The sequence below is a fragment of the Melanotaenia boesemani genome, chromosome 6 (assembly GCF_017639745.1).
Source record: "Melanotaenia boesemani isolate fMelBoe1 chromosome 6, fMelBoe1.pri, whole genome shotgun sequence".
Lineage (NCBI taxonomy): Eukaryota > Metazoa > Chordata > Actinopteri > Atheriniformes > Melanotaeniidae > Melanotaenia > Melanotaenia boesemani.
In genome coordinates this window covers 25,130,175-25,191,122 of record NC_055687.1, presented here as the reverse complement: position 1 = coordinate 25,191,122, position 60,948 = coordinate 25,130,175, and the positions used below count along the sequence as shown (strand labels likewise).

At 36.6% G+C, this 60,948-nt stretch overlaps 2 protein-coding genes across 3 annotated transcripts; one reads left to right on the top strand and one right to left on the bottom strand.

Moving 5' to 3' along the window:
• Nucleotides 1-887: 887 nt before the first annotated feature.
• LOC121642106 (doublecortin domain-containing protein 2-like) lies at nucleotides 888-24,373 on the top strand. The gene is made up of 14 exons (XM_041988599.1): nucleotides 888-1,422; nucleotides 2,365-2,416; nucleotides 5,309-5,385; nucleotides 5,557-5,691; nucleotides 5,903-6,052; nucleotides 6,653-6,707; nucleotides 6,898-7,081; nucleotides 20,481-20,551; nucleotides 20,651-20,794; nucleotides 21,122-21,265; nucleotides 21,598-21,741; nucleotides 22,074-22,217; nucleotides 22,550-22,693; nucleotides 23,026-24,373. Exons 1-14 carry the CDS (start codon nucleotides 1,136-1,138, stop codon nucleotides 23,725-23,727), a joined length of 2,433 nt encoding a protein of 810 aa, XP_041844533.1. The 5' UTR covers nucleotides 888-1,135; the 3' UTR covers nucleotides 23,728-24,373.
• A 3,716-nt stretch (nucleotides 24,374-28,089) lies between these two features.
• Nucleotides 28,090-35,888, bottom strand: nrsn1 (neurensin 1). Of its 2 annotated transcripts, none has more exons than XM_041986766.1 (6): nucleotides 35,793-35,888; nucleotides 32,766-32,880; nucleotides 32,485-32,577; nucleotides 32,227-32,345; nucleotides 30,098-30,285; nucleotides 28,090-29,974 (listed from the first exon to the last, which is right to left on the bottom strand). In XM_041986766.1, the coding sequence occupies exons 2-6, from the start codon at nucleotides 32,862-32,864 to the stop codon at nucleotides 29,871-29,873; spliced, it is 603 nt and encodes a 200-aa protein (XP_041842700.1). In that variant the 5' UTR covers nucleotides 32,865-32,880; nucleotides 35,793-35,888; the 3' UTR covers nucleotides 28,090-29,870. The 2 variants fall into 2 exon arrangements, with proteins under 2 accessions (XP_041842700.1, XP_041842701.1); XM_041986767.1 differs by lacking the exon at nucleotides 35,793-35,888 and adding an exon at nucleotides 35,087-35,374.
• Between the last annotated feature and the right edge of the window lie 25,060 nt (nucleotides 35,889-60,948).

Genomic DNA, 60,948 nt, shown 5'->3' with positions numbered 1-60,948 from the left:
TTAATTACAATATAGGCTATACAGCCAAGGGACATGGATTCTGGCAAGCTGAGTAATGCTGCCTGCCAGAATGTGTGCCACCTAACTTTGTATATGAAGAGAAAAACTTCCTTGTATTTATTGTAATAAGTATAAATGATCTTAGTCATCTATAAATTAAAAACAACTGATGTTAGGATATGATAAGCTACGGGAAACACAGATTGAAAAATCTGCCTCCAACTTTAGTGATGCAAATGTAAATGTCTTCCTATTTTCTAAAGTACTAAAATATGATCAAGTCTGTTCAAAACACCTTGTGTTGGAACACAGAATGAGCTTGAAAGAGAGCGGACATGACAGACTCTATGTACAATATGATGGTAGAACTTATGGTACCTTACAAAGGCGTTCTGGTTCTAGGTGTTACATTTTCTTGAGTAAGTTTAGTTTCGTAGGTATACCCTAAAACTATCTATAGAAATATGGAAGCAAGTCTTGTGCTAAAAGCTACTAGAAACTCAGCAAAACCTCGCTGACACAACAACAGACCACAAACAATGATTTAAGCAACGTTTTTTTTAAATCCAACATATACAACAAGACGATCAAACGCTACTGAAGGAGTGCGCGCTCCCGCGTCAGGGGATACCATTTCTGTCAGGGATAACAACCTTGGCAAGACAACGTTGTTAACAGGTTGCGCACGCTCCTGCCGAAGTCTAATCAGTTTCTGGCAGACGATAACTTTATGGCACAACACCTGCTTTTAGCACAACCTGTAGCGAAGCGGTAAACACACATCGGCAGTTGCTCTACACAGTTTCCTTTGTAGTGGATTGAGACTGAAAACCATATTTTAAACGCTAAAACAAATCAACATTGTCATGCAAGTGGTCATATTTTGAACCAGTTAACTCCTCCTCCTCTGGATACATTTTCCGCTTACTCGTTTGTGTCCAACCCGCTAAACGGACATCTACGTTGCACTTTTAGTTTGTTTTCCATCTTACTTGGTCATGAATGAACCAGCTCTGATGCCAGTATGAAGACAGTTACGCTCGTGTATTGTAATTGGTATCAAAATGTTGTGAGTTTATTCTAGCAAACAGCCTTACTCTGTCAGACGCGCGCCAGTCTGCTTTTACGCACAAAGATGAGTTCGGAGAAGCCAAACTTTCTCTCACAGCCTGTGGTGAAGAACATCTTCATGTACCGGAACGGTGATCCATACTATGAGGCTCGCCGGATAGTGATAAACGAAAAAAGGGTGTGTAACTTTGAGACTTTGCTACGAGAAGTGACCGGCGGGGTCCAAGCTCCGTTTGGAGCGGTGAGGAACATCTACACACCGAGAGGGGGTCACAAAGTGGACTCATTGGAGAGGCTGCAGAGCGGGGAGCAATATGTGGCTGCTGGGAAGGAAAGATTCAAAAAGCTGGAGTAAGAAATAGTGTTGTGTCCCTTTAAAATGTGTCTGTTTTTTTGTTTTTTTTAAAATAATCATTCTTCCAACAAATCATTTGCAAATAGCATTTATTTGTCGTGATTCACGTAGAATAATTGATCTGTTTAGTAGTACACACAGGTGTGATGTATAAGTACAGGCTGTGAATTATTGTAGTAATAAGCGGTTCAATTTTCACCGCTGAAATCTCCTGAATTATCCTTACAGGGTTTCACCATCAATGTGCCTTACATAGAGTTATAGCCATTGCGAGACCTGATGACTGAGTCACGGTCTTAAAGTGATTGTGACTCGACAGTTTTACACAAGTGCTGAGTCGCATTGATGCAAATGAGTTTTGTCAAGTCAGTCTTGTAGAGAAGCATGCTCTGCCCTGGCCTAAAAATAACTGGACTTATGGAGGTGATAATGGGATTTGTGCAGTCAGGTATTATTAGAATCCAGTGGTGAAACAAGAGCATGCACATTGTGGATGCATACAATTTGAATACTGACACACTGCTCATTTGTTTTACAGTAAATGCCAAAAAAAAAAAAAAAAAAAGTTGTGTGTGCATTTTGCATCATTTGAATGGTTTTATCTGCACATTACAAATGGGGTATGATATGATATTCAGCGGGACTGCATGAAAAATCAGTAATAGTCAGAGATGCATGGATATTTTTAAATTACAGATATATTCATTCAACCATAAATAGACATATTCACTTTTTATTTATTTATTTGTTATTATTGAAGGGTGCCATATTGACTCCATTTACAGTTATGTCAACACAGTCCTCCCTCCCTGCTAATGAAAAATACTGATGTTATGTACAACTGGATATCTTTGCACTCACAAATAAATCATACTGTGTATGAATAATATGATTTACTCAAAGTTACATTTATGCTGTTTTTGTTTATTGTTTTTAAGTTATTTACAGATTGGCTCCAGAAAGAAGAGGATGATGCAGACTTCAATGCAGGTAAGGCAGGAGTGCTGCAAAGGTGGTTCTGTCCAATAATTATGTGTCATTATGTGAGACTTGGCTTTCTCAGTGACCTAGTGGCAGGAACATTTTTTTGCTTCTTTGAGAAAATGAAAATATGGTGACTGCACTGAAGGTCAAATGTAGACAAAGTTTACTTTACTGTAGGTTTGATGTATCCGTCTTGTTTTTCTGGTCACGTGACACTAAAAATGCAGCACACTAAAAACTTTTAAAGTTATTTTTGTGGTCGATGCAGTTAGGCTAAACTGCAGGCAGCCTTTCACCTGCTATGTTTGTGAGGCAGGGTTTCAGCCACAACACCTTTGCTCCATCCAAGTTTTCAACATTTGAACCTACCGCTCAATGCAAGATACATGAGGATTTAAGAACAGTGTAAAGCTATTATTAAGACGAGCAAGGGATAATGTTGAGCATTCCTCCTGTGTTGTTGACAGTGAAGAAACATGTTGTTGTCTCAGTGGCCATGCATTATTAATTTATGGATCATAATCATCCCTCCATTTAATGCATCTTTAATCACTAGCTGTGAAGTCACAGCCAAGACAAGGGCAAGTTAAAAGTCAGGAAGCCTGCAAGCTCATCTATTTTGAAACTCAGATGGAGGACCTCCTTTTCTGTTTGTGTTGGTAGTATAGGTCAGTGGAACAACATTTGACTGCAAATCAAGAGGTTCTCACTTCAAATCTGGGTGCCCCATGTTAGGGAAAGTATTACATAAATCTGGCAATATAATATGCTATAATCATATGTGTGTCTTGTGTTATCTTAAAATAGTCCTGCAAGTTTTTTTTAACACATTTTATTCTGGGAAATGCACAAACAAGTCTTTCTGTCTCTTACCAATGTGACATTTAAATCATACTGACATCATTGTGATCTAAACATTTTGGACAAACAAATATTATCACCCATGTGAGCAGTTGGCAGGATGGTTCTATATGAATGCTGCATTGTGATCAAGAGCGTGGTAATTAGTTGTTCATGTACAACAGGGATCCTCAACCCTGGTCCTCGAGGGCCGGTGTCCTGCAGGTCTTGGAGGTTTCCCTACTGCAACACCTGATTCAAATAACATGGAACTCCAACAGCGTGTTGTCAAGTTCTGCACAAGTCTGGTAATGACCCAGTTATTTGAATCAGGTGTGTTGCTGCAGGGATACATCCAATACCTGCAGGATACAGGTCCTAGAGGACCGGATGTAGAATGTCAACTAGAACAGCATTCACTAGTAACTTCTGTATACTAATGAGGTGTGTCATTTTCATAATGTATTTAGCAATAAAAAGTTCACATCAACAAATACTTCTATAAACAGATTCCTCTGTAAATAAATTTTGTATACTGTTCCATCCACTGTTCTGAACACTAGACTATTCATGTTATGAGCATTAAAATATATTAAAAACACAAAATGAACCACAATTTTAAAATTGAACAGCTAAAAAGAGGCTTTGTCGGTAATATTTTACCTTCAATGAAATTAAAACTGGGCTTCTATCTCAGCCAAAATGCTGTATCTTGTTGCATAGAGAGTTGTGAGACTGTGATCTAGACCCTTTTTGCTTGGCCTTGCATGCAGACACTCTAAGTAGAATCAAATGGGTGTGAACTGCATTGAAAGAACAAGGTATTTCCCTTGGTTTGATTGTTACCAACTCTACAGGGAAATTAAAACAAACCCAGGGAACTTTTTGTCCACACACGAAAATACCTGTCAAGAGAAAAACAAATCTAAGTGTCTAATAGATCCCTTGACACTGATCTCTTAGTCACTGCCCTGCCTCACTTGTTTCTGTTTGTTCCTGACTTGCACCGGTTACTAGCTAAGAGGTTTCTGCTTGTCTCTATCGTTTTGTTGTTCACTTAAGCCTGTATTTGGTAATTTATAAGTGTCTGTTTTTAAGACTCTGTATCCATTAATGTCTTTTAATTCACAAAGATGTTTTTCATTTGCATATTTTCTATAATTTTGCCTCTCTGCTGTATTTTACTGACTTTCTTCCTTGTTATAACAAATGACTTATATACGACCCTTTGTTAAAAAGAATGAATTACAATAGGTCTTTTTAAGCTTCCTTCAGGCTCTCACACTTCAGTTGCCAAGTTGTACATGAAGACCCAAGAAGAATTTTAATATACCTTCTCTCTTAACCTATTTTTTCATAGTTTCCTTGTCTCAGTCAGTCATGGTGGGTTACAGGGCCTGCAGCTCTTCGTCTTTGCCATCTCAAAATATTAAAAAGGACTCATTCCTTTTGTGTCAAAGAGATCAGAGACTGATTCTGTTAGTGAGTAAAATAGCCGTCTCCCTTACCCTTTTAGAGGTAAAAGCTTTTGATGTAACAAAGTCTGCGTTTTATACCTTGGTTTACTAAAAAGCAGTACTAGAAAGGATTTTGAGTTATTGTCTATATTAAGAGCATTATGCTCTCTGTGGCTGAACACTGCTCCCAATAGTGACTTTTGTTCTCTCAGCAGTTTCGCCCTTGAAGCTGTACAATATTAATACTGCTGACTGTCCTTCACAGACAGCTATATTTAGGATCTAGAATTGGCTTAAATGTTGTCCCAACCCACTGGACAATGTTGGATTCACTATTTCTATCAGTCCCTAAAGTAAAAGTCTCTGTCAAGGTTTGTTGTTTTTATATTGCAGCTGTCCTTTAAAACTCTGTGTGGACTCGCTTATCTGGCCACAAGTTTAAAATGTTTTATCCTGACACAGAATAACTGACTAATACATTTATATATCTACTGTTAGCATCATTACCCTCATCAGATATATACAGTTCCAGATATAATTATTTGATCTTTGAATATATGCAACTTTGGATTGTTTTGGCTAAATCTTCTCTCCTTTTCAGGCCAGGCCTGTTCCACAGAATAGAATCATTGTGTCGGCTCGGTTCCTGAAACCCATCAAGGAACCATGCACGATATTGTAAGCTGTATTTCCTGTGTTTCTCACCAACACTTTTTTACACAATCCCATCTTGATTTTAATGCTTTGCCTAAATGAAAATGAATGTCAGGCATTCATGAAACCTCAACACCTTTGGTGTTTACTGAACTCAGAGTATTTTAGGTAACCATGTGTATTTTGTGTGTGTAGCGTGGTAGCAAATGGTGATACCCTGAACCCTGCAATAAGGCTCCTGATCCACCAGAAGATGCTGGGACAGTTTGAGAGAATACTAGAAATGATCACAGAGAAGATGGGTTTGAGAGTTCTGGGAGGTGTGCGAAGGTAAACCAGGCGGCACACACTGCACAAATGTATAGTGTCTGTCACTGTAAATTATTCTATATATCTTCTGTTGCTATGGCAGATAATCTGATCAAGCTCTTATCAAAATCTTATCAAGTAAGAACAAACAAAGTTTATTAACAAAAGTGACTGGCTCACCACATGATACTATTTTAAAACTGTTTCTTTCTTTTCCCTTTGTGTGTTGTAGTCTCTACACCTATGAAGGCCAGCAGGTGACTGAAGGGAATCTTTTGGAGAGTGGTCAGCTTTATGTGGCTGTGGGAAGAGAAAGATTCAAGAAGCTTCCTTATACTGACCTTCTCTTCACCAGGCCCAGAGGAACCCGCAGGGTCACAGGGTAATCTCCATGTTATGGAAAAGATCTAAACTGACATTGTTGGAAAACTTGAGGAAAATTGTATTTTGTTACTTTTCAAGACAAGATTTCAGGTAAAAACTTTAAACTCAAGCTCAGGACATATTTTATTCTATCAGGTCTGGGCTTTGTTTTTAGCAAAACCTCCTAAAATCCAAGTTTTCCAAAACTTAAAACTGTTCACCAAAACGTTTTATTTCTCAGGATCTAAAACAGCTGGAAATAAGAAACAAAAAACACTTTGGAAGTTTAACTTTTAACCTCTCTTTTTCTGTTTTTCTATGTTATTTAAATATATATATATATATATGGAAGAATTAAAATAAAAATAAAATAAAATAAAATAAAATAAAGGTTTATCTTCATTATGATAGCATAGCTTATGAAATTTTTGTGAGCACACATATGTGAATTAGATAAGTTATGTATATATATATATATATATATATATAAGTGTTTCTAATTTGTATGCAGTGTCTTAAGACAACTTGCTCTTAACAAGATGTTTATGTATATGAATCCGTGTTGTGAAATCAGACATTCATGTCACTAATATCTTTTTGTGTTTGTTCTTTCCCACAGAATGAAGGCCTATTCCTTACCACCACTCTACGGATACGCAAAGCGAAGTGAAAATGTACGAATTTGAAGCACCTTCTGTGTGATTAAAGCGGAACTTTAAAAAAAAACACAGCATTATGCTGTAAAATCATATTGAATTTTGTCCCCTTTTCGCCCTGCAAATCTTAAAATCAAATTTAGTAAATCTCCAAGCTCCAGCTAGAATGAATTAAAAGTAAACTAAATTTGATTTCCACTTCCAACAGAATAAGTCCACAGCACAGTGCAGTGATAGCAGAGATGGAGACTCCAAAGACTCTCCTCCAAACCACAGTGGCAACAGCAAGGAAAACCTGTCTTCAATTGTAAGAGAGATCTCTCAAGCCAGACTCCTCACCTTCAGAAAGAGGAAGAGTGGCCAAACCTTCTTGCATGGAACATCTGATAATGGTAAGACAAACACACAACTGTTTTCCTTTTGTGTGAAGCTCATTGAGCTGCAGTTGTGCTTGAAAGGTGCTATATAAACTAGAAGAGCTGATGCAAAGCCAATGTAATTTTTATTTTTTATTTTTTTTTACCAACAATTGTGGGCTTTAGTTTTGTAGTTAGAAGTTCTAATGGCAAAATTATCTCTATCACCCCATTGGCAGGCGCAAAACCAGTGGTTACATGACCATGAACAGCTTGCTAGTAAAACCAAACCCTGTATCATACCAGCATCTGTGTTGAAGTGTGCAGCTTGTCATAGTTTTCTCCATTGGTTTTAGATGGAAAATTATTCATAATGTCAAACAGTTATATTAATAACCTCAGTGTCAAGGCTAAAAAAGGCAAAGCTAGTGAAAGTAGGAACGAATGCCCTCATATCTATCACATTGTGAAGGAGCTGCTAACAAGAAACACTGAGAACTTCACAAAAACCACCAACAGACTTTTGTTATTATTGCTGTAACAGCCATTTTATGGTGTTTTTGACATCTATACAAAAACAACCATAAGTTTTTAATAGTAATATCATAGTAAATGTTTTACTCACCAGTCACAAAATGATCTGAACAAACTGTTGAATATTTCGAAGGACTCCAAGGTCGTCAGCATTAACTAGCTTGATAGTTGCTAGCCAGTTGTCATATCTTTCTGGGCTTTTGTATCTTTTCAGTAGTTGAATAATGATCTCTTGTTGTCTGTAAAACAGCTATATTTATGGCAGCCAACCACAACACAACTTTTTGGCATATTTAAAGGAAATGCCACAAAAAAAAAAAAAAAAAAAAAATCTATGAGGATCTACGCTGAAAATCCACTGGTGTTACGTTTTAGTAACCTTGTGTTTTCACGGTTGAAAGACCAAGATGTGACAAAGTTCTCAGATGTTCCCAGAGGTGTGTGTCTGCTCTGCTCCTGTAAAGAATCATATAAAAAATTTCTGGATCCAGGCAGAGAACCCGATCACCCCCAACATCTAATCACTTGTTCCTCATTCCATTTTGGAGATTTCCTGGAAATTTCATCTGGAGACATGTGTCCATAGAATCATGTTCAAAATATACTACCTACCATGAACATAAATATATAAATTAAGAATATTTCTTTTATTTATGGTCTTGGTCAGAGAGAGAATAAACACATAGTCCACAAAATAAAGCAATGAAATAAGATAAATAAATAAATGAACTAAAATTAAACTAAAGATCAGACGTAAAGTACACTAAAAACACATATCTAGAAGTAAATCCTTCTAAAATACATGGATAAATAGACAAATGACTAAAACTGAGCTGAGCAATTCCTATACTGTATGTAGTTCTTTTATATGCTTTGAATATTAAGCAATAAAGCTTAACATTGGAAACATCATTTTCTTTTATTTGAATAAAGGTTACGTTAATTTAATGAAAGGAATATACTGCCTGCAAATATAAATTAGTGTCATCAAGAAAAATACAACTACTTGACAAGCAGGAAGAACAATAATGAGATTTCTGTATCACCCAAATGAGACTCATAGTCTCAGCCTGAACTCTGCAATTAAGATTTTCTGGCTTTGTCTATGTATCTTAAAAGCAGCAACATCTAAAATTCCTCATCAACAGTTTCTATATTCAGCATTTTTCTATATAAATGTGTACATATGTAAATGTAAGTGGGAGATTTTCTTTATGTGACTTTAATTCATAATTGACAAGTGGTTGCTTTAACTTGTGCTAGATATGCCTTTTTATAGATATTTGCATGTGGCTGTCACAGTATCAAAGTATGAAAAGTTCTTGGCCTTTTCATGTTAGTGTGTGTTAAAATTGTCTTCCTCTACCATATAATGTAGTGATTATATACTAGCATATGAATGTGCTGCCACTGAAACCTTATGTAACCTGCTACATAGTTAAATGCCCACATAGTGGCACTGTTGCTCTGCAAAACAATAAGCCTGCAATATTCAAAGTAGGTCTAGCATGATGACATTGACCAGTATTACAAGAAACACATTACATCATCCTCTGGGGTTGTGATTTTTATATTAGTTCATAATGTCCTCCTGGAACTCTGTAATAGTCTTTACTTGATGCAATTTTTGCCTTAAACTCAAAATTGTGCTCTAGAATGGTGCAATTAAATACGCTGAAACACTGAAAAAACTAAAATTATATACATAAATAGGTGTTGATGTTTTTTAGAGGGGGAGTGATGCTGTAACTCCTGCTGTTTAAACTACATTATGTCATCTTGTACTTCCTAATAGATGTTGCCTTATTGCTCCTCCAACAGGAGTGTTAACAGCAGGAGCCTGGAGAGGCATGGTGCATTTGTGTCTGTGGTTCAGGGGAGCTGGCATTTTGCATCAAAAGACAGGACGTGTGTATGTGTGTGTGTGTGTGTGTGTGGGTATGTGTGTGTGTGTTTTGTTCAGTGTTTGCCTCTCTCTGTGCATGCATATATGCATTTGTATCCTATAATGTCACCTTAAAAATCCCCAGTATATAATTGTTTGGAATGTTGTATTCCAGGCTCAGAAAGCATGCTGCATTATTGGTCACATTGGGTGACATTGAGCAAAAATTAAATTCACATACAGGCATCTCAGAAAACAAGATCAGGCAGAAGACAAGCTATTTTGACTGGCTTTTAGAGCATTTCATTTCCTTGTGTGTTCCTCACTGTTTGACCTTTAAACTATTTTTCCAAATGCTGTCATCCTTACAAGACACAACAGTTTGCTTATATGATTAGCTTCATAGCAGGACATGGGATGCTATGCACGCTTTATGACAATTAGTTTGTCTCTGTCCATGGTGCTGATTCACTTTTTGTCAAAGACTGTAGGCTGCAATTTCCTAAAGAGATTTGTAGTTTTTTTTTTTTCTAGCTTACTTTATTTTACAAAGTAAGCTAAAGCATCCATGTTATTTAAAAAATGTGCTTCTGTTAAAGATTTCCACTGGTTTACCCAAAATAAATTATGTAGCAGCGTGCCTCTCCATGTCAGCAAGGTTTAAGCTTATGCTGGTGTTTTGCATCTCAGTAGGAACAGTGTTTGTATCACTTTTTGCACAACAATTCACAACAACACAGAGGTGACCCCCCCACCCCCCACCCTTTCAGAAATCCTGCCCTGGCTGAATTGGAAACGATAAACATGTTCAGTTCTGGTGCCAAAGGGAACAGAGCCAAAAAGTTGGCAGACTGGCAGAGGCTGTGGAAAGAATACAATATGAAAGCTGCACATCAGATCTGTGATGTACTGTAACAATGGAACAAGAGATGATTATGAAGGTGTCATGTCGTTGTTTATGTATTTTTGAAAAAGGAGGGAGAGCACTTGATAGATACAAGGGAAAAAAAGACATATGAGACAGACTGACCTTGTTACTTGAGATTCTTCCTCAGTTTCCATGTGAAAAGCAGATCAGTTTATGTGTGCATGTCTGTAGTTGCGTGTGTTTGCATGCCAGTACCCATTATTCACTGTCTATCAGCTGCTGGGAGCCAGACTGAGTATAACTCAAGCAGCCTCAGTCTGGTGTATAGTGAAGCTTCTAACTTTTCTGCTTCATTAGAGTGAACACAGTGGTGAGTGACAGCAAGGACAAGGGGGAGGAGGTGCGACAACTCAAGCAGCAAAGGTCATGAGATGAATTTGAACTCAGTATAACAAAGACATTGCCTTTAAAGACTTAACCAGCAAGACACATTGCCTGTTTTATGCTTCAACCACCAGAGCCACAGAAAATACTTAAAGCATGGGAAGTTATTTGTCCAAAAGTGACCAGTGTTGGCATTTCATTTTAAAAACACTTTTATGTTCAGTTTGTATGGTAGAAATGAGCAGTTGTTGCTAACCTCAAAATAGAAATAGGATGTTTATCAGTGTTCTTTTCCTTAAAGGACCTCTGTGGCCAATTCAGTTAATGGCTCCCTTGAGAGCAGAGGGGAGAAGATGCAAGAACAGTAGAAGTAAGAGAGGAGAGGAGAGAGAAAAAAAGAAAGGGATGCATTCAAGCAGGTGATGAAGGGAAGATAAAAGAGAAGGTAAAAGAAGAGGGAATAAAAGGTGGACAAGATGGAGACAGAGCAGAAGAGCATTATGAAGAAGGAGAGGGGCAGAAAAGAGAAATACATGTGGAATTTGCTGTGAATATGATGAATAGGCTGAGTTGACAGAGCATGAGCTCTGAGTGGGAAAAAAAGGGTACAGAGAGATATTGAAGGGTAGAGGTGATGGGTGGGGTTTGGATAATTGCCTTTCATTTGGATAATCTCTCCATTTAGAGTCATCAAAGCAGATTTTTACTTGCCTATGCCCCGTGCTGAGGCCAAATTACTGCTCACAAAAATCAACAAAAGAGCTTTGTGCTTCAAGAGGGGAGGACTGACAGACAGGTATGCATGAGAGGAGAGACAGGGAAGGCAAAGATAGAAGGGAAGTAGGGGGTCTACTGAAAATCAGCTTTTCTTGTCCTTGTATGCATCAGTAAGGAAGCTTGAAGTGGTTGATGGCAAGTGGTGCCGTATTTACAAGGCTTAATTTAAATATTGAAATAGGATTTTTAAATTAATCATAAATGGAAAAATGTCAATGCCATATTCCTTTTACTCTTAAAATAAAATTAAACTAAACTCATAGCTTGCAATACTTGCATTCAAGAGAAGATATGTCATTGGAAATGTTTGGAGCAATGTAAGTCAAGCGATGTGGTGAACACAACTGTTTGATAAAATCTAAACATTGAACCACTTTACAAGGACTTATACAACAACAAGGCTCTGGTCTGCCTTTAGAGTAACCAAGGTGTACATAAACATCTGCAGAGCAGTTCTGAACACTGTTTGGTAGAGGATGTGGTTCATCATGCCTTTTGTTCAACAAATATGAGACGGTGAGTTCTTGATAAGCCACGTGACTCAATCAGTGCTTGTATTGACAATTCAAGGGCAGTTTACAAAAACCTGACATTCTGAATAGCCTGTGGCTTCCTTTTCATGTGCTAAAGCTCCGCTTTTGAGTGTTGTTTGAGTTCATTTTAAGTTTTACGAAGGATGCACATTATTCCTCCCTCCTACGATTTTCCTTGAAGTTAGTTTAAAAAAAATCTAATGAAAACATTCTTGGTATTATATGTAACTAAAAGAAAGACAAGTGCTGCATGTGAGTTGGTTTGTGTGTTTTTTATGTTTTTCCTTCTGTGTATGCACAAGCCATCCTGCCTAGATCAAGCCTCTTCCTCTGGTGTCATAAAACGTGATTCTGCCTTGGGGAATTAGCCCTGTTAGCATATGTATCTATAATGCCTGTCAAAACAAAATAGGCTTCAAAACAGCATTGGGAGACAGCAGACATGTACACAAAGAGGTTGTGTGTCTTAAACCATGCGCCCGTGTCAAAAAATGACAGTAAGCGGCAAAGGCTGAAAGATGGCAACAGTTTTTTTTTTTATTATTATTATTTCAAAGTTCTAAGAAAGTGTGGTTTCTGAGCACCACGTTTAGGACATTTATTCGTGTTGCTTGATTTTGTGTGCTTTTGTGCAGATATTCAAACACCACGGCCACACTCATCTATCCCTCATGCATTCTTCCATTCCTTTCATCTCCCCACTTTTTTCACCACAGCAGAAAAAAGGTCCTTCATGACTCTTTGATGCCGGATTACTGGATTAAAGAGCAGGGTTGCTGTACTAATCTGCCACATTAATCTGCTAACAAGTGTTTCAGCTGTGACATACAACAGGACTGGCTGTGACATACAAAGTGTAGGGTTAGGGTAATATGTGACACTTTCATTGACACGATTTTTCCTCATGTCTGTCACCTCTAATCTAGTCTGCATTGCTCGTTTTGGTTGAACTGGGAAGACGTGCGTCTGAGCAGCTGCGATAGGAGCATCAGTATCTGCAGGGTTTATATCAGCTGGAGACGCTGAAACAGCCCTGACACACAACCTAAATGGCAAGAGTAAATAACTGACATTTGCAGATATCTGAGGTTTACATCATGTCTTAGGAGAGCATCTGAAATTGCCATGCTGCCAGAGCAAAGTACTTTGTGTTTGTCACTGTCAGTTTATGCAGTCGACCATACATTTCTAAATGTATTTCTGCCCTTTGCAAGTTTTAGTCAAAATGATGTTGTGTAGAGGATAAAAAAGTTCAGATGTAAAGGACAACACTAAGCTGTGCAATGCAATGCAGACTTTAAAATGTTTTACCAAAAATACCCTTTTAATATATTAAAGCTGACTTAGATCATATCCTTCTAAACATCAGCATTTTAAAATATGTATATATATATATTTAATTGTTATTCTTTGTGGTGAGCTGAGCATGTGCATGTTCTTTGAAAAGTGAATAGACTGAGGCCATTTAAAGTAAAGTTGTCATATAATGAAGATAGTGGGTTGTAAGGTTTCAGGCAACAGTCAGATAAGAGAGAAAACACGCTCCATGAATTATTTAAAGTTTAAGCTGAAGCCATGACCTTTATAAATATTACTCTGCCTGTCTGACTGCAACAATGTTAAGCAGTGCTTTCCTTTGATTTAATGTCAAAGCTATCTAAGCACAGGGCTGCACACTAACATTGATATAAGGAATTTTTTATTCTATTGTATAGAAATATACACAGAATCTTTTAGAGTAATCCTCCTGTGATTTACAAAAAGGAGACAGACTCAGCGGAAAACAACATATGTGCCTTTTGCCCTGTAGTATGTACCATGCGACAAATTTAATACCTCTTGTAATTCTAAGAATGCAAACATGTGCAAAAGCCCAACAAGATGTTCTACACCTGTTCACAAAGGTTATGGACAAGTGAGCTCAACTCAACAGGATGAGTTTGATTTGGAATAAAATATTTTCCATTTTTAAAATGCCAGAATTATCAATTTAATTTAATTTAATTTAATTTAATTTAATTTAATTTAATTTAATTTAATTTAATTTAATTTAATTTAACAAGAGATGACAGTTTGTCAAATTGTTATTCCAAAGAAGGAATTATATACATATTTTTAAATTTTATTATAGCTGTATTAAATTCTCATTTAGTATGACAGCCATACAATTTGTATGTAACCAAATTAAAGATCAGAGATCTGTTATTTGCCTGTTATCCTCATATCTTGTGATATCTTGGTAGGTTTATTGTATTCACTTTTGTTTTTCAAAGCTTTGAATTATATGGATTTATATTGTCTGTAAGCATAGACCCGAGACAGAGACATGGAAAATCAAAATGTCCACTCATCAGGTTTTCCCATTTTACATTAAACAGGTGGGTTGTTTTCTGTGTGTCCAATCACTATAAACTCAGCACCAAGCGGGCCTCTCTCGCGGTGGCTGTCATAGTCATTAAATCTTTTAAGAGGATGGCTGGAGCACACTTGCTGAGTGGCAACATTTCATAATTAGCAGTGAGAGTAACAGCTCATGTTGTTTTACATGCTACTATAACTCACGCATGTGCTGAGTGAATTAAATCCAATGAGTGTAAATATGTAATACAGGCTGCACTATGTGCTAACATAACAGAGAATTGTATGGAGTGCGGCATGCTAAGTGGCATTTCTAAAATAAGTGTTTATATTGTAGAGCTAATCTTCTGAAACAGAAGCCATGACAAAATTCTTTGGATAAATTTGTTTGGTTCATATGTAGTAACAGCATAGACCATGACATTCAAAACTTTTGCAATGGCAAATATTTCCAAAATGCCCCAGATGTCAGCCTGTCAGAGGTGATTAAGTTTGACTGTTTCATGTTGAATATCGGAAACAGAAAGGATGTAATAATAAATATGTATCTAATTATTCAAAGTACGTAGATGTGTGGTGACATCACTTCTTGACATGGAACATGGTGGTGCCCTCGTCTTTGCATTAGCTGCTAATATGAGAGCTTGCAGTCTTAGCGTTAGCTTCTAATATGAGAGCTTGCGGTCTTAGCGTTAGCTGCGAATGTGAGAGCTTGCGGTCGTAGCATTAGCTGCTAATGTGAGAGCTTGCGGTCTTAGTGTTAGCTGCGAATGTGAGAGCTTGCGGTCTTAGCATTAGCTGCTAATATGAGAGCTTGCGGTCTTAGCGTTAGCTGCGAATGTGAGAGCTTGCGGTCTTAGCATTAGCTGCTAATGTGAGAGCTTGCGGTCTTAGTGTTAGTTGCGAATGTGAGAGCTTGCGGTCTTAGCATTAGCTGCTAATGTGAGAGCTTGCGGTCTTAGCATTAGCTGCTAATGTGAGAGCTTGCAGTCTTAGCGATAGCTGCTAATGTGAGAGCATGCGGTCTTAGCATTACGCTGCAGCATACTTTAGAGGTGAATGTAATCCCCATCGCTCAATGAAAACACCTAAATTTGATATTATCTCAGTAAGAGGAGCGTTTTTTAGGCAACACAGGAAACCAGTTGTGTGTATGCATCTATGCTAAGAGATCTCGCCGAGCCTCGGGGTGTAGAGTGTAGGGCCAAGTCACGGGACTGTAGGGTCATGTTACCGGAAAAGAGGACATATGAAAAAAATCTGTCTCAATCAATATTGGATTTATTTAATTTGAATCGATTTTCAAAACCCAGCCCTACTAAATATGGTGATTGATCTGCATTCTAGGCTTTGGATTCCTTTCTTTACCAGGAACACACTGGCAAACTGAAACAAACCAAATGAAGGTTAGAAAAGCTGTGTACGTAAGTTCCAACAGCTCACCACACAGCTGTATTAATTTCTTTTTCCTTTTCTTTTTTTTTTTTTTTTTTTAGCAATACAAATGTTTTCAGAGAAACTAGACTATAATATTTGTACAATAGTGACTTCACAGAAGCACACATACATCCTCAACAAGCCTATTTACAATGAAAAATATCCCTACTTTGGAGTTCCTGTGGAGTCAAGATGATGGATCTCTTGAAAAAAATGTTGTTTGACAGAGTTGAAAAGCTTTTCAAGATGATACCAAAGTCTATCTCGCTATACACGTCTGACAAAAGAAAAAAGCTTAGTTCATAGTGGAGAACCTAGGTTCATTAACTGGATTTTCCAACTAGGTTTCAACTCAGCGTTGCAACATAAGTGAACAAAAACATACATAAAAAATGCAAAAAGAGACACAGCTGCAGAAATAACAAGAAAACCTGGTTTGCCTATACTGAGCAGTGGTTCAAATTTTAAAAAATGACATGCAGTGTGGCAGGTTGGTGACTAGTATGTTTGTGCCTATATGTGCAAAAATCAAGTAGCAGAAAGCCACAATATGTGTGTGTACACATAGATTGAGTTTGTTGAGGAGTGGAATATTATCTTTCTGTGCTATCGCTTCATCTTCAGTTGTGTTTTATTACATTTCTATAGAACAGCATTCATTTATAACTTTACCTTCCAGGACGATGGCTGCAAGAGACATTTATATGAGTAATTACACCCACTTACAGCTGCATCCTTGTTGTTGCCCATACTGATGGATGAGAGGTAGCTGTAGTCCTGAAATGTGGATATGTTTGCCTGTTTTTGAGCCAGTAGTATAAAAAGGGATGTATGCATCTGTTTGCTTGATTATGAAATAAAAAAAAGAAGTCAAATACTTACATACTTGCACGTACACACTCATACATAAAACTATTCAATCATTTGTGATGCCAGAATCACAACCATACTGGATTTAATCAAGAGCTAGAAGCAGATATTCTAAATATTGTACTTAATTTGATTTAGCATTTTCATGAGCCTGTGTCTCATCCTCAAATCATGTTAAGATGTTTAGAGTCATAGCAGCTCTATGCTGACTCTCAGTCCATCGGCCTTCGCTCTTAATGAATGCGGGTGATTTCCATAAAATATTCTTAAAGAGGTCCGTTATTATTACCATAACGTTTCATCTCCCACCATGGCTAAACTTCAATCAGTTTTGCATTTGAAATGCATTAAATGCTTCCATAAACTCTTCTAATCTCTACCCGAGTCATTTTTCTTCCTTAACTAGAATGTGTAGAAAAGGAAACTAATATTAAAGATATTAATTACACTGTTCTGTTTTTTTTTTTCTTTTCTTGTTTCTGTTTTTGATTGGAAAGTTTAGTCTCATCAAGTGTGCAATTATGTTGTTTATCAGAGCGTATAGTTGTATTCCTCTTATGATGTTTAGGGTTAATTACTCCAAAGCCTTTGATGCTTGTGCTTACATGCAAACTGAAAAGCCCTATATTCATTTTGCACTTCAGCAAACCTGCCTTGCAGAGCTGACTGCTTCAATAGAAATGAGTGTGTGTTGAGATGCAGTGTGACATCCTCATTTAAATACCAGGGTTCAAAGTGTCACCTTATAGTAGTTTAGACATGATAGCTTTTTAATGTGGAAGATATTTTCTTGTTAAAGAAACTAATCCTGCGCTGAAAAAAATTAAGGGTTGGCGTACTTTTTCTTGTCTCTTGGGCCATCAGTTTGGAAAGTTTTACATAGTTTAAAGAATAATTTCAAAAGATTGGTTCCTGTGTGATGGGCCGGAACTGGGTGTGTGTGGAGATGTGCACTGATACCCAACAGCAATTATGATGAGGAAACAACATCTACATTAATTTAGTCGTTTTAATGATGATTAGGATGGCTGCAAGGATGATAATGATAGTAATGATAGTGATCCAATATGACAGATGGATCACTAAATGAGCTTGTGAAATGTTCATTGACTCTGTCTTGTGCAGCTTCATTGTCTGAGGTTAACTCAGATTTGCGTGTCTGTTTTCATTTTACCACAAGATGTCAGTATTGTGCTATGTTTGTTGATGTTCAGCAGTACAGTTATAAAAGCACAAAGATTTCAACAAGTCTCACTGACTACACAAAAGATCCCTTTATAGGACAGATTTTATGGATTCTTGGAATTAATTCATTTAATATAACTTGCATTTTTTTTTAGTTTTAGGATCATGGAAGCAAAGCAGGGAGCTTCTAAATGAATAAATCAGCTGTAAAATTACACAAGAAACGGGAAACCAAATGGTTTTAAACAACAGAAGTTATATTATTTGTATATGTCTTAAAAAGATCTTATTTGTAATAGTTCAATGGTGTAGTCTATTCTGATTTTAAAGTCCACTAGAATACTCAGTAGTTTTTCTCTTATTGTCAGTTTTATTTTTTTAACAAAAAAATCTTCTCATGGCCTTAAACTGGCATGGAGTGTGACTCAACACAAGCAACTTCCATCCTTGTTTACTCTGGGTGGCCTTTCTCTGAAAGGCCTAGCATGAATGCTAACAGCTCGCTGTGGTTGCTAGCAGCTACAGTGGCAGCTTGGGGCATCTTGCTTGATTGACTGACCAGAGAGTGGTGCATTTCTAATATTTTTGAAAGCATAACAATGTGAATTCATTACATTCTGATACTTCCACTTGACTGTGACCTTGACTGTTGTTTATTTCATTTTTCATTTTCATTTATTCATACACATCCATATTCACATTCACATGTTCTACACCTTTTCATATGGCTTAGCCAGGATCGTGTATAAATCAGGTCTCCTTAGGAAGCTACCTAAAGCTTATAAGCAGGAACCTGTATACATAATGACAATTTTAAGAAGAAAAAGAAGGAGAGAAAAATCATACAACATTAATGTACCGACAACAATAGTATTACATACTAAACACGCACACACACAAAAAAAAAAAAAAAAAAAAAAAAAAAAAAAAAAACAATTTCCCTAGGGCTAGAGAGTTTACAACTTAGGTATTGGAATGTTTGTATGAATTGATTAGAATGGTTTTTAACATCTTTTTAAAGGTGGAGATGGATTTTAACACTTTCAACTTGTCGTCGAGCTCATTCCAAATCTGAGGGCCCCTGCATACAATGCTCAGGCTGGTGCTAGCGAGTCTTCTTTTTTTACCACTGATGAGATATTTGTTCCTGGTATCATGAGTATGGGCTGGGGCCCAGATTGGAATGAGCTCTGACAGCCTATTATTCATATTATTCACAATTTGGAACATTATACATGCATTTTGAAATGTATTTAGCTCCTTAAGTCGAAGAAGATGTAAGCGAGAAAATAGGGGGTGGCTGGGGGCATTAAAACTGGACCAAGACATGACTCGTACCATCTTCTTTTGTAGGGCTTCTAGTTTCTTTAGGTGACTGGGAAATGTGTTACACCATATGACATTACAGTAATTAATATAGTAATTAATTTAGTATAAATCAATGCTAAGAAAAACCTGTTAGCTAACTTACACCTTGTTATGACAGGCTAATAATTGAATTTTCTTTGGTATCTTATAAAACATCACCATTCTCTTCTATTACTTTTACACATACAAGAACTGATGGCTTTCTCATAACTGACTTATTTGTGATTAAAAATGATTATTGCAAATGTGTAATAAACTGGCTTGTTCCTAGAGATGACCACATTCTTCCTGACTGTGGATGGACTTTTAAAAATCAATTGTGCCAAATGCCACAACTATTAGGCATAATCATGTTTCCAACTTAGTGCTAGGCATGTAACTATACGTCCATCTGCATCTACATCTAGATCCATCAACACAGCAGGACTGGCAAACAATTGTGTGGTATATACGTAATAGAACTGTTGACTTATGAGATAAGGACTCAAGAAGAACTATGTTGAGAAAAGTGGGAGAAATGCACTGTTTATACAATGACAGGATAAGGATGGTCATATTGATAACAACATGGGAGCGAACTGTAGAAACATGGCAATCCACTATGTTCTTTTTCTTTTGAGGCTTTTTTTTTGTCTTCCTTTTGTATGTACATATTTGCTACATGTTTTTCAAAAAGAAACAAAAAAGACAAATTGTAATTTTTTTTAGTTATTTACATTTCCTAAGTTCCAAGAACCAATGTTTATTGTTTTAATGTGATGAGGAAAAGGCATATTTATCCCTACACTCAAGAGCCACAATCATGCAGGTTTTCCAAATTTCCTTGCTCCAACACACCTGACTTAAACTAATGAGTCATTGTGCAGCTCCTTATAGGCTGTATAATCCATTTAATTTGAGTCAGGTGTGTTGGAGCATGGAAATTTTAAAAACCTGCAGGATTGTGGCTTTCGAGGACCGACGTTGGCCACCCCTGCTCTATCTTATTGCTTTTCTGGTACTCCTATCTGATTTTCCAAGTCTACTGCAGTTGTGTGAAGTAGAAAAAAATGTCCAATATTTACATCATTGTCATTATTTACCTATGAAAACAACAATCAGTTAGGATGTAATGTCAAACATTATGATGGAAAACATTTATTTTCCTTTTTCTTTGTAATTTTTGGACTTGAAAGAAACATTTACCTTGTTGTTAAGTCAGCATCACTCATGCTCAGTTTTGATTTCTATTTCCAGATGATCCGGTATCAAAGCCAGATGATGGAAACACAAATGGCGAAAGCCCTCAAGAACAGAAAGCTGAAGAGGTATACACAAGATAGATACTGAAGATGTAACAAATCAATCGTACTTACTGTTAAAACATTTTAAGCTAAAACTTTGTCTATGGTACAACTATATTACAGAAACCCGATGCTAACGCCGATCTAAAAGCTACAGAGAAGGATGAGGAGGCTGATCAGAAAGAGGAATCTGCATCTAAAAACACCACAGAGGAAGATGCAACCACTAACAAAGAAGACAGCCCTCAAGAACAGAAATCTGAAGAGGTATACACATGGCTACGCTCAAAGATGAAGATGTAATGTGAATGTTTGATTGTCTTTTCTTCTCCTAGTGCTCTACTGATTCATGCTTTCATTGTGATCACACACTATTCATTTCTAGAATCATTCATTGCCTATTACTAATAACAAATCAATAATAACTGCTGATTTGCTGTTTGGATAACTGGAAACTGGAAACAGCACTGTTAGTGTGCTTTAACAAAATTAAAATCATTGCAAATTTTTCTTTTTCTTCATAAACAAATCAATCGTACTGACTGTTAAAACATTTTAAGCTAAAACTTTGTCTATGGTACAACTATATTACAGAAACCCGATGCTAACGCCGATCTAAAAGCTACAGAGAAGGATGAGGAGGCTGATCAGAAAGAGGAATCTGCATCTAAAAGCACCACAGAGGAAGATGCAACCACTAACAAAGAAGACAGCCCTCAAGAACAGAAATCTGAAGAGGTATACACATGGCTACACTCAAAGATAGATACTGAAGATGTAATGTGAATGTTTGATTGTCTTTTCTTCTCCTAGCGCTCTACTGATTCATGCTTTCATTGTGATCACACTATTCATTTCTAGAATCATTCATTGCCTATTACTAATTACAAATCAATAATAACTGCTGATGTGCTGTTTGGATAACTAGAAACTGGAAACAGCACTGTTAGTGTGCTTTAACAAAATTAAAATCATTGCAAGTTTTTCTTTTTCTTCATAAACAAATCAATCGTACTTACTGTTAAAACATTTTAAGCTAAAACTTTGTCTATGGTACAACTATATTACAGAAACCCGATTCTAACGCCGATCTAAAAGCTACAGAGAAGGATGAGGAGGCTGATCAGAAAGAGGAATCTGCATCTAAAAGCACCACAGAGGAAGATGCAACCACTAACAAAGAAGACAGCCCTCAAGAACAGAAATCTGAAGAGGTATACACATGGCTACACTCAAAGATAGATACTGAAGATGTAATGTGAATGTTTGATTGTCTTTTCTTCTCCTAGCGCTCTACTGATTCATGCTTTCATTGTGATCACACTATTCATTTCTAGAATCATTCATTGCCTATTACTAATTACAAATCAATAATAACTGCTGATGTGCTGTTTGGATAACTAGAAACTGGAAACAGCACTGTTAGTGTGCTTTAACAAAATTAAAATCATTGCAAGTTTTTCTTTTTCTTCATAAACAAATCAATCGTACTTACTGTTAAAACATTTTAGGCTAAAACTTTGTCTATGGTACAACTATATTACAGAAACCCGATGCTGACGCCGATCTAAAAGCTACAGAGAAGGATGAGGAGGCTGATCAGAAAGAGGAATCTGCATCTAAAAGCACCACAGAGGAAGATGCAACCACTAACAAAGAAGACAGCCCTCAAGAACAGAAATCTGAAGAGGTATACACATGGCTACGCTCAAAGATAGATACTGAAGATGTAATGTGAATGTTTGATTGTCTTTTCTTCTCCTAGCGCTCTACTGATTCATGCTTTCATTGTGATCACACTATTCATTTGTAGAATCATTCATTGCCTATTACTAATTACAAATAAATAATAACTGCTGATGTGCTGTTTGGATAACTGGGAACTGGAAACAGCACTGTTATTGTGCTTTAACAAAATTAAAATCATTGCAAATTTTTCTTTTTCTTCATAAACAAATCAATCGTACTTACTGTTAAAACATTTTAGGCTAAAACTTTGTCTATGGTACAACTATATTACAGAAACCCGATGCTAACGCCGATCTAAAAGCTACAGAGAAGGATGAGGAGGCTGATCAGAAAGAGGAATCTGCATCTAAAAGCACCACAGAGGAAGATGCAACCACTAACAAAGAAGACAGCCCTCAAGAACAGAAATCTGAAGAGGTATACACATGGCTACGCTCAAAGATAGATACTGAAGATGTAATGTGAATGTTTGATTGTCTTTTCTTCTCCTAGCGCTCTACTGATTGATGCTTTCATTGTGATCACACTATTCATTTGTAGAATCATTCATTGCCTATTACTAATTACAAATCAATAATAACTGCTGATGTGCTGTTTGGATAACTAGAAACTGGAAACAGCACTGTTAGTGTGCTTTAACAAAATTAAAATCATTGCAAATTTTTCTTTTTCTTCATAAACAAATCAATCTTACTGACTGTTAAAACATTTTAGGCTAAAACTTTGTCTATGGTACAACTATATTACAGAAACCCGATGCTAACGCCGATCTAAAAGCTACAGTGAAGGATGAGGAGGCTGATCAGAAAGAGGAATCTGCATCTAAAAACACCACAGAGGAAGATGCAACCACTAACAAAGAAGACAAGGAGGAAGACCAAAAGATAAACAGTGAAAAAGAAGAAGAAAATAAAGAAGCTGATGAGCAAAATGATGAAAAAATAGAAGAAGCAGTGACAAAGGAGGAAAAAGTGAAGGAAGTTAAAGAGGATGTGAAGGAGGACGTAATGGAGGAAAGTAAGAATGAGGTTAAGAGTGAGACACAGGGAAACAACAGTGCTAACAGTGATAAGACTCAGGACAATGAAGAGAAAGGGGATGGAAGCCATTTATCTTCTGAGGCTGAGATGGAACCAGACAAAGATAAAGATGAAGATGAAGACAGTGGTAACAAAGAGAAAAGCAGTAATGACCACATTAATGATGTAGACACTGGGGAGGAACAAAAAGAGACAGAAAACAGCAGCCCCGACAAGACTCAGTCAGATAACGAGACCACAGAAAGTAAAAAAAGTGGAAGTAGCAATAGCAACAGTAACCAGGAGGAAGATGGAAGTAAAATAACAGAGGAAATGAGCAAGGAGTCAGGAGAAGACAGCAAGGTGAATGGAGAGGTAAGAGGAGATGATGATCAGGTAGAAAGCAAAGCCGGAGAAGAAGGAGTCAGATAGTTGCAATGATGCCACAGCCAATGGAGAAACAGGGAATGATGCTGATGAAGAGAGTCAAGACAAAAGCAGAAAAGAGGATTAGGAAATAAAGAAAAATATATAAAAGTTACTACATGATACTGTGAATATAAAGCAATACAGTAAAACATAAATGACAGTGGCAGGGCAGGGTCAGAGAAAACCAAACTTTAATGTGAGATGTTTTCTATAAGGTCTTTTAGAAGTTGCATGACATAAAGCAAATTAATAATGATGTTTAGCAGATAAATGGCAGACAGGTAAGTGATATTAAGAACAGAAATTGTTTTCTGAGCAGACTAAAGTTATAATCTCTAATAATATATACTTATTTTTGCATTGAAGCATACTGCTATCTTCTGAGCTGCTTAATGTTTAAATAAAAGCTGTCTGTGAACACTGTGGTGAATGAAGCTGAGAAATAAGACATAGTTCCAATTTGAAGTGAATGCTTTAATCAAGATGATGCCTGTGTATGGCATGTTTGTGCATATTCATATGAAGTGGTACAAATTACCTTTTTGAGTAAGCATAATGAGTTAAATTAATCTTTATCTGTTTGGAAGCTAAGCGAACACAGTGAACATGGTTTACAGTCTTGTTTTATTATAAGAGTCTTCTTGATGCAGTTACAGTGGAAAAAAAAAATATTTGTTTATTTAAATTTAGACAATAAAACTGTATAAACAGCAAATTCATTTTTTGATGTGTCTTAATAAGTCAGAAACATTTTTAGGAGATTTAGAAAAGAAGAAAAGGCCAAAAGTCTAGAGTCCAAATTTGTTGTAATCAAGGCTTCACAGTTAATGTTAGCTGGGTGATGCAAAGTTTTAAAATATCCTCACTGCTCAGATCTTGTCCAACAGCAAGCAGCTGTGGTCTCCTTTGAGTGGATACCTGATATTCACAAACTAGAGGTTGGCATAAAGAGTCTTTAAGAAGCCATTCTCGGTTTCTAATATCAGCAAGGAATAGCAACAGTGGACGAGTAAATGTGAGGTGGAGAGCTGGAAGATCAGAAGACCCAATAAATGCATCAATGCTAACCAGATTATATAAGCCCATCAGGAAGGGAAGGGATTTTGTGAAGGGATTGGTACAATGTTACAAAGGAGGAGTCATTCATAAGTAGGAAATATACGTAAACATTTTTAAATGGAAAAATGTTTTAAAATAAAAAGGATGATCTTTTTTTTTTTTTACCACTTCTAATCACTGATGGTTTAGCCTCTCTAACCCTCTCCTTGGCCGCTGCTGTTAATAAGAATTTGTTCTTAATCTGTCTTAATCATTTAGTTGGTTCTGGAAAGAAAAAATGGATTTTAAAATCCAATATCTCATTATTACATACATACATACATACATAAATATATACATACATTCATGCATACATGCATACATACATAGATACATACATATGTTCACCAAAAACCCAAGACGCTTCCAAAAGCTCCCTGCTCCTGGTGCTTCGGTCTGCTACAATTTCTCCACTCCACAAAAGTGTTCAAGTGTATAATGCAGAGGTTATTTTATTTATTTATTTTTTTTATTGATCCTCTCTCATTTGTTTTGCCTTTATTAGCTTCTGACCTCAGCAACACGTGTCGGCTCGCCTCTGTTTCTCTCTCAATGAGGAAATGCTGTTGGCACAGGGTGGGACTTAAACGTTCCCTTCCAATCAGAAGTCTATATCTCTCAACACAGCCAATAAAACACTATTTAGGTTTAGTTGCTTTCACTGACCGTATAAACCACAGAATACTTTTATAACAAAACACATAATTAAAAGCACACAGATAATAAGAAAAAAAACATTTCTTCCACTGGGTTACACATACATACATACTTACATACATACATACATACATACATACATACATACATGCATGCATACATGCATCCATACATCCATACATCCATACATCCATACATACATGCATGCATACATAAAACTGATTTCTACAACAGGATAAAGAGCCTAATCATGACTTAAATACAAGCTTTGCAAATCTTCGACCTAAGCACCATGAAAAATATTTACATGAAGAGCAAAAAACAAGTTTACAAAGGTTTACAAATTGTAGTATTTACCAATAATGGGTAAATATGAGTAGATGCATAAACTATACCACATTAACTCTTTGATTATTGGAAACTTTATAAGATAAAAATCTAAATTTTGCCTTAATGAAAATGTTGAAGGAATGTGTCTTAGTTTAACTTCATACCTTTTAGATATCAGGTCATCTTCTGCTTATGAAAGCACTTACTCTGACAGGAATATTTTTTTGTTAATCGCAATGTTATATGATAGTACAGAGCTAATGATGTAAAAGACTTAGTCTAATACTGTTGATACAACATGTATTTTCAAATAACATACCTTTACCTTTACATACATACTGTTTTACCCAAAAACAGAGCTGCATAAAACCATAATAAACTGCCTCCACAGGCAGAAAACTATAGTGAAAGCTGATCTAATTTGCTGTCGATGATGGCCTTGCTGCCCTCTCATCCCTGCAGCCATTCAAATTGAGATTTATGCAGTCAATGTGTTTGTGAGTCACCATCCCATGGGGACATGGAGAGCATGGGTGAAAGGGAGGGTGAGGAAGAAGGAGGAAGTGAAGAGCAAGAGACAGAAAAGCTGAGGAGATGGGGGTGGGAGCAGGTGTGAGTCACAAGGCCTGACTGGTTGAGGTGATGACGCTCAAGATGCTATTTCTAGAGTCACCATCAATTCTGTCTTATCTCTTCCACCGGCTGTGTGTGTGTGTTATTGTGTGTGGGGGTGTGTTAACAAGGTGTTGAATAGTACTCTCCCCTGATTGATTATAATTCTGCAGAATGTAATGAAGGGCGGTGGAACACCACAGAATGCTGGGAGTGCACACCTTTGATTACATTAATCTTATTATTGAAACAACAGTTTTCTTTGGTCTTTTGAGTGTGCAGAGAAAAGCATGCAAGACATTTAAAAACAAAAATGCATTTCTTATGAACATTAAATCAAACTGAAAGCTGTGTATACTAAAGTTTTTCAGAAGACTCGTCAAGACAGAGTAACAGTCATAAAGAAACAGCAGAGATAATCAATAATTATTTAGCATTGCCTAGTATCCATTATTTTCAGGTAATTAAACAGGATATACATATACTGCATCACAAACAAGCATAGAGGTTGAAGGGTGTTTTTCTGCCTTTGTTTGCTATAGATAATTTCACATGTTGTCATTTGAAAAAATGAACATTTCGCCAGTTTAATCGTCTCTTCGTTGGCTCTAGAATAGGATATAAAAGCTTTCTCTTTACTGTCATAAAGCCTTTTATGGCCAAGCTCCATTAAGGGCTTGATTTTCAAAGGACCATTCTTATAGATCTCACAGGTCCACATTTTCCCATTGGAGGATTTCACTCTCACTGTAGGGCTTATTGTCGTTCTTATTCAGAAGTAGAAACAGAGCCCTCTGTCATCAAGCTCCTCTCATGTGGAACCAGCTCCCAGTTTGGGCTCAGGGGACAGTCTACCTTTAAGACTTTGAGCCATCCCTTTAGTTGTGCAGCCACAGAACTTGACAGCTGAGGGACCTCTAATGATGAAGATGAGTGCCTTGTGTATCCTTATTTTCTAAGTCACATAGAAGGAATTCCTTGTCTGCTGTTTATTAATTTGTTTTTGCCTCCATCGTGTCCTCTCCTGCCTCAACCTCATCCAGTTGAGGCAGGGGGCCACCCCACCTGAGTCTGGTTCTGCTAAAGGGTTCTTTGAAAAGAAGTTCTTTTCAGTTGTGGCAGAGTCTACTGGTAAATCTATATGAATTAAATTAAGTTGAATTGAGTTGAATTTGCTTTCTCTATGAAGTGCCTTGGGATGACGTCAATTATAAGTGAATGAATACAATTTTCACACATTCTGAGCTGTGGATATTTAATTTTTATTAAGTCCTTTGAAAAATAGACACACTGTGTGGAGACACTTTTATATATTTTTTCTTAATCCAATTTTTGATGATCACAGAACTTTCTATATTGACTGATAATCCATGGTTACATCACAATTAAAATAAAGCAAGAATCAAAGGAAATTATTAAAAAAAAAAAAAAAAAACTAACAACAATACCTATTTTAGTTATGAAATTATAATGCAGAATGGAACATGAAATTAAATCAGCACCTTCAGCGATTAATGACTAAAGTTCTGATTGTACTGGAATATCTATAACCTCGTGATGTTTAACACTTTGGCTTCTTTTCACAGCTCACTCTTTAAATAAACCTCCGATTCTCATTGATAAATAGTTTTTCATCATTTTAGCTTAATTTTTGTTTTGTATGTGAGATAAAATGGTTTAAAAAATGACAGCAACAATATTTTTCATTGAAATGAAAAAGACAGGAAGATGGAGTTTCTGAGAAAAATATTAAAATATCATCTTACATAAACATATGTGGCCAGCATAGCAATGCAACATTTACAACAGTAAATATCCTGCAGACTCTGCTCTAATCTGATGATGAGGCTTAGTTTGCAGCATTAATGGGAAAGAAGGACTTGTGGTTCTATTGCACATAGCGTCTTCTATGGTAACATTGTTCTAATTAATGCAATGGATAAAACAAAGAGAAAACTATATGAAACACAAGTAAACATGTTAGGATTATCTAGAAATAGTTTCATAACACATGGAGACATTGCATTTAATAAAAGCAGCAAAATATGAACATCAATTTTTTGTTGTGATTGATGAAATAAAAACTGCCTCAGAAACAGCACAAAAGCAAATACTGACTTAAATGCTCCAATGATGACATATTTCATCTATTAAGATGCATTATGCATTGTTATATTGAGCTGAGTGCACCTCTGTAACTCCAAGTTTTCTCCGTGAGAGCAGGAAGGATGTCATTAAGCATCTCTGGATCCTGACAGCCTGGTTATTGTGAGACTGCTTCTCAGAGAGCAGGTGTAAGTTTTCTCATCATCCACCTGTTATGCAACCTGTTACGTTGTTGGGTGTTTGTCTCTCTTGATGCACCCTTGTTTTGTTGTGGTTTTCACAAGTAGCACTAAATCGTGACCTCATTTGAATTCACAATGGTACACAATGTGCATGAATATATATGGATTCTTGTCTCAAAGATAAAATAAAATGCAGGAGAATGTGTCTAACTGAATGTGTCTATAGCTGGTAATAGTCATGGATACAGCAGATTGCATGATAATTGGCTCGTCATGTCTAGAAAATAATCTCCCACACTATCCTTTTCTGCATGTCCTGTCTGCTTATTCCCTCTCTGTGTCTGGTCTCATCTATTGATTCCAACTAAATGTTTACTAAAGGAAACAAGGTCAGAGGCTTAATAAGACAGAAGAAAATGTCAGTGTGAAATCTGCCATTAGGTTCTCCTCCAATCTGTTTTCATGTCTAATCTGATCTGACACTGTGAACACTGTGAACTCCTAGCCTGTTGTCACATGTAAACTGCACTAAAAAGAAAGAGTCGAACAATAAAGGGCTACTCTACAAGTTTTAAACACATTGAAATTCACAGCTGTCATTGTCAGTCTTTGGATGAACAGTTTAGCTGAACAGTGCATGCACAACTCACAAATGAGGATTGTCAAACATCCAAACATTCATCCTCTGATTTTTACTTGAGGCAGAGAAAATGTAGTCAGTGCTCATTTTGATCATCACCATTGACTTCAAACAACTATTTGTCTGGTGCGCTTCACCTCCAGCAACACCTTCCTGCTTCAAAAAAAACGTGAATCTTCCAAACAGACAAAAGCCTAATGGAAATGACCACAATGCTGTAAATGGATGCTGCCTTCTAATTTACTTCTGTGCTTTGTTTTCTGGTTTTCTTTGTAAGGCTACACCTGCTCTGCAAGAGAACTGAGTTTCATTCAAATGATGACTACAAAACTTTGTTCTGCTACACTAACTCAAGTTAAAATGTCAGATAAAAAATAAAGATGAGGAATCAATACTTTCAGTCATTGACCTTTCAAAAAGAGAAACTGTTCAGGTAGATTGACACACACACACACACACACAGTCTGCACACTGATCAATCTTCATTCAAACTTCTCTTTATGCCTTCATTTGGGCATCGATCAGGGCTCTGACTTTGTGGTCACTGGCTGAATGTTCTGCACTTTGGAAAGAGTGACAGGCACCTTTCCCTCTCCGGGGGTTGGTGCTCTCATTATTGGGGTACCTACAAGATAATCAGTTATCGTTAGAGGAGTTTTCATACACAACATCTCTCCTATTGCTTAATTTGTTTGTAAAGGTCATTACATCATGTGAAATTGCAGAAAAGTGGTGGAAGCCACCTTACCAACAGTTGCATGCAGATCTGCCAACCGTTCCTTGAATTTCTGCTGTAGATACAATTCCTCTTTGGAGTAGCTTTTGGCAAAGGCAGACAGCAGAAGACCAACAGCCATGGAGGTGCCGCCCACACAGAACAGCACAGCACCGGTCAGTTTACAAACGTCCAGCGCACGGTTGAAGCTGACTGCATGGCTGTTCAAAATAAGGACAGTTAATTTATTAGTTTTTTATGCAGTTTTCATTCAACCATGTCAGTTCTAATTTTAAAGTTAACACTGGTTTCTTTAGTTAAGGTTCAAAGAAAGCCCACAGTCAAAAAGAAAGTTTTTACATTTTTATTTAAAAAAAAACAAACAAAACAAACATCCAATTATTGCCAGGTCCTAAAATTAGATAGGTGCTAAATCAAATGTTTGACACGAAATGATTTGTTCCATCATTTCACTGTTTTTTTTTTAAAAAAAAAAACAAAAAACTAAAAATCCAGAATTATGTGAAAAATAAAGGACAGTCCTAAAGTGTCGAAATGAATTAAAGGGTAAATTTAATTTAATTGATCAATTTATTATCAGCAACTGTGAGCATCTCTAGAAAAGCAGATTTCTTAACTGAGTTATACATGTATATATAATTTGAACTTTTTATTTAAAAAAATTTTTTTTCACTTCATTTTATTGATCAAATTCCCATCTTTTTCAAATCCCTGCATTTTTCATTTTTTTTTAAATTATTATTATTATTTATTTGCCGTTCTAAGATCTAATATTTAGTAGATTTTGTGTTTATATTCCTGACTGGAGCTTTTAAATTTGTTTTTGTTGTCCTATTGTTGTATGTGCAGTTTCACGTACATGTGATATATAAATGTCTTTAGCTGTGTCCCAGTTCAGAGTCTACACACTTCGAAGTGCAGCTTTGTTGGCTACATACGTCACATAGCACACTCCGTTGCCTACGAAGTCTGTGCACGCTGAAGTGTGTAGACCCTGAATTGGGACACAGATTTTGTGATGATTTCATTGTATCATGTCATATTTTTTTCATCATGTGATATTTCACAAGGTTTTAGCAATTAAACTGCAACTGGATTTGATTTATTTTCTGAATACAGATTAAACCAGCAATGAGATTAATTTAACCAAAACAGTGCTAAAATCTGAATACGAGACAAATTTGTGTTGGAAAAGTTGGGCCCTGGCATAAAAAACCTTAAGAACCCACCCTGACCTAGACAAGGTGATTAGTCCTACAGTCTAGAGATATTTTGTTTCATATTTTAAATGCACTTTAAATTTCAGTTCAATGCAAAAGGCCAAACACTGACTCCTAAGTTGTTGTTCCTGGAATTTCAGGTAAAAAAACAAAAATTTGTTCAATTTTTAATATATTTTGTTTTTGGAGCCACAGTTGAGGTTAGTGCTCCACATTACCTTCGACCGGCACTGATATCTCTGAATGGACAAACAACCCTGTGTGTGCTGTGAGAACACGTTGAGATTTAGAACTGCGGTACCAACTTTGTTTGAAAGGTGTTATAGCACCATTTGGGATAAGTAATGCCTTTAAAAGATTGAAAAACGCTGTACACATGTACACAATGTTTAAGAAGTCACTTGTAGTGCAGTCATTGTTGAACCTAAGGCAACTGGATCCACTCACACATGAAAACGTGTGTATGTCTGGAAGAATTTTGGCCACTGACAGCCACCATCCATTCACAACTGTGCTTGGCATATGCAGTTATTGTTATGTCTATCTTTACCGCTAGATGTCAGTAATTCTTACACACTGTACCTTTAAGAGAGAAGCGCATAAACAACTGTGCATGAATTGAAAGGTGTACAATCTTTTTCACATGAATCTACTTAAGAGTAAAGAATGGGGGGATTTATGTTTTAGCCTAAAAAAAAAAAAATAAATAAAAAAACCTTTATTAAGTGTTTTATGAATGGATTTTTCCCCTAATAACTATATATTTTTTCCAAATGATATGCACTTTTCAATGTTAAGTTCAACTCCAAAATAGATTTAATAAGGTAAAATACATACATTGTAACTCTTTTGTGCAGCTGTGGTACAATAATAAAAATGACATCAACCTCCTCTCATTAATTAAATGTACTGTTACTATACCTGTCAACAAAGAGGAGATCATCTTCTCCAAATGCCTCAATCTTAGCTGGAGTTGCATAACCCACCAAAACAACAACAAAGCCAGTGAATAAGATCAGGGTACCAAACGCGAGACAGACCTGCATGAAGAGGAAGATGTTAGTAAATAATTCACACATAAAGATAGTTTGGGGAATTCAAGAATGATTTTTTGTAGATAAGACTGTTAACATTACAAGAGGTGAGATGGTGATCAAGAAGGCTGGAGTTCACCCTCACCTTCCAGAGTAAAGAGCTCCACCTGCTAGGTGATCTCTGAATCTGAAAATCTTCATCACGCTCCCAGATAGAACCTGTGCACTCCTCATAAAACTGCAAGGAATCAAACAGGTAAAATTATGACTTTTTGAAAAGATCCTAAATAGCTGTTGGTGTTTAAACATGGAAACTGAAGCCTACTGATTACAAATTTTGACAGAATCATTGTATTTGAAAAAGAAACCGCAGAAATATTTTCTGTTTGCACGTGTATTCCTAAGTGTGTGTGCCTGCATTGCTACCTGGTGTAAGTAGGAGCGGACTCCATATTGCTGGCATTTTCCACGGGCTTGAGCTTGCTCACCATATTCTGACCCACAGATCTCTGAACATGAAGTCATCCTTCACACCTGTCGTCTTGAAAACACACACACATACAACATGAATGCACACATAAATACTTCCCGTGGGAATCCACCCACACAGATTGTGTCTAGCTATGTCCTATCCATAAACACACACAGTCACAATTCATTTGTGCATTCATATTCACATACATGCACTGTGCCCTCACACATATTGTCAAGTTATGTAACATTGTTCAGAAGCCATGGTGTTCCAGTACATTTAGATCAACGCAGCATCTTCCTTGTCTGCTCTTTGGATACAAGTTGTGCCTTCTTCGTATTTACATTCAGTGTTCTTTCAGCTGCATACACAGAGTCTTGACGAGCACAGAATTGTTTCCTTTTAATAATGCGTTTCTTGCAAAAACCATCATGATAATGCTTACTAAGACAGCAACATTGTTTCTGTGTATATGTCTGTGTTTGTCTCATTGCAAACAGGAACTAAAACTAATGACGGTGAGTAGTGTGGCAGATGCTTGTCTGCCAAGGTCAAGCTTGAGAATATGTCTGGTCCAACTTAAAAGTTAATCCTTATATCTCCAATATTATCCCAATGGTCCCAATACAAGAAGCTCTGTTATGTGCAGTGTAATACAAATGAAGCATCTTGCTAACTGTCTAGAAACCCTCTAACAGGTATGTTGTCCACAAAATATAATAGTGTCACAACACATTGTTAAAAAGTATTTAATATTTAAGGTATTGTAAAGCTAATATTTTGTATGAGGAAGCATGTATGTTACATGATGGAAACCATGAGTTCTCATCTTGAACCAGCAGCTTGTTATGTTTGTACATTGACATAGAATGATGTAATCATGGAGTGACATGCTGTGGATGAACCTCACATTATGAGAGCGATGGTAAACTTAGGATGTAAAAGTCATCACATAAGGAATATCTCTTTGTAGAGAATATTAAGTTGACATCACATATTGTTCAAAGGCTATATTGTATTCCTGTTTGCTCTCAGGCCATAAGGTAGTGTGCCTATGCTCAAACAGTAGGATCAGCCTCTAGAGTCATATCTCAATCTACTGCTAATCTTACTAAGCTAATATTTTAATAAAAAAATATATATTTATTATGAAAACAATGACTCATAAAATCTACTACATACATAAATTTAAAACATTACTGAATGTGTTTAAATATATTAGAATTTGTTTATACAGCTAGTGCCTCAGTACGAAGAAATGGCTAAAGCTTTTGTCTGTAAATTTTAACAGCTATTTCTGTTGCTTAACAACGATAAAGAACAAAAGAGCTCAACTGTGTGCAAAATATTTACCCCATTGTTGATATTTTTTTGTCACAATGTGTACTGTAGTTTGTTTTGTTTTTACTATGTAAAATGATGCTGTGTCTTCTGACAAAACTGTAAAAATTGGACAAAGTATCTCCCCTTGAGACAAAATCTTTTACTAAACGACTGGTTCATCAGGAAAGTTCATGCAAGTAAATGACAAACATCCAACTGATAATTTAATAGTGCATGAAGTGGTTATATACCTCCTGCAGGCTATTATTTGGCATCAACTTTAAATGATAGAATTTCTCACATGATTGCATATGAATATGAAAGTGAACAGGTAAAGCTAATTAATTGACACAAGTTGTGCAGTGTGAGGACCATCAGCTTTCAAAACTCGTGTTATCTGAACACCCCTGCAGACTTTTGGACATTAAAGATTGTTATTGTTAAAATAAATGCATAAAATTAATTTATGCATCCATATCCACAAACCTGTAGCCAATGTACCCTAGCACACATGGTCAAGTTATATAACATTGTTACAAAGGCATGGTTTGCCAAGAAAAGCCAGTGTCCCACCTCTTTGAAATATTAAACATAAATACAAACAGGGTCAGTAAAGACCACAGTCAGATCATGTAGCAAGAGTGTGTTTAGTAAAATGCTTAATTAAACTAGGGCACAATGTTCCTTGCTACAACGTATTAATCAAATTACTACTTAATTTCTCTCAGTTGAGTACTCTGATGAACATCTTTCTCCTACCACGTTTGGCAAAGACTGTCTGTACCATTACCTAAATATGTGCAAAACAGCGCCATGAAACATAGCTGGAAAATCTGTTGCTGCAACTAATTTAGTAATTTAAAAGTCTGGGGTTAAAAGATGGGGTGCTGGGCATCTAATAAGGCTATGGAAATCATTTAGAATTTGACAGACATAAGTAATCTCAGCGTACTTTGACACGTCTCCTTATCTTCAGGTTGAGGTCCTCTTGGTAACACATTAAACCTTCAGATTTAGAAAGAGGATTAATAAAATTCAGCCTATGTTGGTCGATAACCGAACAAGTGGTTAAAAACAATCAGACTGTACAAATATGATGATCAAAGAGCTAAACCTGACGCTGCCCGTGGTGCTGAACCCATTATCATCATCCAGCTCTCAGCCCACCAGGAAAACACACAGACGTAATATGTGACGCCAGCTCGACAACCGACCTCATCCATTCGCCCCCCAACCCCCCCAATGAGCCACAAACAGAAACACGACACGCGCTTCCATTAAACTTAAACTAACTTTTCATCGAAGGTCGGCTGATTTCGAGCGATCACTGAACGATGCAGCAACGTCTCTGGCTTTAAACACAATCGAAGTTTTCGTTCATTTGATCAGGATACCGTACTAAGACTAATTTAGTACAAAATAATAATGTGAAGTTTAAATGAGCATTTGCTTTGCGATTTTCTCCACATGGAAGCTTCCTCCAGATGTTCTAGATGATTTGATACGATGTGCAGAGACGACCCGCTGAGGGCACGCATATGATTCCTGATTGGTTATCTGCAAAAGCAACAGTCCAGCTCGCCTCAAAAAACATTATCAGTGTTCTATATATAGACATAAATGTATACAATAATGACAGGAAAAAAAAATCTATTTACCTGTCATTACCAGCTCGGAGAGTGATCATTCGGTGCTGTTTCCTCAGCCGGGTCCCATCACTCTACAGTCACCACGCTCTCCCTCCCTTACTTTCCAACGATGATTCAGATTTTCACACTGTCTACTGCGCAGGCGTGACATCCATGACAACATATGATTCATCGGCGAGTATAAATAACCAGGAGGGAGGGTTTGGGAGGAATAACAAAGAATGTCATTCATGAATGAATGTGAGTAAAGAGATAGATAGATAGATAGATAGATAGATAGATAGATAGATAGATAGATAGATAGATAGATAGATAGATAGATAGATAGATAGAGAGAGAGAGAGAGCGACAGACAGACAGACAGACAGACAGACAGACAGACAGACAGATAGATAGATAGATAGATAGATAGATAGATAGATAGATAGACAGACAGACAGACAGACAGACAGACAGACAGACAGACAGACAGATAGATAGATAGATAGAGAGAGAGAGAGAAAGAGCGACAGACAGACAGACAGACAGATAGATAGATAGATAGACAGACAGACAGACAGACAGACAGACAGACAGACAGACAGATAGATAGATAGATAGATAGATAGATAGATAGATAGATAGATAGATAGATAGATAGATAGATAGATAGATAGATACTGTACTATAGGAATTAGGTGCAAACTATTTTTTTTAAATAACTGAAAACTCAAAGTGAAAAAAGTTACAGTAACAGAAACAGTAAGTGAATCTTGGATGGAGGTGCAGAATGATGCTGAACACATGCGCCACTTTGTCGGATTCCAGTCACATTTTAGGACAGTCTATTTTTGGCTTTGTGGATGACGTACACTGTTAGTCATCATCACTGCGCTCTTCGCACAGTAAAGAAGGCATGACCCAAAAAAGTCAAGAACCCATCACGGTATGACATTCCTGATCAATATAGAATGAGAAAAAGTTTCCCCTTCAATGAATTAGTTTCCTCATCAATGACACAAGGGTTACAACTTAAATTAACTTTTAACTTTCTAAGTAAAGTTTAACAAGTTGAACTACATGCGTGCACTTATGCCCAAGATGATATTGTTCGATCTTATATTTAAACCAAATGACTTACAAAACACACACATACACACACACACACACACACACTATATATATATATATATATATATATATGTATGTGAAGCCGGATAACATCTATCTATCTATCTATCTATCTATCTATCTATCTATCTATCTATCTATCTATCTATCTATCTATCTATCTATCTATCTATCTGTCTGTCTGTCTGTCTGTCAAACTTTAAAACCTTCTTTCAAAGTTTATTCTATTCTATTCTATTCTATTCTATTCTATTCTATTCTATTCTATGCTATTCTATTCTATTCTACAATCATTTAGCAGATGCTTTTATCCAAAGCGACTTACATTTAACAACACAAGCAAGAATTCAAACAAGATGGGACGTCATCATTAAGTGATAGTCAGACTGCTGTGAGTCCAGTTGGACCTAGGTGCTGTCATGTAGTGCTAGAAGCTGTGCATATATATATATTGATTTGTTTCACTTGTTTCTGTTTCTGTGTTTCTGTTGTCTGTTAAAGAGCAAGCAAAATCCCACATTTTCCCCCACTGAGTCAATCACATTCTTGGGCTAAAGATTTTCCCACTGAAGAGACTAAAACCACAGAAAACAGAGAGAGGAAGCCCTTTGAATTTCTTTGACCTAAGTTTCATTTTCAGTTTTAGTTTTGTTTAGTTTGGAATAAGATACTATTTAAAAAAAAGATCACATATTAAACATTTTTTTTTCTTGTGTGATCTCTTTTTGATAAAATGAGAAAAGCTATACTGTGGTTTTGCACAGAGTTTACAACGCATTTGCCCTAAAAAGCCCAGTCTACCCAGACCGATGAGCTAGTGATCAGGCAAGTTTTCAATCATGCTTAAGGAAGTAACATGCTGTGAAATAACTTGTATGAGTTTTACATGTCTAAAACTAATTTCTCTTTTTCCCTTTGTTGGGTGTATAAACTGGTGAATAGTTCTTGCCTATACTCAACAGCAAGTAAAAAAAAATCACGTGAACTTAAACAGGTAGTTTGGCTTTTGTAAGGTTTAATTCAATCCAGTCTATTAAACATGAATTTGAAGTATCCATGACTACACAGCAGCCTATAGATGTGAGAAATACAGATATTCGTGTCACTAGCTTCTCAGTTCATGTGAGCAGTTTCTGGGACAGTTTGTAATTTAAATAAATCATGAGTTTGAAAGTCCTTTGTATCCCACTGTAAAGCTGATATGAATGTTTTTGGAAGTCTTAATCTTAGATAAAAATGAGATTCCAATTGTTCTTTGGCAACAATATTCATTATTCATTTCTTAGTGGATGTTACGAGAGATATAATATTGTCGGATTAGAGGTTTGTAGCCAAAATATTCTAAGGAAGAACTGAACTGTTAAAATTGGCATAATTTCAATCAGCATAGAAAGGACAGTGAAGCCAGGGAAAACTTATTCCGGGCGTTAGCACAGTCTGGAGAGCTCACATAAAGCCCAAGCTGCAGACCGGACAAGTGCATTTTGGCACATACTTACTGTTTATTCTTAGAAGTGTGAGTGATTTGAGAGTGACTGGGTCTAATGATGATCTAACGTGAGAAACTGGTGGGGGCATGTGATGAAGTGACACAAGCAGCAACTAAGAAGTGGTTAGTATGCAGATAACAAGGTCAGAAAACAAGGCCACATCACCATGGCAATCGTCTTGGGGACAAATCAAAGGTGAACATATACCATCCGATCTCAAATTGGCTGCTGTGTTACTTTGTGTTTTGAATTTCAAACACAGCTACAGTAAAGCTACAGCAATGTGATGGTTTGTATGAAGTTAATTATGTATCTTGTATTAATTACTACTTTTTTTGTGTTTTAAAATTGACTATGTACAGATATACAACATTACATACAAAGATTTTTAATTACTAGAATTGTTCATTTGATTTTTATATACTAAAATTACCCTGGTAATATCTGAATTTTATTTGTATGATTATAAATAGTAAACAAGTTACAATGAGTTGAGTTTTCTCATGTTTCATAATAATACGATTCATAGGTGAATATTGAGTAATACAATTTTTCCTTGTTTTCTGTATATATCCTCTGAACCACTGCAGTCACAGTATTACCGATGTCTTGTGCAGAGGAAACATTGCACTAATGTGTTCTGTAATAAAAACCAGCATGTAGATAGTTTTATGAATTTCTTAAATATTACTTATTTGTTTTGATTTTGATTTGACAGTTTAGTTGAATGTCAGACAACTAAAGAAGAGACTAAAACCAAAAAACTAATACAACAAAATGCCCCTTGTTCAAAAAGGAGTAGGAAGACTAAGCATATCAACTTCTAGCCCTTCTACATACATCAATTAATTATAAGAATTGTCATTATCATAGTCATTATACATAGTTAGCTATTAATAATAAACATTTGGCAATATCATACATTACATCATATTACAAGAATAAATATTTGTAATGGAATTGTGCAGTAATAATAATCATACAAGTACAATAAAAAAATCTACAGAAACAATGATAGCAATAACAATATAGTAATTATAATAATGAGTAATGTATTTCTATAATCTATAAGCCTGTATAACCTACAATTCTTGAATACACTTATAGAAGTGCAGTAATAACAGTAATAGTAATAATACTAATAGCACTACTCAGTCTGTATAATACCATTAGAAGTTTAATCCTAAACAACACATGATGCTATAATGGAGCTGTAAAACAAGAACATCAGTAATAAATAAAAGTGCTCAGTACATTATATTCAGCAATAATAATCATAATATGTGTAGTACATGTACATATAATGATATCCTGTCAGGAGTACCAATCCTCACCTTGTGATGACTACTCCTACTTACTTCTGTACTGTCTGAGAACCATTTCCTTATATGCTGATTTTGATATGTGGATGTTTGGACATTGCCTGTGTTTCTGTGCCTGTTCGTTCCACAGCTTCACACCACAGACACACAAAAACTTTTCCTAGTGGTTCTCACCAAGTGCATTCTAAATGATGTGTTCCCCCGTTAATAATACCCCTATTTCTATGAATGTAAAGGTTTTGTGTGCTGCGTGGTAGTCAATGATTTTTAGCTTTAAACATTATCTTTAATGTGAAATAATTAACCAGGTCATAAAGTTTCACCAATTTGAGTATAAAAATTGAGAATTTGTATGTTCAAGATGTCAATCGTCATCAATGCTGTCTTATAACAGCATCCTTTAAGCATCGCCAACATTATACTGCAGGTCGTTCTAAGCTGCATGAGCAAACAACCAATGGGATCATGTTTGAGAGAAAGGACAAGGTTTAAAGTTTTAATACTTTTTTAGTTTACCTTCAGAGTCTGATTCCTTTATAGCCTAATCCACATTTTCCATGTGTAGCAACCCACACAGGTCTATTAGTGTGAAATTGTTTTCTACATATATTATGACAATATATAGTGTCATACCTTTTAAGTATAATTTGTGAGTAAATCACATATAATGATGTATAAAGTATAAATGTAAATAAATGTAAATTTCATGTTCACCGATAAGATTCTAACAGAATAATCTGTGCTGCCATCCCGTCATGATTATATGTGCCTGTATTATTACATTCCACAATAATGCATTTTTCTTTGCAGAAAATGTGCTGTTATCATTTTCTGTCTGTGTCTCACTCCCTGTGTACAAGCTGAGCTTCTCCAAGCAGAGAAAGGCGGTTTCTATGGCGACGTGAAAAGGTCACCTTCAGGAAGTTCTCTGTGAGCGTGTGCAGAATGCCAGTTGGATAATCAGGCTTCCTGTAATGACTGATAGCAGACCACAGCTCATTAGAGAGAAAGGAGAGAAAGACAGTGATTAGGTGTGGGGATAGAAAGGGGGTGGGGGTGTTCTGGGGGGATTAATATTCATGCTGAAAAGAAACAATAAAACATTTATACTAATGCTATGCTATTCTTGCAGACTGTGTGTGTATCTGCTATGTAAATGTATCTGGCTAAAAGAGAGGTGCTAATCCCGTGTGCCATAAAGTTAATAGAAACACTGCAGTCTTCACTCAGTGCACTGATGCAGGATGATGGAGACAACAAATGAACCTAGTAGCTGGAAAAATAATTATATAGTTATCTGCTACAATTTTCATCACACATTTGCTTGCTTGTAGATCAATTAGACAGAAACAAGACTTGACCTGTAGAGAAATGTTACCTGGCTGTCTGGCAGGACATTGTGACCATCAGCAACTGCTGCTTAATTGTGAAAATAAACGTATCTTCTGTAAACATGCATGATAACTGGACATTACTCTCCATTTATACATTAACATCACATGAGTTTTACTGCAGACTGAGAACCGACCATTTAACGTCTTTAAGCATGTGTGATTTAATTTCTTTCAAGCTCACTCATCTTTGATGTAAAGGGATTTATCTGTTTCCCTTGTACTTCATTGTATGACGTATAATATTTAAATTATATGTCTAAATTCTCACTTGACACTAAGCCGGCTCACACAAAGTATCAAGCTATAAATTGGGTGCTTAATATGTGTTTTTAACCATTTTAGAGAGCAAGAAACTGTTATTAGAGATATTTTAAGTGTTCCTCACACTTACACTTTCAACTTCTAATTGGACAGCATAACAGTTTGATTTGGCAATATTCATTTTAAGCCTCTTTGATCCTATGGGTCACTAGACTCCTGATTGGTACTTCTTTATTCCCTGGAATTCGTATGCTTAAATGTGAAAAATACATAAAACTTTCAAATAAATGTTCTTGGACTAGATGTTTACATCAAAGACAAATCAGTTCATGACACCAGCAATATTACCATGTTGCACACATTTATGACTGTGTTGTTAGGCAGCAATAAAGATGTTAATAACGCACCTCACCATTACACTAATACATTGGACTTAAAGTTATATCACCAACTAAAAAGTACTCTGTAAAACCTGAAAACATACATATAATCAAGTCTAACACTACAAACTATTCTTTTATTTAAGCAGCTTGGCTTGTTAGGATTATAGCATTTTTGAACATGTGTGTCAATATTCTCAATTCAAATCACATTAGAATAATTTCTATTCCCAAATAGGAATGTGTGTTGTACACATGTACAGTCTGCACACACAACACCCTCTAGATTCTCAATCTGTAAAAAAAAAAAAAAAAATTAATAAATAAATGTGATGCTGCTCTAAACAATGATATCAAAGTATATTGTTTTAAAATGTTGTTCAAAACAGCACATTATTCTGTTTTACTGTAAACAGCTCAAAAATAACTTGCTGCTAACAAGACTGACCTCTACTGGACGTCCTGGGATTTACAGTGACAGTAAATACAATAGAATTAAGTTTGGTCACATCGACATTAGGTTTGCAGAGTATTTGACACAAAGGTTTTAATGTGTGTGTTTCAAATCCTTTAATTATATGTTCTGTTTGTCATCCATATCATATAAAATCTTACATAGCACATAGTAGTATGTTGACTTATGTCCCATAACTCAGCTCATGTATATTCTGTGTTTTTCTTTGCTTTTTTTTCTTCCACATAAATTGAATTAGATAGTGAATAAATCTTGTCTTCACAGACTTGTGGAGTAGTTGTTTGGGATTGTATGTGATCAATTAATTTTTTGGTGTACATCATAATGACAAAGGGACAGACCAAATAAAGCTTAATTGATGGCTTATGATTATAGTTACAAAGTGTCCATCTGAAGCAGAATCTTCAAAGTTTCATTACTTGGTTGTTAAATTTTTGAACGTAACAGAAGATTTGACAGATTTTCTGTTCATATGTACACATGTTGTTAGCAATCCTGTAGTGCCCCCCCTCCACCTCTCTTTGGCCTCATGATAGATGGGAGAAGGGGACACCAGATCTATCCATCTCAAGAACCTTAGCCTCGGTGTTGCTGTCCATTTGTCATCTCATCGATTCCTCTGTCATTCTGCCATTCCAGAGCTGGAAACTCGGACTTTCCACTTGGACTTTTACCCTACTTTATTTCATAAACCACTGACTGGAGGGGGTAAAAAGTGCAGCTCTGATGGAAGCGATCTTTCTCTGTGGACACAGCTGTCATAGTTGGAGCTGTACAAACATTAAACTGTGGCAACATTTATATGGTCTCACAGCATACAGACATAGAAATACACTTCTCTTGCTGGATTTGGGAAACTAACATAAAATAGTCACTTTTGTGACATCAGCTGTATGTAAGATGTATGTATATATGAGAGACATCTAAAAGTACTTTACCTTATTACCAAAGAAAATTCATTTTAGATTAAACAGGTAATTATACATACAGCTTTATCTTGTAATTAACAACAAATCGTTGTTAATTACAAGATTCATATATGAATAAATGAGAATATATGAATAAATGAGAAACAAAAAATAAAAGACAAAAAAAAAAAAAAAAAAAACTTATCAGTCACAGTAACATTTGAAGGCATTTAGACAACTTTAGAAAAAAATATAGTAAATATTATACTATTATTTATTTCTTATTCAAATACATCAGCCTTTTGATTTGGTCCAAACACAAATATTACGTCTGTGTTATTTTAAAGTTGTTATTATGCCCCACTTCAGATGATTACTTAGAGGAGATGGAGAATACAGAATGAAGGCATGATTAAGTAACATGACCAAGAAAACACATAATGAAGAATGTTTATTTTCTGATGTTTATTTCAAGAAGCATCATGTATTATGCAACTATAACTATATTATCAATACAATGTGTTACTAGTGGAGCTTTATGGCTATATGGCCCCAGCTACACATACTGTACGAAGCCTGCTGTTTTAGAGTGATCCTCAGACCCACCCCCCATATTTTTAGCACCATGTCCAGCATTTAAACTGAATGGTCATCATTCAGTGGTCTATCAGGACTGATGTATGACTTTGTGCTCTGCTTTGCTCTCCAGGCACAGCATCACTCATAAGAGGCACTCTTAACAGCTATTAATCAAGCTGGATCACACCCCGCAGACTTTTCTTTTACACATGCCTCTTTTATCATGGAATTCAAGTTATTTAGGTGAAAATTGCCAAAATGTTTGGAAAACTACTGTTAACTTTAGGTGAGGTAAGTTTCCCCGAGGGATACTCAGGTCTTTTGAAGAAGTAAATGGCTTAAGGTAAAAAAAAAAAAAAAAAAAATGATTGAAAGAAGGTTTGGGTTGATGCCCCAATTACTGCCTCTAGCTACAACATGATGTTCCAACAAGTCATTACACAGTAGCAAGGAAAAACTAACTGACAGAGTCTTACTGAGTATTTCCACATTATATGTATTTGCCAACTTTACAAAAGAACAGGACTAGCCAGCTGAATCTAATTACTTCTTTTTATTAGTCTGCATTAGTTTCACATTTTATCTGTTCCTCACAGCACATGCATTTAGCTGTAAACCCCTACTATATAGTAGTCATATACACGATTCCTCCAATGTTCTATGTGCTCTCCCTGCCCTCAGTTCTTTGAGGCTGTGTGGTTCAGCCAAAGTGTTCATGGCTTATTTAGCCTTTTGATATTTCTTACACACACACACACACACACACCCACACACACGCGCACACACACACACACACACACACACACACACACACACACACACACACACACACACACACACACACACACACACACATATATATATATATATGTATATGTAAAACATCTCAGAAATGTTAACAAAGTTAAAAACAGGATTTTTTAGGCCTAAATTGTATGTGCTACGAGAAATCTTTTGCCCCAGTAGTAGGCCACAGTTGGGTCCAGCTGGATCTTTCATATGATACAATAGCACACCCTGTAGTACCTCTCCCATCTACTGCTCTGTTTGTACTGTTCCATCTGCCCCTCAGATGACTCCCCTCCTTACCCCCCCTTTACTCTTGTGCATTTCCCCTCTTTTTTTCCTTCCTGCACCTCTGTAATTGGTCATTTAAATGAGAAAGCCTCAAATTGAAGGATTAGAGTTGCGGGTCTTTCTCTCTCGCTTTCTTTTGCTGAAATATGGGTGTGTGTGTGAGTGTGCATGTGTGAGCGAGAGGCAGCAACAGCCCCATGGTGATCCTGCAGATACTCTCCAAGGGATGTCCTTAAGAACAAAAGCATGTGGAAGAGGCCTCCTTAGTGCTTTCTGTCACCTTGGTTACAGGCTTGCAGCTTGTACATGTTTGTATTGTCGGTCTGCCATGTAAGAGCTTCTTCTACAGTACATGTTCACAACGAATAGCTGCTTGGCTTTTAAACTGATATTAAAGAGAAGCTTTTTAATTAAAACATTTAAATGTTGAAAATCCCAGTTTAAAATATGGAAAATGTTGCATTATTTTTTTTAGAAAATCTGAATGGATTAGTATGTTTGTTAGTCAGTTGGAGGCATTCAAAACTTTGCATGTCTGCCCGAGTGTGTATTTGTGTGTTTAAAGGCATGCTTGTATATGTGTACAGACAGGGTGGCTGGCAAATAAATGTCACCACGTGGCAGCAGCCAACCACGCTTCACTTCTGGTCACGCCAAGCTCTCCAATTACAGAAGCTAGCTCTGCCAAAAGCCTTCTTTTTTCCTCTCAATAGATGGGATGACTGGGCTGCTTCCTCTGACACACACACACCCACACTCACACACAGTTGCCTCTCTCCCTGCTCCTCTTCTCGTGGTGCACCTGCCTCCCTGCTCTCCAGGCCAGCTCAACTCCTATCAAAGGAGCTGAGCTCTTTTCTTCCAAAAAGCTAATCCAACACCTGTCTCCAGGCTTTATAGTGGGAATAGAGGACTGTGTACAGTGCGAGTGTGAATGCAAGAACAAGTGTGTGTATGGCAGAGCGAAAATGTGCGTGTGTTTGGGTGTTTTTGAGAGCAGGAGACAGTTTGTGTCTCTAGATCAAGAGCAAAAAAGAATTAGTCTGTTTGTGGCTCTTTTGTGCAAGGATTTGAGAATGGACATATGGAGACTACAAGGCAGGCTGCATTATTTCCAGTGGTAATGAAGTATCAAAGGACATTTAGGGAATAGTTGGGGTTTCATTTTGCAGGGGTCAGATTAGCAGTTGCACAAAGACCAAAAGAGCTTTATTTCACTGTGAACCACTGTAACTGTTGAAAGTTTGTTTGTAGCAGTGACTGCAGATATACTGCACACCCCATGAAACAAATAATACAACTGGACAGTTTACAAGAAGCTGATATTGCATACTGTGTTCAAAACCAGACTTTAAATGTTACAGTGTATCCCATCATTCCCACTGAAGGCTTTTACTTGTCACTTGTCACATGCTTCAGTTACCATTCAGTTTTAGCCCTGGGCTCATCTCTGTCTCATTTTGGGTTTGAACCCCTTTGAGTCATGTCATATGGGAGCTCAACTGTAATGAGCCTTGAATGGTAACTCTAGAAACCATGATGCTAACTGATGCACACAGCTTTGTGTACAACACATAGATGGCATTCTGGTTCCTGTTGCTCCATTAAGAAATACTGCAATATTTTGCAATCTTTTACAGACTTTAATTTAACAGGACGACTCACATCAAGACCTCTGAAGATTCGCCTCCAGCAGCAGGGCTCTCTCAAATTGGAAATTGGAGGTAAAATAAATCTAAGATTGCTTCCCTCCCTGTAGAGTACCAAAGATGGCTACAGGGCAGATATTAGAGCGAAGGCTGAGAAGGAGAGTTAGATGGATGGAAGGCAGGCATGTGGAAGAAAAGAGAGAGAGAGAAAGGAGGAAAGAGCCAGGAGAGGAAATAAACAGACAAGGTGGGAGAAAAATTGAGAGAAGAGATAACGTTAATGGAGCTTTATTCACCTTAGCAATCATGTCCTGAAATAGTCATTTTAACAGCAAAGGGCACGGCATGAGTGTGATGTGCAATTTTGGTGCGCAGGCATGGGTCACGATACATGTCTGTGTTTGCAGGTGTGCCATGGATTTATCCGCATGTGGCATGTACATGGGTTTACACACTGTAATATATTCCTGCACTAGTGATTAGGGAGCAGGAATTAATTGATGTCTAGCTATCAAGTCTATTAATGTTGTTTAAGCTTCTGAAAATGAAAGTAGGCCTGTTTGGATCATCACACATTATAGTAATTACACTTTTCAAAGTTCACAGGTCTTTGAAAAAAAAAAACAAAGGAAAGAAAAAAACAAAAACAAACAAACAAACAAAAATCATCAGATCTAAATGTGCTACTTGGTCTGACAGCAAGACAAGTGTCTCAGTAATTCCCATGAACAACATGAGTTGTATAGCACTCAAAACAGGAAAATGCTTTTAAAATGTATCTGTCACAGTTAACACAATACAATAAGGTAGAAAGAAGTATATTTACAGTACGTTTTAGAAACAAAGCCATAACAACTGACAGCAGTCCTGTGGTGCGTGTTGATCTCTGACAGCAGGGGGTGTAGTTTTGCCATCTTAGAGGCACCTGGTGATCTTACAAATCATATTTTGACTGACAAATAACTGATTGATTTCTTGCTCATGCACTTTTCTGAAACCATTAAGCCTGCTGCCCATTAGCTAATACCAAGTTATTTGCATTTGTCACACTCAAATCAAGCACTGCTGTTTTACCCTGATTTTAGTACATATTTATTCATTACAGCAATGCTGTCATTATCCTAATTCAAGTCTGACTCACATTTGGTTTGATTTCAGTTACCTGTCCAGCAGCCTAATTTTTAGTCAAAATGACAATAATGTTATTTGTTATTAAGCCTAATAAAAGTTGGTCAGAAAGCTTGCACCAAGAATGCAGACTCCACTAGACCCTGCACTACTACAAGTCAGGCCCTCCTATCCAGCCTTTTTTATTTTTATTTATATACTTTTGAATATCATTTTTATGTTTAATTCTTTAACAGCCATTTTTATAATGGTACTAAATCATCATAAGCAGAATCAGTTTCCATATGTGCTTTTTTTGCATTGGGAAAACGTACCTCTCGATATATTTGCAAGTTGTGTGTGTGTTTGTGTGTAATCACCAAATCCAGCGGCGTTCTTTAAGTTATTGCGATATTTCTAGCCCAACGTCATAACCAAGGTTCAGTGAAGTAGTAGCAGACTGATACCTTTAGAATGAATAAGAAAGTCATCCAATGATAACATGAAGAAAGGATCATGTTAGGTGTTGCACAGCAAGATAGCAACAGCTGGAGCAACCACAGGTGCATGTGTCCCGTCTTCTGTGCATCTGGATGCATCTTCTGCACGTGGATAAAACTCTGTCCGACTTATCCTTACTAAGTGTAGTAAGTCGCAATTACATTTATAGAATGTCAGTTTTTTTTTTTTTTTGCCTGCTGCAGATTGTTCATGGTTGTCATAACTGTTTTTTTTTTATTTATTTTTTTTATTTAAAGTCTTGGCCCCAAACAGTCATTTAATTCAGAAGTCTGATTATTGGTTGAAATTACTGGATTGACTACCCACAGCGATCAATTGCACGGCCTGGACCTCTGCCTGGGCGTTACACACATGTGATAGAAATGAGTTCTCAAAAAAAGGACTTTCTTTATTTTTATATTGTCAACAAACTTATGTAACAAATACTCTAATGCAAAAAAGAAATAAATAAATTAAATAAATAAATAAATAAATAATAATAATAATAATAATAATAATAATAATAATAATAATAATAAAAACATGTGTTTGATTTTAGCGTTTTCAATTTGAATACAGTTTTTATGTGAAAATGATTGCTCCATAAATTACATGTCGTTTTAATATAAAATATAATAATATTGTTGTAACCTTTCACTAATTGTTTTACTAAAAATTTGCTAATTTTTACCTTTTTAATAAAGAAATTGTGAAATTCATGCCATTTCATTTGGAATAATATGTTTTTATGCTTTTTATATGACTTAAAATGTATCAACCAGATTCTAACTTAGAATGGAATATGTAATAATAATAATAACAATAATAATAAAATAAAATAACACCATATGTGCCAAATATGATTTTGCATCTGGTTTGCTCATCCATCTTTCACACATCCACAAGTATTCATAAACTCTAACACATTCAACCTTTTCTTTCTAAATCTTTGTCATTCGTAGGAATACATGTTTCATTGCTCTACACACCGTTTCTGTCTTTACCCTTTATTTTAGAACACAAACTTACTTTTTTTCCTGAGTCACTTAGAGGTAATTTATACTCAATCTTCCATTAGAATGATATTATAACTGTGCCATCCAGTATTGTCTAACCACAGCTTGTGCAACTGAAAGCATGATAAACAGGGACAACTGGATGTTTTCTCACAGTCATTTTTAAGCTCTCTGTCTCCCTCACACTCAAATACACACATACACATAGATACCAACCAAGCTGTTAAAATCATATCAGCAGACTCACTGGATTAGCATATCTGGGTGAGATAAAGCAGCAGAGGATGGTTACTTAACTTTGACTTAATGCTTCCCATCTGCCTCTTTCCATCACTTGCTCCTGCTCTCTGTATGTCATCATTGTTTTCCTGCATATCGGAATGGGTTTTTATTCTTACACTTGCTGATTATGTTTAATTTATGAACCACTTTGTCTTTCCACTGTTTCCTTTTTTTCTCTGTGGTTGTGTTAGCCTTTACTCTCTACTTTTGGCAGATGGTGATCTCAATAAAAGCTCAATCGAAAGAAAATAATTTTTTTTATCATATTGCATCCACCATGAGGCTGGAGATTATCTGTTTGCGCATTAAAATAGTCTGTCTGTCAATGCAAACCACTGACATTGCAACGCAAGGACATCTACCAGAAAGTCAATTTAAAAAATACCCTCCTGCACACAATGACACACAGACAAAACTTGGGCACTTCAAGGAATATATATGAAATAAACACATATGACTTTATGCACTAAAAACTACACACACACACGCACGCAGACAGAGGGATATTACAAAGTTTACACTCCATTCTCAGGAAATGTCATGGCTATGAACATGAGATAGAAGCCTGTGACATTTCATTCCCTGTTTTTTGGAATTTTGGACTATCCAGATAAGGATTAGATAGAAAAAATGAACCTCGGTGTCCACACATCATATCAGCAGGATATAAATACGATATTCTTTCCTTGCCTTGTTTCCATGCATGTGTGAAATACCAGTTGCTTTTCTTGAGACTATAAACTCCACTAACAAAAAAAGGTAGAGAAAAACAACTTATTTAGCTTGTAGATTTAAATTTAGTTGTGCCCAAACATTTAGTTGAGGCTGGACACCCTGTTTTTGAGCTTTCCTTTTTTTTCATTGTTGATCATAAACATTCCTATAAAATAAATTAAATGGTACAACATTTCTTACAATTAAAAATCAAATTATTATTAAAGATTGCCCTCAAAGTTGTCCCAACTTGAGGCCTGTACAAACTTTTTTTCTCTGTCCTACCTTCGAACACCCCAAGTCTTTAAAAGGGTTGGTGAAAAAAAACGGGCATTTACGTGTAAAACCCCTCTCATCATGGTGAGCACCAAAAATATCTTGGCTATTTCTGTTCATGCCAACTTAGCAAAGGGCAGAAATCTGATCAATATGACATTGGAAACCGAAAAAACTCAGGTATTTTTCAAAATGCTACGTTCAGGTGTCAAAAAAATGAGTTTTTATCTGGACTAGAAGCACAAACACAAAGAAAATTCTGCAGTTTAATAAACAAAATACCCAGGTTTATGTGTACAAGGTTGAAGACCCACATTTCCAAAACGTTTGTGTTCTGTATCTTGGTATAAAAATAAAATGTGGTTTTCTGAGATGTGGAACTAAAATTGTTTGGAATTGTCTAGCTGTACATTGATTACATTGCAGAAATAGTTGAAGCTATTTTCTAATCAGCGCATATATTTACATGATCTCCATCTTGCGTTTGTGCTTTAAAATTGTAAGCAGTTGTGTTGAGACTGAAAACATGCAGTGCACCTGTTTCCTCACAAAGACGTGGGTGAAGAAGCAATAAAGGAATAGATAAAGAACCAGGTGAATAAGCAGCATTAAAAACATCATTGGTATAATTAAAACCTTATCAGTCTGTCTCTATTGATAATGTACATTTCACAAATATTACACAATGTCCCCATTATTCACTATTAAAAAAAATAAAATAAAAATAGAAAAGGGTAGCTACATTCCCTGTGGATTATTTTGAATTTGGTACTGGGTAATGTGTCATTTTAAGTTAAGTTTAATTAGATTATGTCAGTCATAGCTTAATAAAAAATTTGTATGTCCAAGTCTCAGTCAGTGCAGAGTTAACCTTCTCTGATTGCTTGATTTTGTTCTGTATTCCATCTGGATACCAATTGCCAATGATAATGAAATCAGTCCACATTACATTCCTCAATTTAATCTCTTGTACAGTCTGAATAACAGCGATCCATGGACATGAATGTTCCATTTGAATCAATTGCAGTTCAAAATGTCACAGCCATAGATAACCATATGATTGACCCAGGAGTGATTGTTATGAAGCCAAATGCTCTGAAACATATGAATCTCCACTTTGGAGTAAGTTAGTATTTTCATTTGTCAGAGCCTAATGGTGCCATTAGTGCGCTCATTGGCATTTGCTGCCCCATGGAATGAATTCATGCATATGGCTGTTCATCCCAAAATGGCACACACGTGTACATGCACAAACAGGCATAGACACACAGTAAGTAATGCATTTGACCGTATTTTGCAGGCACATTTATAATTTATTCAGTTCACTGTCACCTGTCAGTGTAATTGAGATTTGCTTGCTAGTGACCACCTAGACTGTCTGCCAGAGTGAGTCCCCAGGGTAAAGCTGTTACTGTGGATGCTGCTGTTTACAGTAATTCAAACAGATAGCTTCTTATTAAAAAAGGCTTATAGGCTTGTTCTGTACATGCAGAAAAAAATTTGTTTCCAGGCACACAGAAATGACTGTGGATCTTCAGTGGTACAATGAATTCACTGGATTGCCGCAGAATAAAATATGCATGACAAACATGATTACATTAAAAGGTGTGCACAATTCTTCATGTATATATTTTCATCTATGAAGACATGCAGAGAATCAATAATGACGGCTAATTTAATAATTTACATATATATCTACACAATGAGATAAATATACACTGGCATTCTTTATGCAAATGCGTAAAAAAGACTTACTTATCACACACGTGCATACATTACAAAGACATAGAAATAAGGGGAAGGCATAGCTGGCAGTCTTAAAATATCTATAATATCTTCACCAATGATTAAATGTTCATTAATTAATTCGAGTCAATTTCCTGTTATTTTTAATAATAGATTTTACCAGATTTGAGGGTGTCCACCTGTTCTTTTGTGTCATTATGCAGCTGACCAGCTAAGCAAACCTGTATTTTGCACACTCCTGTCTTAACATGCCCTGCCTTTTTCTCTTGCCCCCCTCTCCTCTTCCTTCTCTCCAATTTCAAGATACCTATCTTTCTCATCTCCTTCCACTCCACTTCGTTCCTCTCCCTCTCACTTGTTCTCTCTCCCTTTTCTAATTTTCCTCAATGACGGATCCCCCACCTGCCTCAGATAATAAGATACTCCCACAGGCCTGCGAGACTCATTCCCCCTGCATCCATCACTTCCAGAGTCACATTACTGCCCTTTACAAGCACCAGGATGTTTTTCTCCTTAATTGTAGCCGTATACATACCTCACCCCCTCCAGTAATAATAAATGGTCTTGTCCTCCATTATGGCCATTAGGGAGCTCACACTGAGAGTAGCATGCCGCCTACAGTGAGGAGGGCTTGTTTTGTGTTGGCTGTTGTAACCAAGCAATGAAAGAATGCCCCTGAATTTTTGCAACATGTGTTAGTGTCTTGAAAAAGTAGATGTAGTTGATATGGTGTATGTCTGAGATCTTCTTTTCCCCACATGCTTTACTTGCAGAAATATACATAAATAACAGGTTGAACAGTAGATAATCTAAAAGAATGACTCAGTCTTAATAGAGTGAGTAACTTCAGATTGTGTGTCTGCAGCTAGATGCCTCAGACAGCCAGCTGAAGTAAAGACCTGGGTAAATAGAGGTACCGAATCGCGACAGGAGATGGCACTCTATTCCTTTCTCATTGCTTAAAGCATGCTTTGTTCTAAAGTCACAGAATACTGGGGTGGCTGAAAGACATGCACACACACACACACTTACACAACATTTGAAATTAAGGACACAGCAGCTCTTGAATGAAAAGGTAGAAGTTGAATGACTACCTAGAACCTGTGTTTTGCAACACATTTTGAATGACAAAAATCAACCTAATGCTATTCTTCTTCATCTTTCTCTTCTTCATATTTCAAATAGAAAAAGTGGCATTATTACACATGGAGCTGTAAGTTCATGTTTTAGATTTAATGTGGAGGGGTATAGAGACCCAGCAGGTGTTTTTGCTGTTATGATATTGTGTTTTTTTGTTGATGTTTTCTTGGGCTGACAGATATTTATGAATGAAGTTCCTGAGTAGAATAGTACCAGCAGAAGTCTGGATTACTTTCATTGTCACACTGAGCCCTCCCTTTATTTTATGTAGAAAACTTATCCTGCTCGGTCCCGTAGAACTGAGAAAAATGTTGCTCTTGTATTTATTCTGTCAACCTCCTGCTTTTTGTAATATTATTCAGATAAAATAATATAAAATTCTCCTTACTCATGATGGTTAAGTATAGTTTGTTTCTAAATGCATACATCAGCATGGAGGGACCTCATCTTTTGCACAACAAATTTAAAAGTTTACTGGACTTATTGATGTTGGACTTATATACATGATATGAAAAATTTCATATATAAATAAATATGTATTTCTTTTGTCAGTATCAGTACACATTAATAGGTAATGAAAGTCGCTCTTGTCTTTATGGATTGATTTCATGTGTTTCACTGAGACATTGATTCTTTTTTTTTTTTTGTTTTTTGTTTTTTTCAGCACTCTGTTGTCATGTCTATTGCTATTTGGGCCTGATACCAACAGGCCTATTTACAGACGGTGACACGAGAAACCAACAAGGAAATCATTACGGACACATTCATAAATATTGGCTGCTCTGTTCTTTTAATGGTCAGGAGTCAAAAGTTTAAGGTATGGATGTCCTGAAGCCAAAAGACTCAAGGATAGATCAATGTCAGTTGTCAGGGGGAATGAAAGCTTGCTGGTGGAAAAGGGGGGAAAGAACGAAGGGGCTTCAGGCAGTGAAAAGTCATATCATAGAGTCGTCAGGGTGGGCTGTGGTGGTTTCAAATCATGAATTCTTTAATGTACTAAGTCCAAATGGTCCCCTGTGCCCCTGCAGTGCCTTGCCTGGCAGTCTGAAAATAATTGAGAACTTGAGGTAAAGCAAAAGGAGGTGTGAGTAAAGAGAGGGAGTGAGGATGCAGGACAGGGGGAAGTGGAAGAGGGAGATTGAGAGGATGAATAAGTGACAGAAAAAGAGAGATGGAGACTTTGCTCTTTACAAAAATTACCTTACCTTTACACTTACACAGCTCTCTTGTGACTCTGGGGCCGTCATTTGTTCAGTCCTGTATCACTCACTCTTATGATAAAGCTGTGGTGGAAGGTGGAAGGTAATCTAGTGGCATTTCAGGAAATGGACCTCAGAGGAATAGTTCATTCATCTCAGGTCATTAATCGCAACATCCAATCACCTTGCTCGTAGATCAATACCACAGTCTTGTGCAAAAATGAAGGCATGGAAAGTGACACTGAGTTATAAAACATGTCGTATATTTCGTCGCCCAGCAGCTTTTTAGCTTGCTGGGTCAGTAAGTTGGTGCCTATGTGACCTTTCAGAGCTGATCTTGAGTTTTTGTTGCTTAGCCTATGATTACAAGTTCAAAATTTCTGAAAAGCCTTGATGGAAATTATTACCACCAAGCATGTTTTATTTTCAATTTTAATTTATGATTGCGTTGGAGGATCAGGTTTATAAAAGTCTGTCCCTGAAATAGTCTAACGGCATTTGATTAATAATGACCACTGCTGCACAGCTGCTGCAGTAAAACCAGGGCTCTAAAACCAAGGTTAAAAACATTGCTCGGGGCAGCGATCCTCGATCAGTGTTCTTTGGAAACCTTGATAATTGCCTCCCCTGGTTTCTCAGCTCACTGAATACCGGCCGCTAACTCTCTAAGCTGGTTGCATGTTCATTAGAAGTCCTCATTCAGTAGTTAGAAGGGATATGAGTTTTCAGCCAGCCCATTAAAGGCCAAATGTCACCAATTTAACTGTGTGCAAGGCACATAAAAGAAGTCATGCATGCTATTGATGTTGAGTACCTTTCCATTCTTCATAACGAATTGCCTGCACAGAACTGTAGTGTGTAGAATGGATATATGTAGCTTTGAATGGACAAATAATGAGAGTGCCTATGTCTTTACAGTTTTTACCTGTCTGATAAAGATAAAGAATTATTTTAAGCTTCATTTGCCACTTGGTTTGCTAGAAAAAGTAAAAGATAGGTACACTGAATCAGTTATTTCTCCAAAGCTAGGTAAATTCAGTTGGATTACCTAGAAATAGATGCAATATCACCTTTTATTTGATGCACAGTTTGTATTAGTTGGTATTTAACATTTTTTTATTATTTGTAATAACTCCTTTTAACTGTAATAATATGCATTGGTTTATGGATGCAAAATGAATATAAACAAGACAGCTACAGCTGTGCAAGTTGACCTGTAAGTAGTTCTAAATCTGTAACCAGGTAAAATGTTCACAATTCATACTATTTATTAAAACATCTAGTTCAGCCTAATTTAATAGTTTCTGTATAGCTAAAGATGATAGGAATTACATAAGTTTTCAGTCAGAAAGCAATGCTACTAAAGGTAATAGTTAAAGGGGAATTACATCTATTGCATATTAAGGTTTGTTTGTAGTGCTGTAACAGCTCAACAGTGGTGCTTCACCTGCATGTTATAGTGTGTTGTTTCCTCCTGGGGGCAGTCTAAGAAAGAAGTGGAACAACCCGAGGTGTCTGTTACTCTTCTTTGTGATGACGTTGTTGGTCATTTAGTGTTGCTTAGATGAGGAAAAGGCAGAAGTCAGAAAGATGAAGATATGCTTTGCAAAAATGTGAAACTAAAAGTTAAAATAACAGAGATTCTCCGGCATTGTCTTGCCTTCCCTTTTAAACCATGCTTCTTTGTTTTTTCGTCATTAACTCTGCCAACGAGGAGGTCAAGTATTTGCTGATATTGGTCGGTCTGTCTGTCTGTTAGCAACATAACGTAAAAATTTCTGGATTTTGATGAGGTTTTGATGAAGTTTTCAGGAAATCTCAGAAATGGAAAAAGGAATTACAATTCCTGGAATTTTTTTAAAGGATTTTTTACTATAGGGAGATAGGAATAATTATGCCAATAGAGCTTCTAACTAAAAGATAATGTCAACAATCACTGGACAAAAAAAAAAAAAAAAAAAAAAAAAAAAATTACAACGGCTTGCCAGAGGTCGGCACTATCTGAATGCTTCCAGTTAATCAGCATGAAGTTTTCTGATCCGGTCACCATTTTCCAAAGGATTCATACACTCTTCAGTAAGCCTGGAATTTTTTTTCTTCACAAAATATAAAGGTGATGGGGGGGTTACAGTTATGGAAGAAAACAAACAAACAAACAAACAAAAATAAATAAATAAATAAATAAATAAATATTATGTTGTTTTTTTTGTTTTTTTTTTGAGTCACTGGTGGTTACATGTTTTGCAACAGTGTAAAAGATATTGCAACAATATCAACCCAAATTGCCCGTTGTGCTCTGCATGAGGGGACAAATAACACATCAGTAGGGCCTCTCAACATACCCACAAGGGAAGAGGGGAGAAAAAATGGGATTGGGTTATTCCAAAGATGAATGTGCCTTGCAGCTTTTGGGCAAACAACAGAAAACCAGTGAAAGAGAACATCGGCATCATTTGATGAGGCATTCCAAATGTCTCCAGGGGGGCTGAATTGCCAAGGGCTAAATGATAAATATATGTTGTTCGTGGTAGAGAGTGATTCTACTGGCTGCCCCGAGGTTCTCAGTGGCTGCCAGCATTACTCCATTTGTCCTTGAAGATGTTGGCTGAAAGTGTTGTCATCTGCTTGTGTTGTCTTTTGTGTCTACTTTGTACACTACCTACTTGAAATCTCTTGGTTATGGACTTGGGAGTCTCATTTCTCTTTTGCTTGAAGTGACTGCCTTGCTTTACAGCTCCCTGTCTTTCTTGTGTTGTAACTATGCCCTTAAGTAAAAATGCTACTGCCTTATATATGTTTGTGAAGAAATCTAAGTAAAGAGTTCAAGGAATTGACTTTGATGTGCAAAATCCAATGCACATTTCAAGCAAAAACAAAACAAAAAAAGGCACATTTTACATTCAGAGAAAGAAGTTTAACTTTTAATCTTTAAATGTTAAAGTGTGCTGCAGAAATTAATTTAAATATTTAACAGTTTCTGCAAAAATGTACTACAGTTGCTTTCACATTGAAATCTATTATTTTCCTAAAATGTGCCTACTGTGCAAGACATTGTTTCTGCTTTAAAGTTTTATAATTCAGAAAAAGCTCACTCAAAATGCATGGGACTGAATAATTTTATGTGGGGAGACTTACACATGCCTATCTTTTATTCCACCTATGTGCCTGAATTATTGATATAAGTTTCAGAGAATGTCTTTTCTCTGCACAACGTGGATTATCTATGCATATGCCTAAAGACAAAACAGCACTGTAAAAACCTCCATCAGCCAGCGAGAGATGGAGTTTGAATATTTACAGTCACTTAATGACATTTCCATTCTGTGGGCTTGTCAGAAATAACAAAGCCCTGCATTTACCCTCTGCATCTGCTTAAGTCTCTATTCCTCCTCCCTGTGCCCCAAGTGGCTCAGAAATCCTACTTTATAGCAGAGAGGTGTCAGAATTTTAAACAGGCCCTGTCTTTATCCTCCTGCTTCCCTGAGCTCTTTCCCTTTAATTCCTGGAAGACTAGGCCGTGGTCGCCTTTTAACCCTCACCTGCTCCTCTGCTACAATAATGTTGGCTTCTCTCTTTATTCTGTAGGGGGGAGGGAGGTGAGGGGTGATGATGAAGAGAGAGGAAAGGGGTGGTATAAGGCAAAAGAGAGTTGTTCCAGAAAGAAGAGTAAGAGATAGAGTTAAGATGGAAGGGAAAAGGTGGGAGGTGAGTAGGTGTGTATGTGAGCACCAGAGATGGAAAGTAAAAAAATAATAATAACACTGGCAGAATAAGAAGACAGGAGACATGGACAGCTAGCAAAGGGAGTTATATTATTCTCCAGTGGGACGCTGACTAGCAATTTATCACACCTCACTCTGGACAGAAAAGAGGGAGAGATGGTTGCAATTTTTTTTCAATCTCTTGTCAGACAAACCTGATGACAAAGCACAATCCCCAAACCATGCTAATGTCCCCACTGTGAAACTGGAACAAATTTATAAGGAGCCAAAATAAGGGCGCATAATTGGCCTACATTTTAGGCAAAACAGTTGTGCTCCTTTGCTCTGACAATAGCTCCTTGCTTGTCAGGGAGTGATATGAAGGTGGATTATGGATTGTTGTTGCCACAGATACCCACTCAAACAAAATGTTATTTTAGCTTTAAACACTTCTAACATATAACATTATGTGTATCCAAGAGTCAAGAAATGTTCTCATCTTGTAAATATTGGCTAACAAAATTGTGAATATTATACCTGAGACATTTTATAAAATACAAGACTTTTTTCCTAAAAGATCTATGCTACTAAAAGGAATAAATTTCCAAATGAATTGTCTTTAAATGATATTCTGCTGAATGAGTAATTGCCTGCAATTCACTCCCCTTTGAGTCAATCTCATGTGTGAAGTCAACGCTGTTAATTAGACCTGTTTTTATGTTCAAGGAACCAGCTGAGCCTGCCTCCTATCTCTTTCTCTCCCTCTCTCTAGCATTTCTACTTAATTACTGAGGGACTGCTGTCTGTACCAGCGAGGCATAACAAAGAGATGTAATGCCATTAGCAAACCCGAAAAGAAGGAGAAAAATTTAATCATTTCTCATATTTTTGTGTCTTGAGAGAGAAAAGTGGTTAAGATCCACTTTGTAACGAGCAGAGATTTCAGTTTCTAGGATTAGGGTTGATCATTATGTTAGGAACTCTTTTTTTTTATCTGATAGAAATATTGTGTGTATTATCATTATTTGCTGACACGGCCATAAATGCTGTCTTCACTAATTTTTCAGAGGCTTTAGCCTAATAAATCATAGAAGGCGATGCTACTATTGTATCGGGGTTGGTGCACACGGTTGTCTGCCGTGGCCACAGCAACGGTTGTTTTGTGAATAGCCTTTGTAGCCATATTATGATATAAGGTGGACATGTGTACACACAGGAAGTTATAACAGCATTCATTTTAAGAGGCTCTTTCATTTATAAGGCACTGATAAGAGGATATACGCTTAATAATTTATTGTTTAAGAAATGTGACAATAATAAGCACTAATGACATGTTGTACTCTGATAAAAAAAAAAAAAAAAAACACTAGTATGAGAGTTATGCTTTAATTATATGATGTAAATGGAAGGTGCAAAGTAGAGATTGACATAAGGCACATAATGACACCTACTGGGTGTTGAAAATTGGATTCACACCACAGTGGTTGGTTCCATTTATTGCTCGAAGAGCAGTGAGTCACAGTGTGGATATTGGGTGGCAAGATAAAGTGCACACACACACATACATGCACTCTCTGTGAGCACCAGTTCTCCCATGAACACAAAGTAAGAGGAAGTTTTACAGGTTTTGACACTTTTGATTACATTTGACACCACAGAAATCCACAGGACATGTTACGTGGAAATTATCCATTGATTGCAGGGACCCTGTCTCGGGTTTTTATATGAAGTGAATTGAATCAACTGTGGCTTTGCTAAGCTCTACAATACCTGAGGTTATGAAAGAGAGTTCATAATTTAATGCAGCCATAACAGCTTGAACAGCAAAAGCAAAGGCAATCATGTACTTGGAACTCATGTTTGGCTCACTCAGTTCCCAGAGGTCCATGGCAGTTGCTTGCATTTGTTCATTATGGTAATTACATTGATTCCTGAAAGATCATAGGCTTTTTTATTGTATCTACACAGATGAGCCACAATATTAACAGCACTGACAGGTGAAGGGAAAATCATTGATTATCTTGTTATAATCTAATGTTCTAGTTGGAAACCTGTAATTCTGCAATGTGGATGTTACCTAAATATTATTATGGACCAAATGTATTTGTTAGCAATACTCCCCAACTGCAGTCTCTCCCAGCGGGACTATACAGTCAGCCTCACAGTAAACACTGCAAAAATTCAAGAGTCTTGGCCAAGGACTCAAAGTGCTGACCCGACCTTAAACTCTTAACTTCTCAGTCTGACTGACTGTCCATGGGATTCCCCAGAACAACTCTAATCTACAGAAGCCCAAAGGAAACAGCCAGCTGTCATTTTACTGGTGCCAGACACCAAACTACTTCCCCAGATGTAGTATGTCTATGCCCCAAGTTTCCAAAGCTTTTGTCTGCATGTCTAGTTGTCTTAATATCCTGGTTGTTTGGTGTAAATAACGTGTGATGGGGTATGTGTGATTAATGTACACTAAACAATTTGTGATGTGCATTGGATTTGGAACTTAAAACTTATTCTGACTTCCTAAAATTCCAATAGATTATATACAACTACTTGCTTTCAGAAGATAATGTGGTTCATTGATGTTCTTATTAGAGATAACAGCCACTCTCCTGCTCTCTGTTGTCACAAAAGGGTCCAGCAACCCATGCAAAGCCAGAGACTCCCAAGAAGTGAGGGATAGGAGCTCAGCACAAATTGGCCTATTATGTCTGGGAGATGAGTTATGAGCTTCTTACAACATCTTTACCAAGGTTTCACATTCAGCTTCAGGTTTGTTTGTTTTGGTCTGAGTTGTTTCTGCTCAACACAACACCCTATTTTTTTCTGAGATCTTTTATT

Bases quoted from the DNA above. Each gene is read 5' to 3' on its own strand.
- nrsn1 (XM_041986766.1), bottom strand. From the start codon at position 32,864: ATGACTTCATGTTCAGAGATCTGTGGGTCAGAATATGGTGAGCAAGCT. The intron at 32,578-32,765 runs GTAGCAATGCAG...GATTCCTTGCAG, and splicing joins TCCGCTCCTACTTACACCAG to TTTTATGAGGAGTGCACAGG. The intron at 32,346-32,484 runs GTGAGGGTGAAC...CTCTTCATGCAG, and splicing joins GGAGCTCTTTACTCTGGAAG to GTCTGTCTCGCGTTTGGTAC.
- LOC121642106 (XM_041988599.1), top strand. From the start codon at position 1,136: ATGAGTTCGGAGAAGCCAAACTTTCTCTCACAGCCTGTGGTGAAGAAC. The intron at 21,266-21,597 runs GTATACACATGG...ACTATATTACAG, and splicing joins AAGAACAGAAATCTGAAGAG to AAACCCGATTCTAACGCCGA. The intron at 22,694-23,025 runs GTATACACATGG...ACTATATTACAG, and splicing joins AAGAACAGAAATCTGAAGAG to AAACCCGATGCTAACGCCGA.